General features: G+C 35.8%; 3 protein-coding genes, 1 long non-coding RNA gene and 9 other non-coding genes across 16 annotated transcripts; 2 read left to right on the forward strand and 11 right to left on the reverse strand.

The window, feature by feature from the left end:
* Positions 1 to 1,773: 1,773 nt before the first annotated feature.
* Positions 1,774 to 6,793, forward strand: LOC115703993 (uncharacterized). The gene is made up of 6 exons (XM_030631218.2): positions 1,774 to 2,091; positions 2,438 to 2,911; positions 3,009 to 3,155; positions 3,369 to 5,171; positions 5,252 to 5,679; positions 5,752 to 6,793. Exons 1-6 carry the CDS (start codon positions 2,076 to 2,078, stop codon positions 6,376 to 6,378), a joined length of 3,495 nt encoding a protein of 1,164 aa, XP_030487078.2. The 5' UTR covers positions 1,774 to 2,075; the 3' UTR covers positions 6,379 to 6,793.
* A 16,583-nt stretch (positions 6,794 to 23,376) lies between these two features.
* LOC115703996 (uncharacterized) lies at positions 23,377 to 27,559 on the forward strand. Its single transcript, XM_061108578.1, has 5 exons — positions 23,377 to 23,507; positions 23,658 to 23,804; positions 24,018 to 25,839; positions 26,087 to 26,520; positions 26,616 to 27,559. Exons 2-5 carry the CDS (start codon positions 23,760 to 23,762, stop codon positions 27,126 to 27,128), a joined length of 2,814 nt encoding a protein of 937 aa, XP_060964561.1. The 5' UTR covers positions 23,377 to 23,507; positions 23,658 to 23,759; the 3' UTR covers positions 27,129 to 27,559.
* A 6,250-nt stretch (positions 27,560 to 33,809) lies between these two features.
* Positions 33,810 to 39,221, reverse strand: LOC133033614 (uncharacterized). The gene is made up of 2 exons (XR_009685768.1): positions 37,897 to 39,221; positions 33,810 to 37,276 (listed from the first exon to the last, which is right to left on the reverse strand). It is a non-coding gene; the product is annotated as an uncharacterized LOC133033614 (long non-coding RNA).
* LOC115708490 (small nucleolar RNA snoR86) lies at positions 33,994 to 34,124 on the reverse strand. The gene has a single exon (XR_004009988.2). It is a non-coding gene; the product is annotated as a small nucleolar RNA snoR86 (small nucleolar RNA).
* On the reverse strand, positions 34,610 to 34,707 carry LOC115708505 (small nucleolar RNA snoR99). Its single transcript, XR_004010000.1, has one exon. It is a non-coding gene; the product is annotated as a small nucleolar RNA snoR99 (small nucleolar RNA).
* On the reverse strand, positions 35,450 to 35,571 carry LOC115708417 (small nucleolar RNA SNORD14). The gene has a single exon (XR_004009918.1). It is a non-coding gene; the product is annotated as a small nucleolar RNA SNORD14 (small nucleolar RNA).
* Positions 35,717 to 35,838, reverse strand: LOC115708405 (small nucleolar RNA SNORD14). The gene has a single exon (XR_004009907.1). It is a non-coding gene; the product is annotated as a small nucleolar RNA SNORD14 (small nucleolar RNA).
* On the reverse strand, positions 35,987 to 36,108 carry LOC115708383 (small nucleolar RNA SNORD14). Its single transcript, XR_004009883.1, has one exon. It is a non-coding gene; the product is annotated as a small nucleolar RNA SNORD14 (small nucleolar RNA).
* Positions 36,269 to 36,390, reverse strand: LOC115708428 (small nucleolar RNA SNORD14). The gene has a single exon (XR_004009929.1). It is a non-coding gene; the product is annotated as a small nucleolar RNA SNORD14 (small nucleolar RNA).
* LOC115708487 (small nucleolar RNA snoR86) lies at positions 36,717 to 36,847 on the reverse strand. Its single transcript, XR_004009985.1, has one exon. It is a non-coding gene; the product is annotated as a small nucleolar RNA snoR86 (small nucleolar RNA).
* Positions 36,940 to 37,061, reverse strand: LOC115708394 (small nucleolar RNA SNORD14). Its single transcript, XR_004009895.1, has one exon. It is a non-coding gene; the product is annotated as a small nucleolar RNA SNORD14 (small nucleolar RNA).
* LOC115708372 (small nucleolar RNA SNORD14) lies at positions 37,201 to 37,322 on the reverse strand. The gene has a single exon (XR_004009872.1). It is a non-coding gene; the product is annotated as a small nucleolar RNA SNORD14 (small nucleolar RNA).
* Positions 39,222 to 52,704: 13,483 nt separating the features above from the next.
* On the reverse strand, positions 52,705 to 55,395 carry LOC115705035 (factor of DNA methylation 3). 4 transcript variants are annotated; one of them, XM_030632270.2, is made up of 7 exons: positions 55,177 to 55,395; positions 54,652 to 54,756; positions 54,444 to 54,523; positions 54,044 to 54,175; positions 53,556 to 53,756; positions 53,038 to 53,254; positions 52,705 to 52,952 (listed from the first exon to the last, which is right to left on the reverse strand). In XM_030632270.2, the coding sequence occupies exons 2-7, from the start codon at positions 54,734 to 54,736 to the stop codon at positions 52,939 to 52,941; spliced, it is 729 nt and encodes a 242-aa protein (XP_030488130.1). In that variant the 5' UTR covers positions 54,737 to 54,756; positions 55,177 to 55,395; the 3' UTR covers positions 52,705 to 52,938. The 4 variants fall into 4 exon arrangements, with proteins under 4 accessions (XP_030488130.1, XP_030488132.1, XP_060964562.1 ...); XM_030632272.2 differs by having other exon boundaries at positions 54,044 to 54,166; positions 55,177 to 55,313; XM_061108579.1 differs by lacking the exon at positions 55,177 to 55,395 and adding an exon at positions 54,928 to 55,161 and having other exon boundaries at positions 54,044 to 54,166.
* Positions 55,396 to 71,903: the final 16,508 nt, after the last annotated feature.

The raw sequence follows: 71,903 nt of genomic DNA on the forward strand, positions 1-71,903 counted from the left end.
CTTTGGGAGCAAATAAAATTCTTCTAGTAAAAATTTCTCTAATTCCAACAAGCATTCTCAGAAATTACAATGGTGGGTTACAAAGTCAATTCTCAATCCACGGATTCATCATCTTTTTCATATTTGATCCAATGTATTAGATGCTCTTTATCTTTTTTCCCCAATGTATCTCTTGTGTTTGTTAGTAAGGAAGCCAATACCTTGACATATCATATTGCAAAAAAAAGCATTATAAATGTAATATTCAATTCATTTCAATATTAATTACACCAAACAAAAACGTGCTCAAAAGACTTGTGCAAATAAAGATGTGAACCCACATAAACTTGGCCAAAATTAAATAATTAAAGAAAGACTTGCTTTTTGTTGGAATTAATAAAACAAGACTTGCTTTTTGGTGATGACTTAGTCAATTGTATTAGGAACTTGTTATCTCCTTGCCTTAACCTCAAAGTGGTTCATGTTCATAGGAGCTTTAATGTAACCGCACATAATACAGTTAAATGGGGTCTTGGGCTTGATAGTGAGTTCATTTGGAATGGCTCTTTGCCTTCCTTGTAGTCTTGTGGTGTTGGTTTGTTTTCCACAAGATTTTATTTCAAAAAAAAAAAACTTGCTTGGGCATCATACTAGTGACCATGTTAAATTCCTTTCTCATTATTATTTTATTTGTGAGTGTGGATATTTTATTAGTATTTAGGAAAAAAAGAGACATAACATAATGATGCAGGCGCCTAAAATTTCTTGAATGAATATTAAAATGAAAAACAACTCATCATTTCAGTTTCATAATAATTTGTTGAGGACCACAGTCTTTTCTTTTTCCTTTCCAACGAGTTCTTTCTTTTCTCGTATAAAGATTCTTTTATCTATTCAAAAATACTATCTTTTTTTCATTTTATTTTTTTAATAATGTGTGTGTGAGCATTATTCTATTAACAATGAATTTAAAAACAATTAAAGACAAAAATATTGGAATTTGGATTAACTTTTACAAAAATACTGTCACACGGAAATCTTTTAAAAAATACTGTGTTTTTATAAAATACCAGTAAAACACAAAGCAGAACAACTCAAAACAACAGTAGAACACTAGTAAAACACCAATAGAACACCAGTGTAAACTTAACACAGTATACTGCAGTATGAAACTTATAAAAAAATACAGTAAAAAAGTAAAAAATTCCGCCTGACAGTATTTTTGTAAAAAAATAGCAAAAGTTAGTATACTATAAATTTCCCAACAATTAATGGGGGAATAAATGGAATATGAGCACGTTGGGCCGCCTCAAAGTGTTAGTTTGTTCGGTGGCTAAAATTTAAGTGCAACCCGCCTAATTTTTTTTAAAAAAATCTATAAACCGACCAACGGCTAAACTGCCCAATTTTTTTTTTTTTTTTTAGTTTCAAAGTCAAAATCAATAAAAATTAAAAAGATAAATTAAAAATATCACATTCCACCAAAGTACAACACCATATACCATATATATGATTTTAAAACTAATAATTAAGTATATAACTTTATATTATTATATATTTAATCATTTTATGTTATATATAATAAAAACTAAAAAATTAAAAAAAAAAATTAAAGGTGCAAAATTGGGTTGGTTTAATTGGGCGGGTTGGACCTATTTTCAACCCGCCCAATTAACAGATTGGGCGGTTTGTATTTTTTTTTTTTTTGGTTATTTCGGTTTGTAATTTATCAGTTTTTTCGGTTCAGTTTGTAATTTTTATCGGTTTTTTCGGTTTGGTTTGGACGAGTTATTCGGTTTGGACAGTTTACGAATATTTTTGTACAGCCCTAACCCTAATAAGTGTTATTGTTATTGGAATAAAGAAAGGAAATTAATAAAGCAATAAGGTTGTATATCCTCGTACCTACACACACCCCACCGAAATAATCATCTTTGTTTCAAAAACATCTTATATAGATTCTCCCCCTATAAATATGTGATCAATTAATGATCTATGCACCTTCATTAAACACTGTTTTATACTCTGCTACAATTTGCCTTTGAAATTTAATTAAGCTTCAAGAGATTTGAAATATTGTCTGCGTAAGGGATACTATGGATGCTAATCAAGGTAAAAACTGATCGATCAAAAGAAACATATGTATTATTATTATTAGTTTCTATCTTTGTTCCTACATAATGTACAGTTATATATATTGAAGTACAAATTAACTATGTTATATAATTTATAAATTATGATTTCTGTTACTATTTCTTAGTCCACACATATAATTTTTTTGCTAAACTCTAGGAATACACACAGTCATCAATACAATACATATGGAAATGATATATTTTTATTATTTTGGTTTAGAATTTTTTCATTTGTTTATTTTCGATCACCATCTTATCTATATAAAGAGTACATATATTATATTAACTTAATGTTTGCTCATATTGTATATGTTATTAAGCAGTAGTTAGGTTATCGGATTTAAAGAGGATGTTTGAAGCAATTGAAAATAATGAAGAAGAAGAAGTGACTCGTTTGATTGGAGTGAACAGAAACATAGTAAGAGCAAGACATCCACTTTTGGGGGAGACAGCTCTCCATCATGCTGTTTCTATTGGAAATATCCCAATTGTAAGAATATTGGGGGACAGTATGGATAGAGAAGACTTGGAAATTAAGGATAGGTTAGATATGAATGCTCTTGGATTGGCTGCAATGACTGGTAACGTTGAGATTGCAAAGTACTTGGTTGAAAGAAACAACAATTTGGTTAACTTGTGTAATGACAGAAGATTGCCAGTTGAATTGGCCCTACAAAATGCTCAAAAGGAAATGGGTCGCTATTTGTATGTTGCCACGCCTATGCTAAATTTTGTTGGGGACAACAGAGAACATGGAGCTAGCGTTATAACACTCTGTATAGTTCACTCTCTTCCTGGTAAGGAATTAATTAACTCTCTCTCTCTCTCTCTCTCTCTATATATATATATATATATATAAATATGAGTTTAATTATTTGATGTGATTGACCTCAGAAATTGCATTGCATTTGCTCCACCATCATCCTGAGCTGACTATTGCTCAGACTGTCCATACTAAAGAAACTCCAATTTACAGATTTTCAACAGACATTTCTGATGCGTTATGTAATCTCAGCTCTTCTGACAGACAGATATATAATGGTACGAATACTATTATAATGTTTTGGGATGTTGTATCAACCAATAGGCCATTATAACGTATCATACTTCTTCTATCGGAGATCACTAGCTATGATATTATTTTTCCTCTCATTAACTCTTACTACTATATTGGATAAATTATTGCATAGAATTTTTCACAATGAATAATAAATCAATTCATAATTTCTTTAATTTCATTTTCATCTTAAATAGGAATTACAGGAGTTGAAAATATCTTACTTCAAAATATTGAAAGAGAAAAGAATGTCGAAGCTGCCACATACCTTCTTCGAAGCATTAACGTTCTCCGTGAATTGCCTTTCGTCCAAAACCTGCCTCCAGAAAATTTGCTTAGACCAAACATTGAAGTTGCCCATAACCATGTCGTGAAACTCCGAAACGCTTTTAATGTCAATATCAACGTTGAAAACGCCCAGAACCTTGCACAGAACCTCGCCCAATATCTCAGAGCAGTAGTCATACACCGTCCTCCGAACGTTGATCAAGCTGCACAAAACCTTGCCCGGGTCGTTGCAGCTGCACAAAACCTTGTCCAGAACATTGAAGCTGCACAAAACCCTGTCCAGGACCTTGAAGATGCACGTAACCTTGCCCAAAATCTCGAAGGTATACTAAATCTTTCCCAGAACCTTCAACCTGAAGTTCAACAAAACCTTCCCCAGAACCTTGAAGCTGCACAAAACCTTGTCCAGAACATTGAAGCTGCACAAAACCTTGCTCAAGACCTTATAGCTGCACAAAGCCCTGTTCAAGACCTTGAAGCTATACAAGACCTTGAAGCTATACAAGACCTTGCCCATAGAGTTGCACAAAACCTTCACCAGAACCTTGAAGCTGCACAAAACCTTGCCCATGGAGCTGCACAAAACCTTAGAGTTGCACAAAACATTCTCCAGAAACTTGAAGCTACTGCAAAAGTTGCCCAGAACCTTGCTCAAAACCTCTTAGCTGCAAACCTTGCTTACACACTCCAAGAACAAAACCATCGCCAAGATGAAAATCATCTCCCCAATGCCCAGGAAGACCAACCCAACCTTTATAATTTGCACCAAGCTCAAATACGCCATGCCCATAAGGTCAAAGATGCCCATAACCTTGCCGAGAACATTGAAGCTACTGGGAATCTTGCCCAGGGCCTCGTGAACCTCTATTCCCATACACTTGCCAAAAATAGACAGAATCTCAATAATCAGTTGGGTGACCTAAACCGCCTTCAAATAGACATGCAAAATGCCCAAAACCTTCAACAATACATCACAAATGATCGGAACCTCCTAATCCAAAACCTTACACAGGACATGGCAAATAACCAAAACCTCCCACAGCGAAAACTCCAAGCCCAAACCCTTGCACAAAACATCACAAATGCCTGGAGATTTGCCCAAAATTTTGCCCAAAACTTGCAAGCCAACAACCTTAATCATAACATTGAAGCTTCCCAAACGATTGTCAATAATCTTACAAATGCCCGTACCCGTCTCCAAAACCTCCAAGCTCAGGACTTAGAAGCTACCCGAAGCGTTGCCCAAAGCGTTGCCCAAAGCCTTGCCCAAAACATTGAAGATGCCCAGAGGCTTCACAGGGACGTCAACGATGCCTTGAACTATGCTACGAATCTCAGAGCCAGATATCTCGCAGATGCAGGTTTCCTTGTCCAAATGATTCAAGATGCCCAACACATTGAACCCGATACTGTTGAATGTAGCTCGGTGCTTGTTACAAGTCTCCAAGTCCACAACCTTATCCAGAACCTCCAAGCCCAGAATTTTTCTCGTAAAGTCAATGCTGTTCAGAACCTTGATAGACAGCTCAGAGAAACTCAAGCTTCCCAGAACGCTGCTGAAGGCATTGAACTTTGCAAGAACCTTACTCAGGACCTTGTTCACACCCTCCAAGCTGCCGACGAATTCGTTCCTCAGAACCCCGAAGTTGTTGAGGAACTGGCCGTTCCTCAGAACCCCGAACCTGTCGTTCCTCAGAACCGTAGAAATGCAGGTAATCTTCCTATCGAGAATGGTGTAGTTCGCCAAACTGAAACTGTCCATATGTATTTACATTTGCTCTCATCTCAACAGAAAGAAGACTGGAACCGAAACTAAATCATCACCGTACCTTGGCAATTCTAAATTGTATGTACAAACACATAGTAGGTTTACAGGAGAAGCGCATGAAGATGGCAAATGTAGATAAAGCATTGCAGGAAGCTGCTCGACGAGGCCTACTTGATGTTTTTGAAACTATAAATAATGCAAATCCTTCAATTCTACGCCTGCCAATTGCATTTGGTGTTTTCAATGTGGCAGTTCGATATCGTCATCGTAATATATTTTCTCTTTTACAAAGGATTCCTAGTAGAAATGCGATTACAAATACACTCAGTATGACTAAAACTGGAGAAAAGTATAGCATATTACAACATGCAGCATTATTGGCCCCTGCTAATCATCTGAGTAAAATTCCTGGACCAGCTTTACAAATGAAAAGTGAACTAGAATGGTTCGAGGTATTATTTGAATTTCAAAGTTTGTTGTGTTAGTAAATAATCCATGTTTAGTAATAAAATCAATTAATGTAGGAGGTGAAACAAAAGTCTACAGTGTTTCCTCATCATATATTGGAAGCAGAGAAGTTGTTTACCAAGGAACACAAGGAATTGAAGAGCGCAGGAGAAAAATGGATGAAGGATACAGCTACTGCTTGTAGTTTGGTGGGTTCCCTCATCATTACCATAATGTTTGCAGTGGCATTAACTGTTCCTGGCGGCAGCCTAGACAAGGACGAGGGCCTCATAAGGGCCGGCAGTCCCATACTCTTACACGACAAATGGTTCACGATCTTTGTCACATTCGATGTTATATCACTCCTCTCCGCCACATGTTCGGTATTAATATTCTTAGCCATTCTCACGTCCCGCTATGGAGAAAAAGATTTTCTCACATCCTTGCCCACAAAACTAATGACAGGCCTTATCTTTCTTTTCCTTTCTATTGCAACAATGACTGTAACTTTCTGTTCAGCCCTTGTGATTCTGTTACGAGACAAACATTCAAAGAGCATACATTATATCTTTGTCGCAGCTGCCATTATAGTAGTTATATTTTTATTGACGCATTACAAACTTATATGGCAAATAGTCAAGTACACCTGTCGATCATGGGTCACAGCCTTGAGAGATTTATTTCGCCGTTGTTGTTGTTGTTGAAGAAAATAAAAGGAAAGGAGTTTACCAAATAATTTTGAGTTGAATCCTGAATTATAGGTCATTAAACACCACCATGTTGTCTCCAAAACAAAGCAGCTCAGTCAACAACATTGTCGCCGACTTTCACGAATAGAAGATGGAACACCCAAATTTGATACCACTGGCTGGATTGAAAATCGTTTTAAGAAACTATTTTTCGTTTTCCATTTAATTAATCATTTTCCAATTAAAGTGTGGGATAAAGACTTCTGTGTAATTTATTTTGTTATTTTATTTTGAAATGATTGTGTGCGTGTGGTGAGATGATTTTTTTGTATTATTTATCTTCGTTTGAAATCAAAGGTTTGGATGATATCTTTGGTATTTTATTTATGGATGATAATTTGTCTGTGTTAAATTATGAATTTTTTTGTTGTAATTCTTTCATTTTCATGTTTAGATTAATTATATTGGTCTTTAAACTCTAAAGTCTTCTTTTTTGGAACCTCAAATGTATGTCAAATTTAGATTATATTATACAATATTGTTGGAACTAAAAATATATGTATACCAAATTTATTACACTATTAAGTTTCTTCATTCAAAACCACGAAAAGAAGCAGAAAAACTCAGCAAACAAACACTAGTTGAAGTGACATTGTATCAAATAATGTTTCAAGAAATAAAAGATATACTCAGAATTAAACTGGATTCTATATCTTTGATTAGCGCTCTCACTCAATTGTACTACCACGTTCTCAAAATATAAGTATCACCCTGACCACAAAGTAGGCTTAACTAACAAATCAAAGAACATGAATAACACTCTTGAGATCGAACATAACCCTGTCAGGATTAAGATCATTTGATCTAGGATCAACTACGTGATATTGAATTGAATAGATATTACGGTAAATTTATCATATCTAATTCAAGTTCAATATCGGTCCCTTCCAATGCATACTCCATGCATCCAACTCAAGTTTTACTTTAACCAATACTCTGGAAAGGACATAGCACTTATCTAAGGTGCAAGTAAACTATATTGTAGATTATCATATCAGTTAAACCCTGTATACTGATAAATCTAGGAATACATTTAATCACATAATCTTGATTACTTTCCACTGTGTTGACGACACAATAAATAAGAATATCAATGTGATAAGGATTTGGATGAATTTATAAATCAAATAAACATATAAATGATAACATGAACCAAATGACACACTAAATAAGTGATGAAAATACTTCTGTCTCTTTATTGATAATTCAATGATAAAGATTACATTGAAATAGAGTTTTATTTAGGGCACAAAGCCCAACAGAAACTACGTACAAAAACCTTGTGTGTTTTTACTTTTCTGCACTGTTTATTTTTCTGGCTTCTTCTAGAGTTATAGAGTTGTCTTCTATAACTACAAAAAAACTGTTTTCAGTACCAGTTTCATTATTCTGCATTTAATTAAACATTTAATTAAATAATAAAACTGAGAATATTAAAGTACAGAATTTCAGTAGAGAAGTCCTAAAGTACTTCATATGCATCAAGAATTATAAATATATGATCATATTTGATATGAAAATTAAGACCATACAACAAGATGGAATAAATATATAGTCTTGGAGTACCATCATTCTCGCAAATGAAAGTTTATAATATTATTAATGTGTTGTGTTCACATCTATTTGAAATTTCAAATTTTGGTATGAAGAAAATTGTATACACACATGAATGACATAATAAGATAGATAAATATTGATATTCCATGAACCCCTCATCCATAATTTAGAAGTTCACGCATACTCTGGAAGAGTTATAGAAAATATATGATCATAGATAATATACGGTGATATTTTAAAAGTGATAACAAGAATCTTATAAGATATATTATCACTAAAATAATTGTGGATCATATGTACATGAGGGGCATATTCATGTTGCACTCTTTTTCTCTTAGTTTAGGTTTTGTCCCACTAAGTTTTTCTGGCAATATTTTTAATGAGGCAACTTGTAAATAGTTATGAATATGAAATATATATTGCACTCTTTTTTTCTCAATTCAGATTTTGTCTCACTGGATTTTCCTGACAAGGTTTTTAACAAAGCAAGTTTAAATCATCTTAACATGTTTGTATTTTATGAAGCAAGTAGAGAATGTGTGGGAGTGAGATCATTGACATAACATAATCGGGAAAACATAAGGATTGCACTCAATAAAGAAATATCAACACTAGTAGTTCCCTATGAAGATAATACTACTTGCATCGCTCAATTAAATGGAGGGTACATTGAATGAGATAGAATTAAAACACATTTCACCAAATTCTTCTTTATACATTTCAAGAGAATGTATATTTGTGTCCAACATATTCAATTAAGTGTTAATTTTGCAAATTTATTCACAAAGTCATTACCAACATCAATATTTGAGAAGATATTTCACAAGATTAGAATTTATCGATTAACAGATCTCCATGAATGTTTAAATGAGGAGAAATTAGTTTATACTGCACTCCTTTTCTTTTGATCAAGTTTTTTAGCAAAGTTTTTAATGAGAGAGTTTTTATGGACATCCAAAGAGCAGTGTTATGAAATATTATTTATGAATGTCCAAATCATGATATTGATTATCACTATTAATGCTTGATTGTATTTATGAAATATTAATGCTTGATTAGAATAAACAACTTAAAAATTCTCATTCATTTTCTTTTTCTCTTTCTCTTTTCATATTCTTCTTTTTTTCTTCTTATCTACTTTATATTATTCTATATTATTTTATAACATATACAATCTTTTAATTTCAATTTTCTTCCCTGTAATATAGGGTAAAAACATTAAGACTTGCCATAAAATTACCCTATATAGATAAAGTAAATAAAGTAAGCGTAATTAGCGTTGGTATATTAATTACTATCCAATTTCATTTAAAAAAAAAAGCATATATTTGACTTCTGACTTTAAGGGGGACCACCATATAGACTTACACACATACGTATCATTACTTATTTAAAATATAAATATATATAGGGCAAGATTATGGTAGGACCTAGCAAAAGTTTCCTACCGGTAGGGAACTTTTTTTGACTATTGATTTTAGATTATGTGGTTATTATGATGTAAGGTGTGTACTCTTACGATAAGACTGCTTGTATACGATTAAAACTTTATACATATTATAATAATATTTAATTATATTTATTTTTTAAAAAAATAATATTAATAATTAAAAAATTTATTAATTTTTATTTTGAATTATTTTTTTTAAAGTTATTTTGAATTATTTTTTAAAAAAGTTATTTTGAATTATTTTTATATTGGTATTTATTTTTAAAAAAGAATTATTTTTTCTAAACTCATTTTTTTGGCTTCTTATTTTTTTGGCTTTTCATAATTTACTGATGGTTTTTTTTTTTTTATGTTTACACCTACTCTTTTCTTTGTTTTGCTTTTAGGCTGTGTGTGATTCTAGTGTTATTGACTGTTTTTTCAGTAGTTTTTATTTTGTTATTTGGCTGCTCTTTTGAGACGCCACTTATAAAAAAAAATTAATTAATTCGGTTTGATATTATTTTTTCTGCCAAAAAAATTGAGTTTAAGATAAGCAAGTTGGTACGGTTCCAATTGAAGGGCATATAAAATCATTCAAGCGATCTGATATCAGAAGAATTTTTGAAAATAAATATCTATATAAAATTAATTTAAATTAATTTTAGAAAATAATAATAATAATAATAATTAAAAAATAAAAATTAATAATTTTTTAATTATTAATATTAATTTAAAATAAATATATTATTAAAATATTTTTATAATATGTATAAAGTTTTAATTGTATACAAGCAGTCCTATAGTAAGAGTATACACCTTACTTCATAATAACCACAAGATCTAAAATCAACGGTTAGAAAAAAAGTTCCCTACCGGTAGGGAACTTTTGTTAAGTCCTACCATAATATTACCCTATATGTATACTCTATGAATGTCTTAAAGGTAATTAAAAAAAAACAAAGTGCAAAGAATAAAAAAATGAAAAAGTGTTAGTGTTATTGGAATAAAGAAAGGAAATTAATAAAGCAATAAGGTTGTATTTTCTCGTACCTACACACATCCCACCGAAATAATCATCTTTGTTTCAAAAACATCTTATGTAGATTCTCCCTATAAATATCTGATTAATTAATGATCTATGCACCTTCATTAAACACTGTTTTATACTCTGCTACAGTTTGCCTTTGAAATTTAATTAAGCTTCCAAGAGTGAAATTCCGTATTTTAATATTCCCAGTTTGATTATTTAATTAAATGATTAATTAAATGCGGAATAATAAAGCGTGCGAAAACGAGTTTTCCGTAGTTACGAATGCAACTCGTAACTCCGTAAAAACCTGCGGAAAAAAACAAACAGTGTATAAAAGTAAAAACACACAAGATTTTTGTACGTGGTTTCAACAATCCTTTCAGATTGTTACTAGTCCACGGGGCCACGCCCAGAGATAAGATTCATTAGATCGGTATCAAAAATACAGAGTAATTGACTTATGCATAAATAGACTCCCTCTTATTGTATGCCGCAAGCTTGATGTATTCCACCTACTAACCGAATCTTGATAAAACTCCAAGAGCTCGAACTCCCTTCGATCACCTTGAAGATTGCTTGAATCCTCCCGATTCAAGGCTTAAAGGCTATCTCCCGAAAGCCTATACAACCATCTCCCGAAGGTTGTGTGCTTGTATCCTCCCGATGCAAGACTTCAAAAGCAATCTCCCGAAAGCTTGTAAATACCCTTCTCCCGAAGGTGCACTGATGTTCTTCTTCGTTGTAGACTTGAATACAGACTCAAGACAATACAAACAACAAATAAACAGAGTAAGAGTAGAACAACTCTTCTCTACATAACAAAGACACTCTTTTCTTATGATATGAAAGTGAATAAAAGAGTTAACATAACAAAGACACTCTTTCCTTAAGATATGAATATAATTCTAAGTGTGTGAAAGAGATCCAAAACCTAGCTACTATAAGATGTATTTATAATGAATATACATCTCATAGACAGCTTACACTCGGTCTGAACAAGACCTCAACCCACTAGAAACTTCCCTAAAATAATTCTTCAATCAGTCCAGGAATTTCCGTTTCTGTACCTACAGAATCGTGGGCAGTAACTACAACTTTCCTTTTATAGAAAAGGAAAGTCTAGCTCCGGTTTTCTCTTCAAGAAACCTGATCTTAGAAAATGGGAAACTCAACACAAGATCAGAATAACAGCTGGTTAGCAAAGAATCAATGTGTAATCAAAACTTACCATTTTTACCTCAATTTCCATAAATAGGAAAGCTAGTCAACTTTCCTTCCAAGTTTAGATTTACACAAATAGGGAAACCATATCAATAAATGCCAGCCGAAATATACAAAGAATAATAAAATATTTTTGTCAATTAAATATGCCAAAAATGGAATTAACAATCTCCCCCTTTGGCACTTTGATTGACAAAACATTTTATTATGAGAAAACCTGCATCAAGTGTTAGAAACCAAAGCAAATAGCTTTTTAAAGATACAAGAGTATAGAAAATACTCCCCCTGCATGAAAGCTCTCTAACACATAAAACAAAGAACTTTTTTTGGACGGAAAAGCTTGCAAACCGAAGAACACAACTTTTTAAATGGAAAAGTGTTAAACCACAAACAACTTTTTAAACGAAAAAGTGTTAAACCACAAACAACTTTTTAAACGGAAAAGTGTTAAACCACAAACAAGCAACTCCCCCTAAAACCAAGGGTCCAGAGTTGTAACAAAGAGTTCAATGAATCCAAAAAATAATACTACTCCCCCTTTTTGTCTATCAAGGAGCCAAAGATAACAAAAACAAACATGGACAAATTCATAAGTTCAAATAAACATTAATAAAAAGCAAAAGTTAAAAGATTGAACCACTTATTCATCATCATTGGGTCGGAAGTATTTCATGATGCTGTCCATTTTCCTAAGAAGCAGGGCTTGACTAGACTCCATTCTTCCCAAACGCAAATTGAATTCTGCCATTTCTGTAGAAGCAGAAGTTGAAGCAGATGCAGCAGGAGGATCATTTGTAAGACCAGGGGAAGCAGACCGAGCCTTTCTTTGAGCAGCTTTTCCTTGAGGAGGCTTCTCGGGAATTTTGAAAGTGGTTCCAACAGCAGGCATCTCAATTGATTCATTCTCAAGAATCAATTCCTCTTGATCAGATAAAATTTTATAGATTAAGTGAGGAAAAATGAGATTGAGCCTAGGTTTCTTACCCTTTCGAAGAGAGACAATTTGCTCCCAAATCATGTCAGCCAAATCAATTTTAGCACCAATTGAAACTTTATACAAAAAGAAAGCAAGTTCATTTGAAACATTTACCGGATTGGAGCAAGGAAACCAATTGGATAGGGCAAACCTCATGAGAGCAGCATGTTGATAGGTGAGTTGAGACATATGCATGGTGTCGGAGAGTTCAATTTCATTATCACCAGAGAGATAACCGAACACCTTTTGACGATCAAACTCCACATCAGTTGGCTCAATTCCCATAGGCAAATTGAGAGCCTCAGCAACATCCTTCACAGTAAAGGAATACCAGTGTCCTCTGACAAAAGCTTTGCCAAACATGAAAGAGTCCTCATCGAGAAACTCATCAGTGATGTTAGCATAAAATTCCTTCACAATTCTATCCACATACCCATCAAAACCGATCAAGGTATCTACCCATTGTCTTTCTTTCAACATGTTATACACTCCAAAAGGCTTATGAGCAATAACATTAAAATTTTTCTCCACAGTAAAATTCCTATTCTCATAGAATTTCATATCTCTAGCATGATCATTATAACAAAAATAATGAGAGTGGGGCTTGAAGTTATCAAGAGAAATACCAGAGGGCCTCTTTCTTTTCTGTGGAAGACCAGGATTTGTAGAGACAATGGGTCTTTTTCCTTTGTCCTTCTTTGGAATAGCAGGAGGGACTGGAACAGATTCTGTAGTGACAGGTTCAGTTTCTGGTTCTTCACTCTCGGATCCAGAATCATCAATAACAGGAAGATTTTTGGGCACAAATTCTTCACTTGAATCGGACAAGCCTTCTGAATCATGATCCTCCTCACTTTCTTCTGGTTCAGAATCCGAGGAAGAGACCGAAGGGGGATTCTCCTTGAGATTTTTGCCTTTTGAAGATGAAGAAACCACCTTTTTCCCTTTGGATGCAATTTTAGGTTTAACCACTTCAGGCTTTTTAGGAGTGGAAACCTTGGACCTAGTTCGAGAACTCACCATGGGCAAGGTCACCAAAGTTTGGTCGACATTAGGAGCACCATTCGAAGAAGAGGACTTCGACGATGTGTGATCGGATGAATGGGATTCATCATGATCACCCAACCCAGGTGTTGGAGAAGCAATAGGAGAGGCACCAACAAGAGGAGATGAGAAATTTGCCACTGATTTTTGAGCTTGGGTCTTCGATTTCTTGGCAGACTTCGTCGGAGCAGAAGACGAACCAGAAGCTCCGGTTGCTGGTGCAGGCGGCGCAGGCGGAGTCACCGGAGAAGCAGAAGCAGATCCACGAGTGGGCTTCTTGGATGGTTGGGCATTCTTAGTTTTGGCCATTTTTCTTTGAAACCCTAGAACACAAACCCTCTTACACTTTGAACAATGTTAGACCTTTGAAAAAAAAAATAGAAGGGGAAGAGAGAGTGGTGATCGTGGGTTTATGGGTAGTTGAGAAAATATAACATTTCAATTTTAAATACCCAAAAAAAAAAAACTGAAAAGGAAGGTAACTTCCTTACCTTTGACCCACGTGTGGAAAGAAAAAGGAAACCAAAAAAAGGTTTTTCAAATGTGGTCAATGTTTCCTTAAATGGAAAAAGGAAACCAAATATTCCCACAAAATTTAAGAAATAAAAACCCCACCAAATCTGAAATTGCCACAAAAAAGGAAACAAAAAAAAATAATTAATTATTTAAGTACAAGTTTCCTATACACACCAAAAAGACCAAATCTCCACAAATAAAGGAAACATTCTAAATAAATAAATACAATTAAAACATGTTTCCATAAAATGAAAAACTAAAAGAAAAAATGTACAAGGATTCGAAGAAAAAAAAAATTCGAAAAGAAAAAATATGCCCCCCTTTTTCTTTTATTTTTTCAAAAAATGCCCCAAAAAAAATTGCAAATAAAGAACAAGAGAACACACCAAGACACAAAAAGCACTAATCACCACTTAAGAGCAAAAATTGTGTCTAAGAACATAATGAAACATAACAAAAAAATAACAAAAAATTTTTAACAAAGCTCACTTGACAACTCGATCACGAACCCCTTTTTTTTTGTTTTTTTTTATTTATTTATTTTTTTGATTAAAAGACAGAAAAATAAAATAACCTTGATATTTTTGCAACTAGAATTCACAATGTCCATTTGTCTTTGTCCCTGATGAAAAAAATCAAACTCATAAGAATAATCAGAAATTATTTTATCAAACTAATGAAGTAATAGAATGAGGTCATACCGGTTCACAGGAAACATTGACTCCATCACCAAGAATATTAAAGCACATCAAACAGTATGTAATAGCTTTATAACACCATTTTCGAGAATAAACAAATTTTACCACAACTGTGTCAAGCACTAGTGTGTGAAAGTGTAAGCAGGGAACATTGCCCAATTTGTCAAAAAGACTTTTTCTGATAAATTGTACCCATAGGAGACGCTGTCACACTACCTCAATGGTAGTCCTTTTCAATGGTAGCGTATCTTCTACATAACTCCTAATTACATAGTTCCAACTTACTCAGAGATGGCTTTCACACATTGAGATAGGTAGCTCTATTCATCCAATGGAGCTTGAACACAGTTTTTGAACAACATTATTCGAAAATGGTAGCTTACATAACACTGTTTGATAAACCTGAATATTCTTGTGAGGAGTGAACAATTTTCCTGACAAACCTGTATGACATCATAATATTACAACATTAGCAATAAAATAATGACTGAAATTCTTATAAGGTTGAAATTTTCTTCTAGGACAAAGACAAGACATTATGAACTCTAAGACAACTTAAATATCAAGGATTATGAAAAAATAAAAGCATTAAACAGTACAAACCCCTAAGGATTTCCTTAGAGAAATAAATCGGACCGAGTCAAGAGCTTTAGTAAAAATATCTGCAATTTATTTGCTAGTTTCAACATATTCTAAGACAAGCATTTTATTTTCCACAAGCTCTCTAATAAAGTGATGACGAATGTCTATGTGCTTTGTGCGAGAGTGTTGAACAGGATTCTTAGAAATGTTTCTAGCACTAGTGTTATCACAAAAGATGGTTAAAGTTTTCAAATCAAACCCATAATCTGCCATCATTTGTTTCATCCATAACAATTGGGTACAACAACTACCCGCAGTAATGTACTCAGCCTCCGCTGTGGACAGAGAGATTGAGTTTTGCTTCTTGCTATGCCATGAAACCAGATTGTTTCCAAGATAGAAACATCCACCACTAGTACTTTTTCTATCATCTGCATTACCTGCCCAATCAGCATCACTAAAGCAAACAAGGTTAGAATTAGTGTCTTTTGAAAACCAAATCCCAAAATCAATAGTGCTATTTACATAGCGAATGATTCTTTTCACAGCAGAAAGATGGGATTCCATGGGATTTGCCTGATAACGTGCACAAACACCAACACTATAACAAATGTCAGGACGACTAGCAGTAAGATAAAGCAAACTACCTATCATACTTCGATACAAAGTTTGATCTACCTTTACTCCTTGTTCATCTTTGCTTAATTTCAAAGTTGTGCTCATGGGAGTGTTGGTATGTTTGGCTTTCTCAAGAACAAACTTTTTCACCAAGTTCTTTGCATACTTGCTTTGAGTGACAAAAGTTTCCTCATCTGATTGCTTCACTTGAAGACCGAGAAAATAAGTGAGTTCACCTACCATACTCATTTCGAACTCCTTTTGCATTTGGGAAACAAAAACCTGCACTTCAGAGTTAGAGGTAGAGCCAAACACAATATCATCAACATATATTTGAGCAACAATCACATCAGAATTAATGTTTTTGATGAAAAGTGTTTTATCAACATTTCCTCTCTTGTAATCATGAGAAAGCAAGAATTCAGTTAGATGCTCATACCAAGCATGTGGTGCTTGTTTTAGACCATACAAAGCCTTGTCTAACTTATAAACATGATCAGGAAAATGTGGATCCTCAAACCCTTTAGGTTGTTCCACATACACCTCTTCTTTTAACAGCCCATTCAAAAAAGCAGATTTGACATCCATTTGATACAATTTAATACCAAGAATGCAAGCTATGGAAAGAAGTAACCTGATCGATTCCAGTCTAGCTACTGGAGCAAATGTTTCATCAAAATCAACACCCTCAACTTGAGTGTATCCTTGGGCAACCAACCTTGCCTTGTTTCGAATGATAGTGCCAAACTCATCACTCTTATTTTTGAAGATCCATTTGGTTCCAATGATGTTCACAAACGGTGGTCTTGGAATCATTTTCCAGACTTTGTTTCGAACAAACTGATGAAGCTCATCCTGCATAGCTAAAAACCAATCTTCATCCATTAAAGCTTCTTTTACAGATTTAGGTTTTAAAGAAGAAATAAATCATAAAAATTGAATTATATTGGCATATTTTCTTCTTGTAACCATGCTCTCATCCAAGTTTCCGAGAATGAGATATGAAGGATGATTCTTTTTAACCCTGGAGGATGGTTCCCTCTGTATTGGATCAGTGATTGAATTTAAAGGATACTCGGATTCTTTTGTTGTTGGATTTTCTGTAGCAACAGATTCCTGCACAGTAGCCTCGACGACTGCTTCTGAAGCTTCGTCAGGTTCCTTTTCCTCAGCAGCAGGCTTTTCAAGAAAATCTTCAATCTGTTCTTCTGTGGAAAACTCAGAAAAATCTTTTAGATCATCAACAACCAACATTAGCAGATTCCATAACAGTTTGGGTTCTCATGTTATACACACGATATGCCCTACTATTTGTGGAATATCCTAAGAAAACACCTTCATCACTTTTAGAATCAAATTTACCAATGTAATCACGATCTCGTAAAATATAACACATACATCCAAACACATGAAAGTGACTTACATTTGGTTTCTTACCTTTCCAGATTTCATATGGTGTTTTGTGAGTACCTGGACGCAAGAATACTCTGTTGATGGTATAGCAAGCAGTGTTAATGGCTTCGGCCCAAAGGTGCTTTGTGAGCTTCTTGCTATTCAACATTACTCTAGCCATTTCTGTTAGAGTACGATTCTTTCTTTCAACCACTCCATTTTGTTGAGGAGTTTTAGGAGCAGAATATTCATGAGAAATACCGTTAGCTTTACAAAATTCATCATATACGGTATTTTCAAATTCCTTACCATGATCACTCCTAATCCTAACAATTTTGCCAATGTTACAATCTTGTTCAACTCGTAATTTCAAACACAGAGATTGGAAAGCTTCAAAAGTATCAGATTTTTCTCTCAAAAAATCCACCCATGAGAATCGAGAAAAATCATCAACACAAACAAAAATATACCTTTTACCATTTAAGCTTTCCACCTGGATTGGACCCATTAAGTCCATGTGCAAGAGTTCGAGAACTCTAGAAGTATTCACATCCGGGACACTCTTGTGACAAATTTTCAGTTGCTTACCTAACTAGCATGGTCCACATTTTCCCAATGACTCTTTACCTAATTTAGGTAATCCTCGAACAATCCCTGAAACAGATAATTTTTTCAGATTTTTAAAGTGAATGTGACCAAGTTTTTCATGCCATAGGTCAGTAACATTTTCAATGACAGAATGACAAGTGGCATGCGTAGTGAGTGTATAACAATTATCACTAGATCGCAGCCCTTGTAATACAATTTCATCAAGAATATTATATACATAGCAATGATTGCTATCAAAGCTCACAGTATAACCCTGATCACAAATCTGACTAATGCTAAGTAGATTAGCTTTTAGTCCTTCAACCAACATGACATTCTTTAGTTTAGGAAGCCCTTCGAACTTGAGAGTTCCCATTCCTATGACTTTACCAGTAAGACCGTTACCAAATGTAACTTCTCCACAGTGCATTGGTCTTATGTTCACAAGAAATTCTTTTTCACCTGTCATGTGTCTAGAACAACCACTATCAAAATACCACATGTTAGAAGCAACAGTTTTAAAACAAGTAGAACCTACCAAGCATTTGTTTTTGACAACCCATTTTTGTTTTTGTAAAACATGTTTATTCACAATGTAATTAGATTTAAACATGTTATGCATGGTTATGCATTTAGGTCGAATGTGACCTTTTACTCCACAAAAATGGCAAATAGGAATGAAACGTCTTCCCGTCCCTTTGAAATTGTCAAACTTACCGTGCTGCTTCTTTTCTGTAACAACAGAGTGCTTTGCTGTAGAGACAGAAACTTGCGAGGTAGAAACAGTTCTTCCAGAAACAAAACTATTAGTGGTATTAGAAACAGGTTGATTTGGAACATAACCCAGCCCAGCATGATTGGTTTGGCCAGATTTTTGAATTTTTTCAAAGATGGTGGAACCTGGATTTAGCATTTTAACATTCTTTTTAATGTTATCAATTTCCTTGGTTAAAGAAATAATTTTTGACTCTTTTAAAGACAATTCAGATACACAACATTTGAGTTTATCTTCCAACTCATTAATGTTGTTACACAAAATTTTATTATCTTTAACCAGGGAGCGATTTTCAGCACAAGTTTCCAACCACTTACCAAACATTACCTTGTAGGATTCAACCATGGAATCCTCATCAATTTCTGACTCATCTGATTCGGATCTGGATTCTTCCTTGTTGTCATTGATCAGGATATTGTTCAAGCAAATGCTTTTTCCTTTTTCTTGCAAATTTCTTGACAAAACACTTGTTAGGACAACTTTTTCTTTTTCATCCTCACTACTCTCGGAATCATCACTCCAAGTAACATTCAATCCCTTTTTATTTTTCTTTAAGGTATTAGCACATTCGGATTGAGTGTGACCAAAACCTTCACATTCTCTGCATTTACTACTTTTTTTATTGTTAGATGAAAAATGTTTAGAGGGAATATTACCAGAAATGTTACCTTTTGGGTTCTTTGAAAAGAACTTTTTATTTCCTGCAGATTTCATGAATTTTTGGAAATTTTTTGCCAATAGAACCATTTCATCCTCATTTTCATCATCAGAAACAATATTTTCAGAAGCATTAAAGGCAATACCTTTACTTTTCTCATTCGAGAGATTTTGCTTACTCTTTTTCTTGATTTGTTGATTCAACTCAAAGGTTCTTAAAGATCCCATGAGTTCCTCAACCTTCATTTTGCCAAAATCCTTTGCCTCTTCCATTGCAAGTAATTTTGTGTCAAACCTGTCAGGAAGGACTCGAACAATTTTTCGAACCAAGACAGATTCATCTAGTTTTTCTCCCAAGGCAAAAAACTCATTAGAAATATCAAATAATCTTTCATAAAAATCATTTAAAGTTTCAGTATCTGACATTCTCAATTCATCAAATCTAGTTTGCAGCATGGTAAATCGTGATCTCTTTACATCAGCAGTACCTTCAAATTGAATTTGAAGGATTTTCCATGCTTCCTTTGCAGATTCACAAGATGAGATCAATTTAATAAAGCCTTCACCAACACCATTAAAAATAGCATGTAAAGCCTTATTATTATAACCAGACAGTTTTTCATCTTCAGTGGTCCAACTGAGTTTAGATTTTACCTGAATATTACCTTTTTCATCATTTTCAGTAGGTTGAGACCAACCTGTAAGAATAGCTCTCCATGCCTTCTCATCTTGCGATTTGATGAAAGCTCTCATCCTGACCTTTCAATAAGGATAATTCGACTCATTCAGTAGAGGAGGTCTAAAGATAGAACTTCCTTCTGCAAACAAAGACATATTCACACAAAACAAGTTAAACGGAATAACCTCAAGATCTCACTAAGAATTTAGTGACTCGCTCTGATACCAATTGAAATTCCGTATTTTAATATTCCCAGTTTGATTATTTAATTAAATGATTAATTAAATGCGGAATAATAAAACCGGGTATCGAAAACGATTTTCGTAGTTACAGAATGCAACTCTGTAACTCCAGAGAAACCCAGAAAAATAAACAGTGCATAAAAGTAAAAACACACAAGATTTTTGTACGTGGTTTCAACAATCCTTTCAGATTGTTACTAGTCCACGGGGCCACGCCCAGAGATAAGATTCATTAGATCGGTATCAAAAATACAGAGTAATTGACTTATGCATAAATAGACTCCCTCTTATTGTATGCCGCAAGCTTGATGTATTCCACCTACTAACCGAATCTTGATAAAACTCCAAGAGATCGAACTCCCTTCGATCACCTTGAAGAGTGCTTGAATCCTCCCGATTCAAGGCTTAAAGGCTATCTCCCGAAAGCCTATACAACCATCTCCCGAAGGTTGTGTGCTTGTATCCTCCCGATGCAAGACTTCAAAAGCAATCTCCCGAAAGCTTTTAAATACCCTTCTCCCGAAGGTGCACTAATGTTCTTCTTCGTTGTAGACTTGAATACAGACTCAAGACAATACAAACAACAAATAAACAGAGTAAGAGTAGAACAACTCTTCTCTACATAACAAAGACATTCTTTTCTTATGATATGAAAGTGAATAAAAGAGTTAACATAACAAAGACACTCTTTCCTTAAGATATGAATATAATTCTAAGTGTGTGAAAGAGATCCAAAACCTAGCTACTATAAGATGTATTTATAATGAATATACATCTCATAGACAGCTTACATTCGGTCTGAACAAGACCTCAACCCACTAGAAACTTCCCTAAAATAATTCTTCAATCAGTCCAGGAATTTCCGTTTCTGTACCTACAGAATCGTGGGCAGTAACTACAACTTTCCTTTTATAGAAAAGGAAAGTCTAGCTCTGGTTTTCTCTTCAAGAAACCTGATCTTAGAAAATGGGAAACTCAACACAAGATCAGAATAACAGCTGGTTAGCAAAGAATCAATGTGTAATCAAAACTTACCATTTTTACCTCAATTTCCATAAATAGGAAAGCTAGTCAACTTTCCTTCCAAGTTTAAATTTACACAAATAGGAAAACCATATCAATAAATGCCAGTCGAAATATACAAAGAATAATAAAATATTTTTGTCAATTAAATATGCCAAAAATGGAATTAACAAAGAGATTTGAAATATTGTCTCCTCAATGTGTGAGTAAGGGATACTATGGATGCTCATGATAGGGCTGTACAGAAATTTTCGTAAACCGCCCAACCCGAATAACCCGACTAAACCAAACCGACAAAACCGAAAAAAAATACAAACCGACATAACTTGACAAAATTCTAAACCGCCCAATCTGTAAATTGGGCGGGTTGAATTTTGACCCAAACCGCCCAATGAACCCGCCCAAACCGATTTAACCCGATTAAGAGTTTTTTTTTTTTTTATATATATATATCTATTATATATTATATAATATATAATAATATATAATATATATTAAAAAAAACCCAATCCCTAAATTGAATTTAGATTTGGAATATTATGTATTTAATGTTATTAATTTTTATTTTAGTCGAATCTGAAAAAAAAAAAAAAAAAAATCCTAATTCGGTTTGGGCGGGTTAACCCGCCCAACCCGCCCAACCCGTCGGTCGGGTCCAGAATTTTTTTTTTTTAAATTGGGCAGTTTGCATGCAGAATTTTATAACCCGATCTTTATGTCGGGTTGGAAAATATATAGTATAAACCGACTAAACCGACCGATGTACAGCCCTAGCTCATGATAATAATCAAGGTAAAAACTGATCAAAAGAACATATGTATTAATAGTTTCTATCTTTGTTCCTACAATAATGTACAGTTATATATATTGAAGTACAAATTAACTATGTTATATAATTTATAAATTATGATTTCTGTTACTATTTCCCTTAAAATATTTATCGATCTATCTAATTCTAAAATTAAGAGAGGTGGGATGTTATTGTAAGATTTCATTTTTTATATTATTTTTTTCTTTTTCTTTTTCATTATTGTTCTCTTGACAAATATTATGAGTAATGATAGAGATACCACCATATTGTATTGTATCGTTACACACATACACATTGTATATGGCGACCATCAAACTAATGGTATGTTTTTATTCACATTACAAACTCAATATACATATATATATATATGGACACGATTTTGTTCTATGATTGTACTTTTACGGAATGTATTCAGTGATGTACGAAAGCCGTTAACTGGGAGAGTTATTTAATCTAAGGGTTAGGATTGATCTAGGGATAATTAAGGTTAAAAAATGTTAACGTCACCTAAGACCCATCTAATGTATTCTGTATATCACGGAATACATTCCGTGAAAGTACGGGGCAAAATCGTGTCCCTACATATATATATATATCTAATGAAATGACATTTTTAATTATTTATATATAGAGGGAGAGTTTAATTTTCGTTTAAAATTTTTTTCATCATCTTTTTCTAACATTATTTATATAAAGACTACATAAATTATATTACCTTAATGTTTGCTCATATTTATATGTATGTATTGTATATGTTATTAAGCAATAGTTAGGTTATCGGATTTAAAGAGGATGTTTGAAGCAATTGAAAATAATGAAGAAGAAGAAGTGATTCGTTTGATTGGAGTAAACAGAGACATAGTAAGAGCAAGACATCCATTTTTGGGGGAGACAGCTCTCCATCATGCTGTTTCTATTGGAAAAAATATCGGAATTGTAAGAATATTGGTGGAGAGCATGGATAGAGAAGACTTGGAAATTAAGGATAGGTTAGATATGAATGCTCTTGGATTGGCTGTAAGGACTGGTATCACTGACATTGCAAAGTGCTTGGTTGAAAAGAACAACAATTTGGTTGACGTGTGTAATGACGAAAGATTGCCAGTTGAATTGGCCCTACAATATGCTCAAAAGGAAATGGGTCGCTATTTGTATGTTGCCACGCCTATGCTAAATTTTGTTGGGGACAACAGAGAACATGGAGCTAGCGTTATAACACTCTGTATAGTTCACTCTCTTCCTGGTAAGAAATTAATTAACTCTCTCTCTCTCTCTCTCTCTCTCTCTCTCTCTCTCTCTCTCTCTCTCTCTCTCTCTCTCTCTCTCTCTCTCTCTCTCTCTCTCTGTGTATATTTATAAATATGAGTTTAATTATTTGATTGATTGACCTCAGAGATTGCATTGCATTTGCTCCACCATCATCCAGAGCTGGCTATTGCTCAGACTATCCATTCTAAACATACTCCAATTTACAGATTTTCAACAGACATTTCTGATGCGTTATGCAATCTCAGCTCTTCAGACACAGACATATATGATGGTACGTATACTATTATAATGTTTTGGGATGTTGTATCAACCCATAGTCCATTATAAGGTATCATACTTCTTCTATCGGAGATCACTAGCTATGATATTATTTTTCCTCTCATTAACTCTTACTAGTATATTGGATAAATTATTGTATAGAATGTTTCACAATGAATAATAAATCAATTCATAATTTCTTTAATTTCATTTTCATCTTAAATAGAAATTACAGGAGTTGAAAATATCTTACTTCAAAATATTAAAAGAGAAAAGAATGTCGAAGCTGCCAGATACCTTCTTCCAAGCATTAACGTTGTCCGTAACTTGCCTTTCGTCCAAAACTTGCATGCACAAAATTTGCTTAGACAAAACATTGAAGTTGCCCATAACCATGTCGTGCAATGCATTGACTGCCAATATCAACGTTGAAAATGCCCAGAACCTTGCACAGAACCTCGCCCAAAATCTCAGAGCAGTAGTCATACACCATGCTCCGGACGTGGATCAAGCTGCACAAAACCTTGCCCAGGTCGTTGAAGCTGCACAAAACCTTGCCCGGGTCGTTGAAGCCGCACAAAACCTTGTCCAGAACCTTGAAGATGCAAAAAACCTTTTCCAGAACCTTGAAGATGCACAAAACCTTGCCCAAAATCTCGAAGCTATACTAAATCTTTCCCAGAACCTTCAAGCTGAAGTTGCACAAAACCTTCCCCAGAACCTTCAAGCTACACAAAACCTTGTCCAGAACATTGAAGTTGCACAAAACCTTGCTCAAGACCTTGAAGCTGCACAAAACCTTCCCATGAACCTTGAAGCTACACAATACCTTGCTGATGAAGTTGCACAAAACCTTCACCAGAACCTTGAAGCTGCACAAAACCTTGCCCATGAAGTTGCACAAAACCTTGAAGCTACACAAAGCCTTGCCCATGGAGCTACACAAAACGTTAGAGTTGCACAAAACATTCTCCAGAAACTTGAAGCTACACCAAAAGTTGCCCAGAACCTTGCTCAGTATCTCTTAGCTGCAAACCTTTCTTTCACACTTCAAGGACAAAACCATGCCCAAGATCCAAATTATCTCCCCAATGCCCAGGGAGACCAACCTAACTTTTACAATTTACACCAAGCTCAAATACGCCATGCCCACAAGGTCAAAGATGCCCATAACCTTGCCGAGAACATTGAAGCTTCTGGGAATCTTGCCCAGGACCTCGTGAACCTCTACTCCCATAAACTTGCCGAAAACAAAAAGAATCTCAATAATCAGTTGGGTGACCTAAATCGCCTTCAAATAGACATGCAAAATGCCCAAAACCTTGAACAATACATCACAAATGATCGGAACCTCCTAACCCAAAACCTTGCACAGAACATGGCAAATAACCAAAACCTCCCACAGCGAAAACTCCAAGCCCAAACCCTTGCACAAAACATCACAATTGCCCAGAGATTTGCCAAAAATTTTGCCCAGAACTTCCAAGCCAACAACCTTGATCATAACATTGAAGCTTCCCAAATGATTGTCAATAATCTTACAAATGCCCGTAACCTTCTCCAAAACCTCCAAGCTCAGGACTTAAAAGCTGCCCAAAGCGTTGCCGAAAGCCTTGCCCAAAACATTGAAGATTCCCAGAGGCTTCACCAGGACGTCAACGATACCTTGAACTATGCTACGAATCTCAGAATTAGATATCTCGCAGATGCAGGTACCCTCGTCCTAATGATTCAAGGTGCCCAACGCATTGAACCCGCTATTGTTCAACGTAGCTCGGTGCTTGTTACAAGTCTCCAAGTCCACAACCTTATCCAGAACCTCCAAACTCAGAATTTTTCTCGTAAAGTCAATGTTGTCCAGAACCTTGATAGACAGCTCAGAGAAACTCAAGTTTCCCAGAACGCTGTTCAAGGCATTGAACTTTGCCAGAACCTTGCTCAGGGCCTTGTTCAGATCCTCGAAGCTCCCGAACCTGAGCAATTCGTTGGTGAGAACCCCGAAGCTGTCAACCACGAACATGTCGTTGCTCCGAACTGTGGAGATACAGGTAATCTTCCTATCGCGAATGGTGTAGTTTAACAAACTAAAATCCCAGGAGTGTACATATGTTTAATATGAGGTGCTAACTTATTTTATTATTGTTTAATACTTTTGGATAAGTAATCAAAATTTTAAAACTTTATCTTCATTCAATATTAATGGCACTGGTATATGCATGATCATAAATATATTTATATAAGCATTATTCTTTTGCCTAAGTCTATGTGTATTTACATTTGCTCTCATCTAAATAGGAAGAAGAGTTTTGAGGGAATCGAAACTAAATCATCACCGTACGTTGGCGATTCTAAATTGTATGTACAAACACATGGTAGGCTTACAGGAGAAGCGCATGAAGATGGCAAAGGTAGATAAGGCATTGGAGGAAGTTGCTCGACGAGGCCTACTTGATGTTTTTGAAACTATAAATAAGGCAAATCCTTCAATTCTACGCCACCCAATTGCTTATGGTGTTTTCAATGTGGCAGTTAAATATCGTCATCGTAATATATTTTCTCTTTTACAAAGGATTCCTAATAGAAATGCGATTACAAATACAATCAGTGTGACTAAAATTGGAGAAAAGTATAGCATATTACAACATGCAGCAGTATTGGCCCCTGCTAATCACCTGAGTAAAATCCCTGGACCAGCTTTACAAATGAAAAGTGAACTAGAATGGTTCGAGGTATATATGCATCTCTTGTTTAGATATTATTTGAATTTTAAAGTTTTTTGTGTTAGTAAATAATCCATGTTTAGTAATAAAATTAATTAATGTAGGAGGTGATACAAAAGTCTACAGTGTTTCCTCATCATGTAGTGGAAGCAGAGGAGTTGTTTACCAAGGAACACAAGGAATTGAAGAGCGCAGGAGAAAAATGGATGAAGGATACAGCTACTGCTTGTAGTTTGGTGGGTTCCTTCATCATTACCATAATGTTTGGAATGGCATTAATTGTTCCTGGCGGTAGCCTAGACAAGGACGAGGGCCTCATAAGGGCCGGCAGTCCCATACTCTTACACAACAGATTGTTCACAATCTTTGTCGCATTCGATGCTATATCACTCTTCTCCGCCACATGTTCGGTAATAATGTTCTTATCCATTCTCACGTCTCGCTGCAGACACAAAGAAGTTCTCATATCCTTGCCCACAAAACTAATGGCAGGCCTTATCTTCCTTTTCCTTTCTATTGCAACAATGACTGTAACTTTTTGTGCAGCCCTTGTGATTCTGTACGAGACAAACATTCAAAGAGCATACATTATATCTTTGTCGCAGTTGCCATTATAGTAGTTATATTTTTATCGACGCATTACGAACTTCTATGGCAAATAGTCAAGCACACTTGTCGATCATGGGTCACAACCTTGAGAGATTTATTTCGCCGTTGTTGTTGTTGAAGAAAATAAAAGGAAAGGAGTTTACCAAATAATTTTGAGTTGAATCTTGAATTATAGGTCATTATTACCTTTAAGACGTTCGCGAGCAGACTAAACACCACCATGTGGTCTCCAAAACAAAATAGCTCGGTCAACAACATTGTCGCTGACTTCCACGGGTAGAAGATGGAACACCCAAATTTGATACCACTGGCTGGATTGAAAATCGTTTTAAGAAACTGTTTTTCGTTTTCCATTTAATTAATCATTTTCCAATTAAAGTGTGGGATAAAGACTTCTATGTAATTTATTTTATTATTTTATTTTGAAAATGATTTGTGTGAGTGTGGCGAGATGATTTTTTGTGTTATTTTTTTTTTATTTTTTTGAAAGGTAAAATCAACTTTTATTAACCTTCGAAATCAGTTACCAAAGTAGGCAACAACTCAGTTGGAATATTTTCCAAACTGAAGGTACAATCAGGAAATAATAAAGATGCTCTAGCAAATTCATGAGCAACTCTATTAGCTGACCGCTTAACAAAGCAAAAATAAACATTATTCAAACTAGCCAACATGGCTTTGCAATCTTGGATCACACATCCAAAATGAGAAGACAAGATAGTCGAGTTTCGCAATGCTTGTACAACCACTAAGCAATCCGTCTCGACCCAAGCTTCGTTATAAGTTTGGTCTTTGATCCAACTTAGAGCTTCCCGAAAGCTCAAGGCTTCAGCAATGGACGGAGCAATGTTACCAACATGTAACTTGGTACGGCACTCGATAAGCATACCATGATGGTCACGAACCACCAAAGCACTTCCAAATCGGTTTTGTCCTTCAAAAATAGCTGCATCTACATTGATCTTGATGCTATTAATCTGAGGTTTAATCCAACGCTCCATCCCATCATAGTCTTGAAGATCAGACCATAATGACTCAATTTGAGTTTTTTGAGCGTGTTTCCATTGATCAAGATAGCTTTTAGCAGAGGCGACTATGGATGAAAAATTAAACGACTTCCCTTGCCATACAACATCATTTCTCGCTCCCCAAACGGCCCAACACAATGCAGCAGCCAGGCCTTGTTTTTCAGCTGATAAATGCGTGAAAACAGACACGCACCAGTCCAGGAAAATGCCTCCTGCTGCAGTCACGGTAGTGCCAATACCGACCCTTTCCCACACCTTCGTAACTACACGGCAAGTCAGTAGCACATGAGCGATTGTCTCGTCCATCTCCTCACACAAAGGACACAATGTGCTGACTGGAACATGCTTAGAGGCGAGTTGAGAGAGAGTAGGAAGGCAGTTTGAGCCGGCTCTCCACATCAGGTTCTTGATTTTTGGTGGCAGTTGCAATGCCCATAGCGACTTCCAAAACTCCGAGGCAGCTACATCATTCCCAAGACCCTTCAATTTTTGTTGTAATGTATAGGCACTCCGGACCGAGTACATACCATTGGGCTCGTTAAACCAGCAAAGAGAATCTGAGTTGTGGTTTATATTCAAAGGAATTTGCCTTATCAATCGCTGGTCACGTTCCACAAACAAATCCTTTAGAATATCCTCATCCCAGGAAGACAAATCCATTGACATTATGTTGCACACTTTGGCTTGTTGAAGGGCCGGATGAGACGAAGTCACTAACGGTTGTTGATGATCCGGTAGCCATGGTTCATTCAGCACATTGATGGATGAGCCATTCCCCACGCTCCAGCGAACTCCCGCCCGAACAAGAGACTGAGCTTCCCAAATACTACGCCACACAAAACTCGGGTTGTTTCCAATAGGGGCCAAGAGGTAGGTTCCATGTGGGAAATATCTCGCCTTGAAAATGCGAGAAACCAGAGACTCGGTTCTTGTTAGAAAACGCCAACCTTGTTTTCCTAAAAGCGCCAAGTTAAAATCATGAAGACTACGAAACCCAAGTCCTCCATTACTTTTGCTGTTACACATCCGATCCCATGACATCCAAGGAATACCTTTATTTTCTTTTGACGAACTCTTCCACCAAAATCTCGCCATGGTGCTTTCAATGTCTCTACTAATCTCCAAAGGGAGTAAAAAAACATTCATGGCATAGCTAGGGAGAGCTTGAGCAACAGACTTAATTAATACCTCTTTACCAGCACGAGACAGAACTTTTGAATCCCAACCTTGAAGCTTTTTCCTGACTCTGTCCTTCAAGAAACCCAGCACAGCTGACTTATTCCTTCCCATAGTACTTGGGAGCCCCAGATACATACTCCGTTCATCAGCTTGAGGCATTTGTAACAAAGAGTTTATGTCCTCCCTTACTTGGTTCTCAGTGTTAGTACTATAGAAGATTGATGACTTCCCCAAGTTCACTTTTTGTCCTGAAGCACATTCAAACTGGTGAAGAAGTTCTCGAATCCGATTGGCCTCTAGAAGAGTTGCTTTACAGTACAAGTAACTGTCGTCAGCGAAAAGCATGTGAGACACTTTTGGTGCGCCATTCGCCACTTTGCAACCATGAATGAGACCCCTAGCCTCATATCTTTTGATCAAAGCTGATAAACCTTCCGCACACAAGATAAAGATGTAGGGTGATAAAGGATCCCCTTGACGGATACCTCTTGAGGGTATAATCGGCCCCAAGGTTCTTCCACCATGAATCACTTTGTAGCTTGCAGAACTAACACACTTCATCACCAATGAAATCCATCTATCCGAGAAGCCAATCTTTCTAAGAACCGAATCCAAGAAGTTCCACTCTATACGATCATAGGCTTTGCTAAGATCTAGTTTCAAAGCCATATAACCGTCCTTGCCTTTTCTTTTTCTCTTCAAGTAGTGGAGAACTTCAAAGGAAACAAGAATATTATCAGTAATGAGTCTCCCTGGAATGAAAGCGCTTTGGGATTCAGATACAATTTGGTCCATGTAAGGCTTCATCCTATTGGCCATTACTTTAGTAATGATTTTATACAAAACATTACATAAAGCAATTGGTCTTAAATCAACCATACTTTCAGGGACTTTCTTTTTCGGAATCAACACCACATTAGCGTCGCCGCAAGATGAACCCAGTTCCCCTGTAGTGAAGAAAACCTGAACCACATTGACAACATCAATCTGAATAATATCCCAACACTTCTGATAAAAAGCTGGAGTCATACCATCTGGGCCGGGGCTTTTATCTGGGTGCATACTGAACACAGCTTTACGAACTTCCTCGGCAAGAATCGGTTGATTGAGGTCTTCATTAATACGTGTAGACACCCGACTTTGTATACTCTGAACCACCATGTCACTACTCAAGTTCGATGCACTGAAGAGAGAAGTGAAATATTCCACAACGACATCCGCAAGGCCATTTTCCCAATCCTTCCAAGTACCACTAGAATCTTTAAGCTTTGAAATCTTGTTGAAGCTTTTTCTATTACTAGCAGCCCTATGAAAGTATTTAGAGTTCTGATCACCTTCCTTAAGCCAAAACTGCTTCGCCCTCTGCTTCCAAAAAGCTTCTTTTTGGTCCAACACCAAAAAAAGTTCCTTTTTCTTCTCACTATACCGTTGGACTGAGAGAGTATCTCTTTTGTTCTTCAACTGATTCAACTCATTTCGGCATTTCTTGATTCGAAGCTTAAAGTTGCCAGTCACATTTTTTCCCCAAGTTGATAATTTCTCAGCACAAAGAGAAATCTTTTCGGCCAAACTCACATGGTTAGGAACATTCCAACAGTCTTTCACAATTTCAAAGCACATCGGTTCTTTTAACCAAGCATTTTCAAACCTGAATTGCCGATTGGGGATGAAGACGTCCGGAGCTACGACTTCTAGGAAAATTGGCGAGTGGTCTGAAGAGGAAAATTCAAGGTTTAGTAACCGAGCTTGTGTAAAATTTTGAAGCCAAGCTGATGAAACAAGGGCGCGATCCAATCTAACTTCTATCCAACGAGAAGTTCCCCTCCCTTTTTCCCAAGTATAGGCATAACCAATCAAGTCCATGTCAAAAAGATCACAATCCATTAGAGTTTGTTCGAAACCAGAGATTAACCAACTCGGATAAGGTTGTCCTCCTCGTTTGTCACTTTGGCTAAGAACATTATTCAAATCACCAATTACACACCAAGGAGCATTCGAATTGTTGACCAGGGACCTTAGTAAATTCCAGGTATCCATCCTTTGTTGTCTTTGGGGTTCACCATAAACCCCTGTAAGTCTCCACGTTGGATTGCCTTCCACTTCTACCATGAAATCAATATGGTTTTGAGAAAAGCCAATTATTCTACCATCATTTTTATTTTTCCACAATAAAGCCAGACCGCCACTCCTCCCTTGGGCTTCAACAAAAAACACTCCTTCATAGCCCAATCCACGACCTACAAACTCCACTCTAGCTTTATTACTTTTTGTTTCACACAAAAAAACAAAATTGGGTTGCTTCTGAGTAACAGTCTCTTTAAGGAATTGAAAAGCCCGTTGGTTCCCAAGCCCACGGCAATTCCAACTTAACACATTCATAAGTCTTGGCGGGCCTGTGACACAGAACCCGCCCCAACTAAGTTTTTTGGGCCTGCTGAAATAGCAAGACTTCCAGTAGCATTTCCATTCGGTCCACTTGAAATATCTTCAGCAATTCTTTTCCTTTTTGATTCAAGAATTAGTAGATCACCATCAATGCCATCATTAACTTCTTCCCTCATATTAGTATCCCGTATACTATAATCATTTGGAGATCCCAAAGAATCAGCCAATGATTTACTAATATTGATGTCCCTATCAGTTCCACGAAATCCTCCATCCAATCCCACTGATCGTGGAAACGAATGATGCATCCCTTGATTTACGCCACCATTAACGTTCCCAGACGTTGTGTCTCGAGCAGTCGTGCTGCTTCCCATGCCGTCGCCGGAGCTTTCTCCTCTCACCATTAGACCTTGCCGAAGCCACTTAGTGCCGATCGTATGTTGTCTTCTCCTTGGTACAGCCTTTAAGTCTAGGTTGTATGGCTTCTTTAACAGATGGGGTGGAGTATCAAACAACTTAGGGCAGAATTTTTCAGAGTGTCCAAGAATTCCACAGATAAAACAAAACGTTGGGAGATCCTCATACTTGAAATTGGCATAACATATCTCCCCTCCTTTCTTTTCTAATTTCATCCTTCTTTTCAATGGTAAGTCAATACGAACAGAAACGCGTACCCTGAGGTAATCTCGCCAAATTCCCATGAAGTTATTCTTATCCGCTTCCACAAACGTGCCAATGTAGTTTCCAATGTCTTTCACCACCTTTGCTGACATGAATCCCGTTGATAAACCATGAAGTTGAATCCAGAAATCCAGCTTATTCAAAACCACTGCCCTTGGGTCTTCACCTTGTTGCAATCTCGAAAAAATCAAGGGAACCCTGTCAAACGTCCAGGGACTACCTTCCACAACTCTTTCCACATCTATCTGATGATAAAACTGGAATAAATAAACATTATCTCCCAATTCTTTCACAAACATACCTCTACCAGGTCTCCACAGGGATGCCATCTTGTGTTGCATAGCCATGAAATCCAGTTCTCTTTCAGTAAGGAAGCGTCCTACAATACACCATCGATCGTCAAAGTCTGATAGTTCCTTATTGTTCGTGTCATATAATAGGCCTCCATCATCATCTTCACCGCTTGTTATTGTGATAAAATCCCTCTCACTTTCCAATTCCATACTACCCTCGTCCGCCATGAAGCAAAGCAGATAAGAAACAAGCAAAACACTAGAGCCAAAAGAACACTTTACACTATAACGATTGACAGCAAAACAGAGAAACACAGGTTGATTTTTTGTGTTATTTATTTCGTTTGAAGTTAAAAGTTTGGATGATATCTTTTGCATTTTATTTATGGATGATGATCTGTCTATGTTAAATTATGAATTGTTTTGTTGTAATTATTTCATTTTCATGTTTAGATTAAATAGTCTTTAAACTCTGAAGTCTTTTTTTTTTTTTGAACCTCAAATGTATGTCAAATTGAGATTATATTATACAATCTTGTTGGAACTAAAACTATATATACCAAATTTATTACACTATTAAGTTTCTTCATTCAAAACCACAAAAAGAAGCAGAAAAACTCTACAAACAAACACTAGTTCAGGGCCCCCAACGACCTAACAACAAAAAAGGGTATATCAATTAAAGTAATACATACAAAAGTTGAAATGAGATTGTATCGTATAATGTTTCAAGAACTAAAACATATACTCAGAATTAAACTGGATTGGACTAAATTATCTTAGTACTATAACATATTTTATGTGGCCCATAAAATCTAATACTAATAAATTTTATGTTTGGTGTAGTATAGGACTAATAAAACACAAATTGAATTTTTTTAAATATAATTATATAACTAAAAAATCATATGTATAAGACTAATGTCCTTTGGCCTCTTCCAGTTGTCCACTTCTCTGAGAAGTCTTTTCTCTTCACAGTTCCTTTTAGCTACTTGTCTGTTTTGTAAATTGTAACCTTTCAAAATGGATGGCTTCCTCTGCTTACATTTTGACATAAGCAAGAAATGTCTCATCTCTATTTGAGTAAATCTCAGTTGTGACACCTTGGCCTTTTCCAATCACATCAATAACAAAAGGTAAATCCTGTTGTGTTGTAGTTAACATGTTACACCAGTCTCAGTTTCTTGTAAGTAGGAAAAATTGTACATCTTGGGTTTTGCTGTAGCAATAGCCTTGGTTTTACATAATTAGCACTATTTCCTATCCATATAAATGATAAAAAAGAAAAGCAAGATTAAGTAGATTGAATTGTTGCGACTTGTTCGAGGCCATAGTCAAAACTGAATTAATTTGATAGGCACGGAGAATCGCATACTGAATTTGATATCGCCAACCTTCAATGCAAACTGGGCCATCTTATTATTTGACGCTTTTGCTCTGCAAATTGGCTTTTTTCTATTAAAAACTCTAAATAATGTATAGAAACAAACATGAGAATGTGAATAAAGGAAAGGCAACTATGTAACAACATACAAAATCCTATACATATATTTGAGTAAACTTCAGTTATGACATCTAGGCTTGTTCTAAACACATCAATAAATTACATTACATTACATTAACAAAGCAAACCCATCACCACCATGCAAGTTCAAGCATTCATCAAAAAATTGTCTTATAATTTTCTGATGGAAAAATCACAACCCCAAATGCCACAAATACTAGCAAAAACACGAAAACAATCATATCAATGCAAGTTTAGCAAAAACCATTTATCAAAAAAGGTAATTGAAAAGCTGTACAAATTATAGGATTACCAAATTAGAAGGTAATTTTCAACTTCAAATGATTCAAAGCACCAAAAAAAAATAAGAACAAAAAATTAAGAGAAATTCAAAACACAAATTTGTACAATTAAAAACGAAATCTACCATCCATAAATGATCAGAAAGACATAAAAGTCGGCTGACAAAGTGAACAGGATGAACATGGATATGGGGGTCTTCTCTTCCCTACAGCACTCAGAAAACTACTGAAGGGGCAAACGACAAGACCCCAAGAAACAGAACAAAAATACTGATTTGGCAATTTAAAAATGGCAAAAAAGAAGAAAATTATGCTAAATAATAAAAAAACTATTACCATCACCACAAACAATGTAACAAAAAAAAAATCACAAAACTCTGAAGCCACATAAACAAAAACAAGAAAACAATTTAATATCAGGCACCAAAGGAAATTCTCCATACCAGCGAAAACAGAAGCTCAAGCCTCAGACTTGAGACAATTATAATAAACTACAACTCAGATCTAAGGAAAGATAAAGCTGCAAGGCAAAAACTGATAGGTAACCGTTGTAAATGTAATGAGAAAAAAGAATTAGAGTTATTAACATAGGAAACCAAAGCAATCCCTAAGCAAATAGATTTAGCCATAAATGTCAAACACCAATCAAACTACATAAAACAAAATATAATTGAAGTTCAGGAAGGATAACGCAGCATTAGCTCTCAAAGCCTGGCAAAGACAAAAGCTGCATTATCTCTCAAAGTCTAGCAAAGACAAGCTATTAGACAGCTACTGCAAATGAATTGATTAAAAAAGCCTTAGGGTAATCATCATGGACAAAATTAACTACAGAAAATCAAAGCACATAATTAATAACATAGGCAACAAATGTTATCCATCCACAAAGCACAGATAGATATTACCAATATCAACCCAACAAATCAAACCAATCTACAAAGAAATTATAATGAATCAGGTCTCAGACATCCAAGGAAGGATAAAGCTGCATTAGCTCTCAAGCCTGGCGAAGGCGAAAGCTCTTTGGCGGCCACTGCGAATGTTTTGAGAAACAAGCCTTAGAGTTATCATCATGGACAAGATTGACTGAAGAAAACAAAATCAAACAATAACTGACATTGGTAACAAAAATCATCCACAAAACACAGATAGATTATTAACAAAAAAACACCAAGCTCAACCCAGCAAAACAAACCAATCCACTTCTAAGAAATCATAATGTATTGTCTCAGACATCCAAGGAAGGATAAAACTGCATTAACTCTCAAGCCTGGCGAAGGCGAAAGCTCTTTGTCGGCCACTGCGAATGTTTTGAGAAACAAGCCTTAAAGTTATCATCATAGACAAAATTGACAAAAAAAACCATACCAAATAAATATAGACATAGGCCGCAAAAACTTTTCACAAACCAGAGATAGATATTATTAACATAAAACAAAAAGATCAGCCCAACAAACACAAACCAATCTACTACTAAGAAATCAGAATGATACATGTCTCAGACATCCAAGGAAGGATATAGCTGCATTAACTCTCAAGCCTGGCGAAGGCGAAAGCTCTTAGGCGGCCACTGCGAATGTTTTGAGAAACAAGCCTTAGATTTATCATCATGGACATAATTGACAGAAGAAAAACGTACATAATAATTACTGACATAGGTAACAAAAGATATAAACAAAGCACATATAGGACATAGCACAAAATACCAAGATCAACAGAAACAAACCAATCTACCATTCTTTTTTTGATAATGTAAAGAAACCATAAAATGTATCATGTCTCAGACATCCAAGGAAGGATAAAGCTGCATTAGCTCTCAAGCCTGGCGAAGGCGAAAGCTCTTTGACGGCCACTGCGAATGTTTTGAGAAACAAGCCTTAGAGTTATCATCATGGATAAATTTGGAAGAAGAAAAGCAAAGCACATAATTAACATAGCAATTTCACCCAAAAAAAAATACTATCTGATCTCAAAAAAACATCAAATGTGTAAAACAATAGGTACATATAGTTGACCACTTCTCTGATAGTCTTTTCTCTTCACTGCTCTTCTTTACTAATTGACTTCCCCTGCTTAAAAATGGTACAAAATTTTTTTACATAAGCAGAAAAATCGTTACATCTTGGGTTGGGCTGCAGTTGAGACACCAGCTTCAGTTATACATAATTCACACTATATTTTATCCATATATTTGAGAAAAGTAAAGCAATATTAAGTAGATTGAAATGTAGCGACTTGTTCGAGGCCATAATCAAAACTGAATTAATTTGATAGGCACGGAGAATCGCATACTGAATTTGATATTGCCAACCTTCAATGCAAACTGCGCCATCATATTAATCGACGCTTTTGCTCTGCAAATTGGCTTTTTCAATTAAAAACTGCAAATAATGTAATACAAAAACCCCAAAAACAATCCAATCTACTTCTAAGAAATTATAACGTATTGCCTCAGACATCCAAGGAAGGATAAAGCTGCATTAGCTCTCAAGCCTGGCAAAGGCGAAAACTCTTTGGCGGCCACTGCGAATGTTTTGAGAAACAAGCCTTAAAGTTATCATCATGGACAAAATTGACTGAAGAAAACCAAATCAAATAATAACTGACATAGGTAACAAAAGCTATCCACAAAAGACAGATATTAACATATAAAACCAAGATCAACCCAGCAAAACAAACCAACCCACTTCTAAAAAATCACAATGTATTGTCTCAGACATCCAAGGAAGGATAAAACTGCATTAGCTCTCAAACCTGGCTAAGGCGAAAGCTCTTTGGCGGCCACTGCGAATGTTTTGAGAAACAAGCCTTAGAATTATCATCATGGACAGATTAGACTTAAGAAAACCAAAACAAATAATTACTGATACAGGCGAGTCATGCCATAGTAGTTCTTAACCACTCACAAAGTTTACAATCATCTAACAGACTCAAAATTATTACAGTCATCCAACAAAAATTATATAAGCACCAAATAAATAATATAATTTCAAGAAAACAAAGTGCATATCAAATTCACCCAAAAAAACACCATCTGATATCAAAAACAAAATCAAATGTGCAAAACACTAGGTACTTATAATGAATATTTCTAGCAATAGTAAATTAATTTTCACAATTCAATGTTTCAATACTCAACTAGCTTGGAGAACTATAAGAATTTGAGGGATATGTTTATGTATTAAACAAGTTCCACAAACAAGACAGCTTACTGAAATTACAAGATATATACATCGATTTATACATAAACTAGAAGTGTTATATTTTATATATGAGACAGTCTAAGAGAGTAGTCTTAGACCTGTATCTGACCTCAAATTAATAAAAACTCCACAAACTTCTATCACTATTATTATTATATAACATTGGAAAACAGTATCAAACATTTTATGGACCACAATCACCTATGATATAAGCAATGGCTAATGGATTCCAGATGCTGAATAGATGGATGGAGCAACTGGGATTTGACAGTTTCAATATTTATCTTTGAATCTGATTTCAGAAATGAAAAATAACATAAACACTTAAAGCTTAGTATAGAACAGGAAAATAAAATAGCAATACTTGTCTTGTGAACGTTATTCCGATCAAATACTCATTAGATAGAAATCCAAAAACCATATCATTGAGAGGAAAAAAAACAGTGGGTGATGTACTCAGCACATTGAATAAACCCTAACATCGACTTAAATCTTTAGTGAAGAGGAAGAAGAAGACGATGATTGTAGTAGAAATAATAGCCTCTTCATATATATAATGAGTAAATAAGAAACCCTAACATTATGGGCTTCTGCTGTGGGCTTTTCTGTTTTTCCTTTTTAAGATTTCTTTTCTTTTCTTTTTGAAATTATTTCACAAATACACAAAAATAATAAAAAAAATTACAAAAATACGGTTTCACAGAATTTTAAATATTTTTACGATTTTTTTTATTTTATTTACAAAAATACGATTTTTTATATTGTACTCTTGTTAATTTGTTGTCGATATTTTATTATCTGTATGTTATCTTTTATGGTTATTTTGATATTATTTAGGTGTTATTTTTATGTTACTTTTATATAATTTTTTTGTTGTTTTCATATAATTTTGTTGGAAAATTATAAAAATATTAAACGTAAACGTATAAATTTTTTACAAAAAATGATCTCTTATATAATTATCTCTTTCTTTTTCCAAAGGATAATGTTGTCTCACTAGTAACTTCTACATAATATTAAAAGATATTAATCAATTTATTAAAAAAAAATTAATCAAAAAAGTAGATAAAATACACATTATTAAAAAAAAAATCTACTCATTCTACATATATCAACAATAATAGGAGAGGTTCAAATTAGCCTAATATGGCTTGGTTAAAAGCCTTTCCATGAGGAGAGGTTTAGCCTAAACGAAAGGATGGGCCCAAGTCCATCTAAAAGCTCATAAGACTCGCGTCCGAGACGAGGCTTATCTCGACCTGAGAAAATCTCCACTTTTATTATGGGACGGAACACTCAAAGCCTTCCGGATGAGTGTTTAAACACATCCAGAAAGGGTACTCTCCAAGAGGCGCCTCATAAGCTTAGTATAGGATGATGTGGCTGCCCTCTGACACCCTATCCCATCGAATTAAGATTTCTCTTGTGTCAGAGCATAAGAGTGCACGCACTATTAAAAGGAAACCTCCCTTTTGTCCAACCACACAAACCTGACACTACAGTACATATATGCGGCGTGCGTCAAAGATCGCGTAGTTGGTATTTCAACTCAAAGGATGTTTCTTTTTAAGCTTGAGGAATTCTATAAGCAATTTGGAAACAAAAAAAATCAATTTTGACACCATTAATGACAGTACACTGGAAATAAGAAAGACGAGTTCCATTCAGGGTGTTAAGGTTATTTTCTTGGGTTGATTTGGGTCATGTTGAGCTTCTTGGCATCCGTGGAATATTGCGAAAATTATTAATTACTACGCAAGTGCACGCAATCAAGTAGTATACTCACGCAAGTGAGGTCGAACCACAGGGAATTGGATTAATTACTAGTAAACTATTCTTATGATTCTATCTGGTAAAATAATATTTTTTATGAATTAAATAAGACAATTCAGAAAATTAAAAATAACAAAGGAAGATTAATCAAGATAAGAAAATAGGGAGACGATTCATGTTGTTAAGTTACCAATGTTAATGTCTAATTGCTATCCTTCTCTTGAAATGAATGATAGATTATAAATTAACCTAACTCTTTTCAGATATTTTAGGTTCTAAATCACATGCTCTTTAATTAATCTCTTAATTAAACTAACATGAAATCAGCATTAAGCAATAATCTATTTATCACAAAGGCTATGTAAATACTCTTGTTTCACATCAAAACCTAGACTATCCAATTTTAGCATTCTCAATTCTCACTTTTCAGATTTCGAATTGAGATCATAAAACATGTAAAAGGTGATCAATCTTGCACATGGAAATTAAACACAAATATGAATAGTGTTCACAATCAAGATGGAGGAATGACAATTATTCATTAACTAGGAAAAACTTAAACAACATTCATCATTCTCCCTAAATAGGAGTTTAGTTCAAAACATCCATAATCAAATCCATAATTAACATTGAAATAGAAAAGAACATAGAGAAATTAAAGAGAAGAGAAAGAACTAGTTGAAGCAATTGATCCGGGTCGCCACAAGTCGCTCTTCTAGCCTCCTCCTTTGTTTCTAGGGCTCCAATTCTAAATGAACCCTAATTTTCACGAACTCTCTCTATTTAAACCAAGTCTCATCTTAAAAATTCGTGAAACTACGAAACTGCCCAAAAATCCCGTCACTGGGTCCCCGTCGCGACTGGCAATGCCCCCGTCGCGATGGGGTTAAACTTTGAAACTTCGAGATTTTCTCTGCCAGTTCCCGTCGCGACTGGCATGTTCCCCGTCGCGACTAGAACAGGCAGCGACACAATTTTTGGTTTTTTTTTCTCGATTCTATCACCACTTGTTCTCAATTATTGTACATACTTTCTATAAACACCCGAGGACCTGAAACAAAAGAATCAAGCGTAAAATAGCCCTAACACTAGAAACAAAGAGTGAAAACTAACCGAAAATATGACCCGAAATTTAGACTAATTTTAGCCTAACATGGAAAAATCCTCCAATTGAAAAAATATCAAAAGCACTTCAAGAAAGAGTTGGAATCTCGTCGGTGCCAGGATCGACAACAATTTTAGTACAACTCCTATATGGTAATTCGAGAGGTGCTAAACTTATTTTTTTGGCTTTTTAATTTGTTTTCCATGTTATATTAGTGTGTAATGACATTTGTGTTATAGTTTTAATGATTTTTGTGCAATGGATTGATGCTTGTGGTAGTGGTGGTATATATTAGAAGATAAAGGCAAATTTTGCATTTGTGATTTAAATTTAGATCAATTTTTATTATATGATAAATTTGAATCAACTTTTGACACACTTTTAGATAGATCTCAAATTTACATTAAGATTAAATACATGGACCTAATACATTAGCTGCTCTTGCCTCTAATTGCCCAAATTTGAAGATGATAACAAAAAGTGCTGTTTACGTATCTCGGATTTTGTAGGTTAATATATATTGTATATTTTTATTTAATATATACATGATATGTGAAATTCAAAGTTAAATATATCATTTGACAACATGGATAATTCCTGTGAGTAGATGGGTTTTGAAATTATGTAACGAAGTAGAGGAACTTCTCCAACTAGCACTGTTTCGAAATAGCAAATGCAAAATTATTTACTAAATCGAATAATCCGCCCAAACTAAACTCAAAAAACTGATAAAAATTACAAACCGAAATAACCCGAAAAAATTCAAACCGCCCAATCTGTTAATTGGGCAGGTTAAAAATAGATCCAACCTGCTCAATTAAACCGAATAACCCACCCAACCCGACTTTGATTTTTTTTTTACTTTTTAGTTTTTATTATATATAACATAAATGATTAAATATATAATAATATAAAGTTACATAATTAATTATTATTTTCACAGGCATATATATTTTGTTGTGCTTTGGTAGAAATTGATATTTTTAATTTATCTTTTTAAATTTTATTGACTTTGACTTTGAAACTAAAACAAAAAAGTTTAGCCAGTTTGGGTGGGTTAACTCTACCAAACCGCCCAAACAGTTGGTTGGTTTACAGATTTTTTTTTTAAAATTGCGTGGGTTGCACTTAAATTTTAGCAACCCGAACTTTAAATTGAGTTAGAAAATATATAGAATAAACCGTCAAAACTAACTAATGTACAGCCCTAATTATATATATATATATATATATATTTGAATAAAAGATGATATCATTCACTCGTAAGTGGCATCAACTATTACAATGTTCTTTAAAATGGTAGAAGCATTTAGCTCACTGTACGTAATAGGATCCTTTAACCATACGATGACCTTATTAGCAGATCGATTAACAAAAGAAACTAAAATATTGTTCAAAGTAGATAAAACTAAACAATCCTCTACCAACAAATCAAACTTACATATGAACTTAACTATTAATTGTTTGAAAAACAACTAAAGAGGTACTATGATACGCTAAAATAAGGTGGCGTTTGGTAATACTTTTTTAATTAATTTTCTGTCTTTAAAAGTAAAAAAGTGAAAATATTTTTTAAAAACATGTTTAATAAAACTGGCTGCAATTGAAAATTATATCAGAAGAGAAAAAAAAAGTCTTACACTTCTAACGAACTGGCTGCAATTGAAAATAGTAGAAACTTAATGTATAAATTTGATGTCATTTACAAATTAATTGGGCAAATACATTGTAAAAAGTTTCTTACACATAAATCAATCTTTACACATAATGCATAATTGAACCCTCTTACAAATTCAATTTCAAAAAGCCGAAAAAAAAATAAAATTTTCAGTTTTATAACGATTATGTGATGAAAACAAATTCAATGTTACAAGCTAAAACCTACTAAATTTTAAAAAAAAACAATAGACTTACCCATTTGCGATCAAAAGGCCTTGGAGCTACTTCTTTCTTGGTCATAACATGTCCTTTGTTCAAACAAAGAAAGAAGTTCATATGTGGCTTTTTTTTTTTTTTTTTTTTTTTGTAGGGTAACCGATACAGGTTAAAATAACAAATGTAACAAAGTTACACAACCAGAGGAGAATTTTCTTCCATCTATAATAGTTTATTGTCTATCCTAAGAGCATGCAGAGATACCCTAGGAGAGCTAGACAATAAAACCATAATATCAGAAAAGAAAACCTCAAAACTGAGAGTTGTCACTTCCGAACCACTAGTAAAACACCTGCAAAATAAAGAGAAATTAATTAATACATAATAAATATTTAATAAAAAAATGAAATTTCCCTTATAAATAAAATAAAATATGAAATTTTCTATAAATAGTCACATAGAATTCTCTGACGTAATACTTATCTATTTTCATCTCCATTCCTGACGGTGATTACACTACATTTGATGTGTTATTATTATACCAAACTGACCTTACAAAATTAAACTAGCCATATAATAACTTTACAAAATCAAAACTAGTCATGTTAGCCTTACAAAACTAAAAATAGTCATACTGACCTTACAAAATTAAAACTAGCCATACTGGCCTTACAAAACTAAAAACTAGCCATACTAGCCTTACAAAACTAAAATAGCCATATTGGCCTTACAAAACCAAAACTAACCACATTGGCCGTACAAAGAAAACTAGCCACATTGGCCATACAAAAAAACTAGCCACATTGGCCTTACAAAATCAATAAAAACAAACCATTTACAAAACTAGATATATTGCCTTACAAAAACCAAAAAACACGTGCCATAAAAATTAAAAAACCATATTAGTCATAATTAAAATAACAATATTGATAATTCCAATACCTTTAAATTAATAAAGACAATTTGACTCATAAAAAGAGCAACTACAATAGAGAACTTTCTTTAATGTAAATAAAAGGAAAGAAAATCATGTAACTAAGATAATAAAAAATTATAAATAATCTAAATCATATTTAAAGGTCAATACAAAAAAGCCACCACTCAAGCAATTACATAAATTGTAATTAAAGACTTAACAGATAAAAATAATTAATAAATTAATGATAAAAAAACTTACTGTAATGTAAATAAAAGAAATGAGAAAGTAAATAATAAAAATAATAAAGATCATAAATAAGGACTTAAAAGAAGAAAATATAATTAATAAATTAATGACCAAAAAATCCACTAACCTTAAATACAATAAAACAATAAAATTAAATCATTAATAGCTTTATGAAAAACAAAATCATACATTTTAAGTAAAAAATACTAGTAAGAAGATCTAAAATATTACACTGAATTATAAATGGTATGAAAAAATAAAGTGATAATGTAAAAATAAATTTCATTTAATGTAATTTAATGAGTTTCATAAATCTTTTCCTAAAAAAGTATCATATATAATAATCAAGATCAATTAAGATATTGAAAATAAAATTGAAATCAATCACGAGATAAAATTGACTCAACCATTAAAATGCAATCAAATTCTTAAATTAAATATATCATTAAAGATAAAAAGTCAAAAACCTATTAAGTAAAATTAGCCTAGTAAAACCTAGTATATTATAAAAGCTATTAAATTACAAAAAAAGTAATTATACTCTTTAATTTGAAAGAAAGTCAAAAACAAACATAGGAAAAACGTCGTAAATAAAGAAAATATAATTACTATTTAAAAAATAAGAAAACAAATTAATCTTGATAAATTGACTTTTATCACATTAAAAGACTAAATAAATGAAAAAATAAAACTAATAATCTGACAATTAAAAACTAATTGTAAATATGCTTATAAATAGAAAATTTTAAATATGCTATAATTATAATTACCATAAAAGAAAAAAAGTCAAATTTATTTCTTGATTTGGAACAAAAGAGTCAAATTTAGGCCCAGCGTAGTGGGAATATAGAAAAGAGAGAAGATAATGGAGGTTGCAACTAGAGATAACATGAACACTTTGATACTCATTTTTGCAGAAAAACAAAGATGAGTTTGAGTGGGAATATACAAGTCAGTAAGTTTGAGAATAATACTACAATACTAATATATAATAATAATAATACAAAAATAATAAAACCAAATATATACAGATAGTAGAAGATAAATATATAATAACACCACAACTAATATTTACTCTAGGTACTAATGAGAATACAATCATCACACAGTGTTTTTTGGGCCATGTATCTCAACACCAAAACTACATTATTCTTTGATCTCTTTCATCACTTCCCCTGAATCCAAATACACTACTCAAGCTTTCAATAATTTTTCTAAGTCACAGTATTGAAAACCATCCAAATACAAATTCAGCCACGCATTTAATAAAATTGAAAATTAAAAACCACTTTGAATCTCTACATATATCAAATCGCATCACTGGAAAAAAAAAAAAAATTGATGCAAACTATATGCATACATCAATAACAGAGTGGCAAAAAAACTTGGAAGATCAAATCAAAAAAGAGAAAAACTGTTTGAAAAAATCATACCGAAAAATTGCATAATCCCCAAATTCAAAACCGATTCTCAGTTAACTTCGTAGTAGGGAGAGAGAGAGAGAGAGAGAGAGAGAGAGAGAGAGAGAGAGAGAGAGAGAGAGAGATACCTGGTTCAACAGAAGAAGGATGAAGATGTTAATTTTCCCTCAGTGTAAATTCCAGTTCCAGGCAAGGCTATCTTTGCCGGTTAGTCAAATACTTATTCTAGGAATCATGTATAATAGATTTTGATATATAATTTGACGTGATAATCATCAAAAGTTGTTGTTGTACCAAAAAATACCTTTGTTATTGTTAGGAGAAGATTCATAATTTGGCTCAACAAAAGCATACTCCTTAGCCTCTCTCCACAGAGCTTTAATTATTGGAGGGTCATCAAAATAGTAGTACTCTCCCAATATGGGCTTGATAGCTTTGGTAGCTTCATTTACATGGTAATGAGGTATTGTTGCGAATAAATGGTGTGCCACATGAGCATCTGTAAGGTGATGAAAAACCCTATTGAGAAGTGATCCATAATCTCGGTCAACCGTTGACAATGCTCCTTTCAACCAATCCCACTCGGACGAGGCATATGTGGCTGTGTTGGAAACATTACTTGGATCAATACAATCAAACTAAAATTACTAACAACTCTCATCAATTCATTTCAGCTTATCATAGAATAATTTAGGATTTTATTTTTAAAACCTGAAGCTAATCCTATAAAATAGTTGACTTTCATCACATAAATAGAAAAAAATTATTTTCTCAAAGAATAAAAGACAATGAAAGACTATTACCACAACAAAATTAATCCACGTACAAATGCTGAGAAGAGACCGAATAGAGAGATCATGTAAATAAATTTGAATCTATAACCAAATATTGATTCTTTATATAACAAAACTTAACTTAACAGCTTAGTTATCAATTTCTGTCATTAGCTTCATCAGGGAAAATGTAAAGTCCCCGCTTCAAGCCTCCATTGGGTCCTTACACCCACGGAATGAATGGCTCTTATACACGAGTACGTCACTTTGGCTGCTTCATGGACTGATGACTGACCCTACAGACCAACACGAGTGTTTCCAGCGTGCTTTGTCCTCACTCACACGCTTCCGGGGCAAACTTCCCAGGAGGTCACCCATCCTTGAAATTGCTCCAGGCCAATCACGCTTAACTGTGGAGTTCTTTCGAGATGGGCTACCGAAAAACAAGATGCACCTTGTTGATATAGGTAGTACCAATCAATCCATTTAAGCTCTCTATAACTGTGTAGTCCCATACCTACACAGTCTCAGACCGCCTGGGTAAGCTGTGCAATCCCACACCGCCTGGGGAAGGTCAAGTGGGATGATTCAGAGACTGTGTAGGTATGGGACTACACAGTTGAAGAGAGCTTAAATGGATTGATTGATACTACCTATATCAACAAGGTGCATCTTGTTTTTCAGTAGCCCATCACGAAAGAACTCCATAGTTAAGCGTGCTTGACCTGGAGCAATTTTAGGATGGGTGACCTCCTGGGAAGTTTTCCCAGGAAACGTGCGAGTGAGGACAAAACATGCTGGAAACACTCGTGTTGGTCTGTAGGGTGAGTCATTAGTCCATGAAGCAGCCAGAGTGACGTACTCGTGTATAAGAACCATTCATTCCGTGGGTGTAAGGACCCAATGGAGGCTTGAAGCGGGGACGTTACAGAAAAAATCTAAAAACAAAAGTAATATTTGACCTTCAAATGCCATAGAGAGAATAGTTTTAACATTAATGTCAGCAGTTTGTTCGGATTTGAAGATAACAGAAGGACGAGTGAAAGGCCTCTTCTGTTGTAGTAGGAGTCAATTTTTTTTTATTTCTTTTAAAAAACATAAAACTCAAAATCAGATCAAAATTTAGTTTAAAATTACCGAGTGCAAAAAATTGACTTTGGCGTCCCCATGAGCTCAAGTAAATTCTGTCAATACAAAATTTCATCAGCTAAAGTTTCATACAAGCGTCCTAAATTTGAGTAGATATGATCTACCTATCAATAATAAACTAAGTTATGGATATGAACTAATATTTATATATGTATATATTTCTACCATTGACAAAAGTATAAAGGATAGATTACTTGTAATTGTAAGTCCAATACCAAATAGAAAAGCTGATGTTGATGCAATAATGGATGTTTATAAGCTTAATTGTAAGCACTATTCTTTAGTATTGCTTAGTAGGAATAAATGAATCAAATGACAGTAAATTACCTAACTCATCGAAATGAATAGGTTATTTCAAATAATTCCTTAATATCTTCAAAGCTAAAGATACAAAAAAATGGCATTATTCAAAAGTTTAATAAGATCTAGAAAAAACCCAATTCAATAAAAACAAAAATCAAACAAAAGAATCGAACCATGTACATTTAAGGTCAACTATCTTCAAAAATTTATTCTTGTATACAATAGATCAAAATGTAAAAGAAAAACAAAGCCCAAATATTCCTTTGATTCAACATTAGAACTTTTATAAATGTTATCTATCCTTAAAATGAAAATAGATTCCATAGCATCAATGTTTAATCCATGAGAGAAAAACCCAATTAAATCCAACAACTAAACCGATGAAAGAGAAAGAAAGAAAGAAAACATAACAAAGATAATATCACAATGTTGCATATACCCAGCAAAATAATTCAAAATTGAAACAAACTTCGAAAACATGATATCTCAAATCCAAATCATGCAATGAACCATTACAAATCAAAACAAAAATCATAAGATTCAAACAAAAAAAAAATGAGAAAGCAGAAAACTTTACATAAAAATATTGCATTCGACAACATAAGCAATAAAAAAAATCAAAATGAGGAGAAACCAAAATTAAATTAAGCTAAACAAAAGTCCAAATCAAAAAATTAAAACTTTAATAAAGATAATCTAAAGAACATGACAGAATACAAGGATCCAAATACTAATAATCCCACAAAACGAGAGAAAAAAAATGAAAGTAAAAAATAAAGGGGTTAAAGGAATGGAGTCTGACTTGGAGCCAAAACGGAGGGTGGAGGCCATGAAGAACTTGGGAGATCTGAGGCTAGCCATTGGTGGAAGAGCAAAAGCTGGTAACTTTCTGGAGATTGAGCGATGGTGAGGTTGAGTTTAAGAGCCATTTTTGTGCAAGTATGATGATCTCTGTGGTTGGTTTTGTGTGTGTGTTGTCAAACCAGTCTCTTCCACAGCACCAAAAACCCTGAGAAGTGAGAATCATGGTGGACGAAGAAGAGAAGAAAGAGGTTTGAATTGAAAGGGGAAGAGCTATTTTTGAGATTAATCCCCGATTGTTTTCATTTTAAATGGGTTGTAATTCTCGAATATTTAATATCAGTTCAACTATTAATAGGATTTGTTTTATTATTATTTTATTATATATAAATAATATTTTATTATTTTATTAAAAATAAAAATTAAAAGTCACCCATAAATTTCTCATAAATTAAGAATTTCAATTATATAGACACACCTTTATATAGAATAGATATATGATTCATATAAAATAGAATTTATTAGTTAGAAAAATCAATAATATATTTTATGATTAAAAAGATGAAAAATAGTATTTTGTGGGATTAATATTTATTGTTATGATTATTCTTTATAATAATTAATTAAAAATACGATTGTAAAGATTAATTAAAAATCTGAAGAATTTCTAGTATTTTTTTTTTTTTGAGAGTTTTGTGATAGATATTTTTTATTTGAGTAATTAATGTATAAAGTTAAATAAGAAAAAGAAAGAAAAAATGACAAAATAGAAAAATTAAGTGAAAAGTTAATTAACTTACGAAAATTTAAATTAATATAAGAAAATTATATCATCAATATAAATATATTAAAAAAAATAATTAGCAAAAATTATTGTATATTGTAATCCAAAATATTACGTTAGGGAGTGAAAACTAAATATGACACTAAATTAATTATCACGTGTATGTAGAACTTTTGGATGAACTTTTGGATTATTATTGTTTTATTAAATTACTTTAATCAAATAGGATTTGAATTATTTTTGATTAATGGGATTAATATATATGAAGAATAATTTGAATTAATCTTATAATCTTAACTTTAATCAAATAGGGTTTATAAAAGAGGCATAAATAATTAAATAAGGTTAGAAATACGGTAATTAAAAAAAATCTAGAACCCTATTTTTATTTTTTTTTTAATTTAATGAGATTTATTTTATTATATATAAATAAAAAGTGACTCATGAATTGATTAATCAGATGACAAAGCTTTTGAATTGATTATACTCTAAACCAAGCAAATCCTCAATTGTCAATTCAGTAATGAATTCAAAAGTTACAAGCTAAAAACAATAATCATAAACTTAGTTTAACATTGTATTATTATTACCTATTGGATGTGGGGCAACTTTCCCTTCAGTCATGAAGGACTTTGCAGAAGTATGCAGTTTTTTCTTTACCAAATAATCATAAATGTACACATCAAGCCTGGAAAAAATTAGAAAACAGTAATTATATATACTAAAAATTCAAAGAGTAACTTTAAAATTTACAAAATCACATAAATTTATCATAAACCAAGAATTCTGTTATATAGGCACACTTTATATAGAATAGATATATATCAACTGTATTAGTACTGAGAAGAGACACATGCAGAACAAATTAAAGATAGAATTAAGTTTGGATACTTACATTTAAACTCAACTTTTGAGTAACTTTGGCTCTTTAACAATTTTAAATTGTCTCTTCAAGATCTTCAATGGTTGACTCAAGTTCTGAGATTTTTCGATCCTTCTCCTTAGCCAAAATAGTTAAACGAGAAACTTCAGTTTCTGCCTTCATCTTACTCGCTTCACTCTCATCAACACTCTTTTCCATTTCATTCACCTTTGCTTCAAATTGGGCTATGTTCTCGATAAACTTCTTCTCATCGGATAAACCACATCAATTTATTATAATAATCTCATGCATAAATAAAAGTAATTAATGATAAAGTTATGATCTCATTACCTTCTGTTCATTTTGCAAATACTCAATCTTTTGCTTCAAGTTTGCGTTTTCTTTTGCAATACTTTGTACCTTTTTCTTTTCTGATCATTATTGTGAAGTATCAAAAATGGTAATAATAATCAATGTTCATGTACTTATTTAAGCAATTTGTAGCGAAATTCTCTTATGTTTTAATTTTTATACACTTAACTCTCTTATATTTTTTTAGTAGCAAAATTTCCTTATGTTTATTTTTCTTTGTAAATTTAACACACTAATTGAATATCAAATTTATCAATTGGATGATTGCTGTATACACTTGTATATATGTAACAGTAAAACTTCAAAATCGATACAGTAATAATCTAGTTGTTATTTAGAATTTTGCCACTAAAAAAATAAAAAGTTAAGTGTATAAATATTAAAACATACAAAAGATTTTAGTGCAAATTTCTTTAATCATTATTAGGACTCTTGTATAATACATGATATTATTATTTTCTAACAAAGCAGAAAAAAAAAACAAACCTTGATAATTTGCTTCATACAATCGAGACAGTTCCTTAATAAGATGGCACCCTCTCTCCAACTCAGCCAGATAATCATCATTCTCCATATTAACTCACAAATAGTAATAATCTGAAAATTTTAAATGAACACTATCTTACATACAATTAGTATTTATATACTAAACCGGTAGCAATATCAAATATATCAATCTCTCTTTCTATTTATATGTATTGTTTTAAAATACATATTGCAAAACACTTGAAATGTAGGAGCAAAGGAGATATACTTTACTGAAATACAATGGTGTGTGTAGGCCATGAAAACAAAATGAGCATACCTTTTTTGCTTGTTATTTTGATTTTTTTTTTAATTTTCTTATATCTGTTTAGACAGAGATAAAATAAGAAGGTGAAGGTGGCTTTATGCATTAGCACAGGAATGGCAATGGTCTAGTCTAATATGAATAGTGAAATTACCATAATAGCCTCATGGACTACTGAAGTGTGTGAAATTAATAGTGTCACATCTTGAAAATGTGAAGCGGCCAATTCGCCTTTTAGGCTTCCACCCACCAACCAAAGTCATTGATTTGTTTGCATTACCAATTACCATTTAATTTCTATTAATCCTCTAGTTAATGATTCTAGATTTTGAACTATTTCATAATTATTAAAGGGGAGTTATATTTGCACCCATAAAATTATAAATACACTCCATTATTAAAAAAAATATAAACTTAAATAATTTTTAAAAATTACTCTTAATATTTTTTTAAATTTTTTTTCTCACATTATTTTATGTTAATTTCAATACTTATTTTGATTTATTTTTATAATTTTTTTTAATTCATGTATATATATTTTTATTTTTTTCTAAGAAAATTTCATATAATTTTTTATTTTTAATTTTTTTGTCATAATTTTTAAAATGTAATTTAATTTTGTTTGATAAGTATATTTTTTAAGAATATAAATTGAAAGAAAAAAGTTAAAAATACTTAGTAAAATTAAAGATATAAATTTTATATAAAATAAAAATTATTAAAATGAGGTGTACTTAAAAAATTTTGGGGTGTAAATAAAATTTCCCTTATTAAAAAATGACAAAAAATTTATATTTTTACAAATTTACCCTTTTCATTTACATTTTATTTCTAATTTTTTTTTTTACATTTTATTGAATCAGTTATTTTGAATTAATTTTGCAGGTTGAATCAGTTATTTTAGATTTATTATATTTTAATATTGAATTATTTAATATTTATTTTTAAAATATATTTTTTTTCACATAACTACCAACAAAATAAAACAAATTATTATAATTTTATATATTCAACAACAAATTAAAATAAATAAAATAATAAATAATAAATTCAAAAGAAGAAGAATTATGAGTAAAAATAAATGTTTTATTTTGTTTAAAATTATATTTTTTTTAATATATAAGAATATAATAAATATTATTTTCAAATATATTTGTAAATATGTATTAAATTTTTAAATTATTATTTTTATTTTACATTAAAATATTAATTATATATTGAATTTTTTTGAAAATGTATATATAAATATGTGTATATTGAATTGATTAGTTTTACATGCTAACCATACACAAATGTAAATTTTATGAACACTCCTAACTATGAGTGTAATTTAAATACCAAAAGTTACTCATACATGAGTAATATAAATCAAACACAAGGTTTTTTTTAATATAAATCCTACAAATTAGTCATCCATAAACAATATGCTACAAAAAAGAAGAGTAAGATACTAAAAACGCTTAAATTTATAGACATCAAAATTGTCATATATTTATGTACATATTCAATATTTAAAAGATTTTACCAAATGACTAATATTATAATGAAAAATTACTACATATATTATTTTTTTTTTAATTTTTTTCGTTTTTTAAATTTACGGTTTGAGTTTTTAAGGTGGTTTTTTTCAGTGATTTCTACGTGGATTGCTATACGGATTTTGGTTACGATTTAAGTTGCTCCGTTAGTTACAATAGGAATTTTACATACCGTAAAAACAAAAACTGTAGTGTAAAAATAAAAAAACCCCTAATATAATTTGTTACTTAGGAATGAAAAGAACAAATTAAGGGTGCATTAGATAGGACTAGAGCTTAGAAAATTAAAGATATAAACTGAAGATGAAAATCAAAGTCCATTTTAACTAAAAAAAAAGCATAATATTGACCAGCCTATCATCTGGTAACACTAAGATCACAAAACAAAAGCAAGAACATAAAGATAAAAGATACTTCCCAAAATATATCTATACACATGAAAATTGTTAGTCCAAACCATTCACCATTGACAAAATTATCTTGTTGCTAAAGAAGTTTCAAGGCAGTGGCAAAAGCATTGATGATGAATTATTCACCTTGGTGGTCCTGCAATTTAATAAAACAAAAGAATATTGTAGTAGGGAAGAAATTGAAACATTCGAAACTATATTATATAATATATATTACCAACCTAAAGGTGTGTAACGATTGATCATAAACTCAACCACCTCAGTCAAACTAGCTTTGCAATTCTTCTCAAAATTCCATAGCTCTGTTATTATAAAACGACCACCAGGGTACTTATACTCACTCATCTCAGTTAATGCAGTTTTGACCGCCTTGTTAATATTTTCCCCCAGTTCCACCTTCAGTCTTTTCAGCTTATTATCATTCTCATCAACAATTTTCTGAATTAATAAGTGAAAAATACATCAATTCAAGTGGGTCTATATTAGTAACTAAAATCTCAAACCAAACAAGAAAAAGTGTTTCCATTGACCTATCTAAATAATAATAGAATATCAACCATGTTGACATAATATTGATGCTCAATTTCATCTGTGCTTACGATTCGATTCTTTGTGGTTGTTAATTTGTTCTTATTTCTGTTCCTCATTATGTATATAGGAGGGTTCATATTTATACAAAACCAAAACACACAATAATGTTTAGGATTAAATAGACAATAATCAAAAGCATATAAAATACCGTAGGTTTCCCTTGGATGTTGACAACTTTGAAAGGTTTCCAGAGTGGATCTCTAAGGCATTTTCTCCATAACTTCCATTTCTTAAGAGCTTCATTCTGGTTGTCCTTGGGGAATTTCATTGCTTCATCGAATGGTTTGTAGTCCAGTTCACCAATTCTCTTAACACCGAAATGACCAGAAGGCAAAACACTTTCAAAGTACTAAAAGTCAATTTAAAAAATGTTTTAGCATCACCTTGATGATATGCTTAATTTTGCACTGATCATGAAAAAGAGTATGCATTTGATTTTAAAGGAAAAGCACAAAGCAAGCAAACATATATAATGACTGATTAGCAAATGTGATCAAAGAATAACCCATCACTTTCATATTCAAAATTTAAACATCATAATTTACATATGCAACAAATTTGGAAAGCTATACTTAAATACTACAATCTATTTAATGGCTATGAAACTAATTTTTTTATAAAAGAATTAACACTTACCTTAATGAAGAGCGTTCTTATTACATTCAACTCATGCTCACTTTTATTCTCATTTGCAATACGAACACCGATAAGCTTTTTGTCAGCCTCAGGTCCTTCTTTGACAACTACCTTGTTCCTTTTCTGTTTTCCCTATGCAGAACAGGTTTGTATTTGACAATAGTAATGTAAAAGGAGAGAAAGTTGCAACAATTTGTCATGCAATTAGTTTTGAAACCTCAGCAAATCAGAACAACACAATCACATATGATAATAATAAGTACATACATAAACAAGATAATGGAACAAACAAATAATGAACAACTTTGTTAGTTGTCACAAAAAATATAGTAAGGATCAGTTTAGATTGATCAAAGATTTATTAATTATCAATATTAGTAGCCTAACAAACAAAGCTCACCTTCAGTTCATTTTCCAAATCCTTAATCCTCTGCTTCAACTTTGCATTTTCCTTTGAAATATCTTGCACCTTCTTCTTTTCTGATTATAATAACTCAAACAAACAAACAACAAACACATTATGGGTACCAATGAATAGAAGAATAAATTGGTATACTTCGTTAGTTAATTAGGCCCATTTCGAACAAATGCAGAGAAAGGAAGTGAACCTTCACAATTTGCTTCATACAACCTGGACAATTTCTTAGACAGATAGTATGCACTCTCCCACTCCTCCATATTATCATTCTCCATATTAACTCACAAATGGTAATCTGAAAAGTGAATCACATTTTCCATAAAATTCACTCTATATTCAGAAAAAAGTTCCAAGAAAAACAAAAAGATTTCGTATCTGGGTCTTAAACTTGAGCATAAAATGTAGAAAGAAAAGGATTTGCTTGATAAAGATCTCAAACGTTTCGACTACTAATATATGTACTCACAAATATTGCATAAAACAGTTCAAATACATGGCCCGTGAGAAGTAAGATTCCTACATTTATGTTTGGATGCAGAGAAAAAAGAAGTTAACAAAACAATAAAAAAAAAACCCATTTTATTGATATTGTGGTTTCTTTCTACTGTCTGAACGACCAAACAGTCAGAAAGAAAATAACTCTGAACGCCAAGAAATGAAAAGGTTAGCTACAATAGCAAAGAAATCATACGCCATGAAAATTAAATTGCGGTACCTTTGATTTCTGTGTTGAGAGAGAGAGAGAGGGGTTGGTTTTGCATTTGCATGATCACGAAGCTTTTAGGAATAGGAAGAGAGTAGAGAGTAGAAGAACTGTGAAGTTACCATACTAACCTCACTGATTGTAGAACAATGAAGGGTATAATGGGAAACAAGGGAAGTAAAAGGAGGGATATTTGCCGCGAAATCCCCTCATAGTTACACATATGACTTTAATTAAAAAAAATGACGGCAAAAATACTTTATCTTACGATTTGCATTCGTATCTTTTTTTGGGATGTTAAGTGCCCGCTCAAAAACACGTTGTGATATATTTCTTTAGCTTATTTAATACTTCATGTATATTTGAGTTGACGTTTGATGGCTAAAAAATGCTATGACTGCAGCAAAATCGTAAAATAAAGTACTTTTGCTGCTATTTTTTATTAGGGTCGTATGTGTAATAATTATAAATATTAAAAGAGTTTCGTCGTAAATATCTCATAAAAAGGATAACCTCAATGGAAATCTACCAAACTAATTTTTTTTAGGAGAGGTAGAAGGACAAGTTTTCCTAAGGCTATGTTTGGTAAGAGGGAGGGATGGATTAATTAAAAAGTGGTAAGTTAGATGGGAAAGAAGATAACATTCCATTCTTTTAGGAGAGATGCAGAGAATTTTAAATACAAAATTACTAAAAGTCAAATAATTTTTTTATAATTATTATGTTATTGTATAGATAATATTGGGTAAGTTTACGGTGCACCTTTAAAGGAATGTTTTGATAGATTTGTTATTTGTTTCGGCATTCAAGAGCGTTTTTTAGTCTATTTTTTCTATAATCGCATACGTTGTAGCTATTTAGGATCACTTGTAAATTTTTAAAAAATTTCAAGTAATTTATAATACTAAAAATAAGTTTTACATATTTTGTGCATGTATACGTGTGGTAACTGTTAAAGTTTTATCTTTAATACTGTAAAATATTTAGAATTTTTTAAAAATCTACAAGTAGTCTTAAATAGGTACAACATATGCGATTATAAGAAGAAAAAAAATAGATTAGAAAGCTTTCTTAAATACCGAAACAGATAATCACGACTCTTTAAAGGTATAGTACATAAATTTCCAATAAAATTGTAGCAATATTTATAAAAAATTGTAATAGTATAGCTTGTAATGTTTTTAGTTTAAAATATTTTTTTATGTATTTAAAAGATTGAATTAATCTAGTACGAAAGATTATATTTTAGTTGAATAAATTCTATTTAATTTTCCATAAAAAATATTATATGCATAATGAAGTGATTTATGTAATATATATAAAAAATTTATGTAGTAGACACTTCAAGAATTGTTTTGGTAGATTTTTTATTTAGTTTGGTATTCAGATTGTTTTTTTAATTTAATTTTTTTTATGATTGCGTACGTTGTAACTATGTAAGATAACTTAAATTTTAAAAAAATTCTGAATAAATAATAATGCCGAAAATAAAGATTTAAACAATTACTTATCATGCGTATATGAAAAAATAATCGCACGTACAATAAAATATGTAAATATTATTTTTTAACATTGTAAATTACTCAGAATTTTCTGAAAATTTACAAACGGTCCTAAAACTATACGATACATGTTCATGAAAAAAAAAATTAACTAAATTTTTTTCTTAGGTACCGAAAAAGATAAGAGGTCTGCCGAAACACATATTTAAGAGAATGTACTATATGCTTATCCATATATATAATAAAATAGATTATTTTTTTGACAAATTAAAAAAAAAATTGTAATAATAAAGCATTTCCTTATATCTTTATAATATTATAAATGTAGATATATAGTTTTACTACTATAGCTTCTCTCCCTTTCAAAATGGAAGAATTCAATTTTTTAATGATTAATTGGTAGCATAAATACTTATATTTAACTCTCGATTATACATAAGTACCTAAGTAAACTTTTGTACGGTAAAAATACCTTTGTTGACCGAGGTTTTCAGCAACTAATAAAATATGATTATACTATTGAGCTGTAAGAAAGTGAGAGAAGGATTTTTACGTGGTTGGGGCGTTAATGAGCCTTAGTCCACGAGTCTTTGTTATTTATGGATGTATTTAATACAGAATTTATACTTGGGAGGATGTCACCCCTATAAATACAGAGAATGTTCTTGGTGAGTATTTACTCTTCTTGCTCATATGCAGCCCAAGATTCTCGATCCCATTTAATGAGCTTTGAGGGGGTATTTATAGTGTTTTGGTGGGGTAATCCCTAGAATTGTTCTTACAAGTGTGTCTGTAAGTATCCATAAAGTTGGGTGTTCCCAATGAATATACCATGAGTAATGCATGGTCAAATCCCTAGGTGCTGTAGGGTTTTTATGAGGAATGTCCTTTTTGCCTTGTGATTGATGTGACTCTTCACAGTGTAGCCGTCGCTAGACTTAAATATCATTACTGTGGCGCTGCTGGTTGGAGGTTGTGCCGTCAGACTTTATTGCGTGTTGCAGTCTCAACACGCTTCCTCCCATGCAGCATTTAATGCGACTTGATTGCTCAGGAGAAGCCTGACACCCCATGGAGATGCTTTAGTGCTATGTGAGCCTCCGGGAGCACCTTGAACTCCGGGTGCCTCCTCCGGGACCTATGTCCAGGATGTTTCCTTGTGGCATAAAAGACTAAGCAAATATTTATAAATTGTCTGATCCACGTGTCCCTGTCCGGTTGGTCCACGTATATTGGGCGAAATCAGGGGCAATATTTACCCCCAAGCCTTGTTTACTTGAAAAATAAACCAAGGCTTGCTCAGGTGCCTCCGGTTGACTCCTCGGTTTCCTGGCTCAAGCTTAGAGCGCGTGAGGGTGTATTTAATGATGGCATTTAATGCAGCGATTCGCTTTTTGCAGAGGTGTCTCCGGTCGACTCCTCGGTTTCCCGGCACGAGCTTAGAGCGCGTGAGGGCGCATTTAATGATGACATTTAATGCATCAATTCGCTTTTTGCAGAGGTCGATTCGTTTCATGCCCATTGATTGATGCGGCGCATTAATAGTGTCAGACGGATACTCAAACGTTTCCACCGCCTTTATTGCAAATCAATCTAGCCCGTTGACCTTTGGGTATTTGAATCGTGCGTTTCCCCCACCGTTCGATTGGTAGGTGGTGACGCCTGTTCCTCATGCATTTTTGCCTATAAAAGCCACCATCTTTCCTTCATTTCGGTTACTTCCCATTTCTTGCCAACTTTGCTCGAATTTCCTAGAGAGAAAATTCTCAGACCCAGGACGAAACCTTTGAACACTTTGCAATTTTCCCAGTTCTTCCTTGCTTGCTGCTACCAGTCCTTCTCGTCTTTACTCGACTCACATCAGGACCCCCAGTTCAACACTTCATTGTAAGTTTCTTACATCCTTTGGTAATGATATGCTATTACTTGTTCTGTTTGTTCTTTTCTGGGTTCGCATTCGAGATTTCTGGGCATGCAAGTGTTTAAGTCCTTCATGTATTCTGTTTTGCATTTACTGCTTTAGTTGTAGGATCGCCATTATCATGCCTCTGTTGTTATTGTGCATTTTCATTGTAGAAGACCATACGCTCTTCGTTCAATGGTTGCTTAGGGCATAGAATAGGATCATTTCTTTCTGTTTCCTTTATCGTGTAAAACCACCTTCTGCGATTTCACTGCACCCGACACCTGTTTAGGGAATCTTTCTAGGGTTTCCCGTGTGACACGTGTCCGGAGGGGGCCTCTTTCCAGCGGTTAGGGGACCCCCATTCCCTTTTTCTTGACTTAGGGTTTGGTACGGGGCCTAACTGCTGGAATTTTCTCTTTCTTTTTTTTTTTCACAGAATAGAAAATGTCTGCCTCTGGCTCGAAGTCCTCAAAGAAAAGCGGGAAGCGCATGGCTACTCTAGAGGAGGTCTCCTTGGGACCCGTTGCCCAGGAAGGGTATAAGTCCCGGGCAACTGGATGGGAAGCGGCCGTGCTTCATTCCACCTTAATCTGTCCCCATCAACTGGAGAATATTGTGGAAGTTGCTGGGATCAAGCCTTCCACCTCAGGAACCTACCATCGGCCACCTCGCGATGCGGAGACGCCCAACCATAACTATGGCAGCTTCGAAGCCTGGAGCCAGATGCACTTGATGGACGGTGCCATGCTTCCTCTTCAGGACTACTTTGTTAATTTTCTTGTTTTTGTCGGCCTTGCGCCATACCAACTTATTCCCCAAGCTTACCGCCTGCTCTCAGGGTTGTTTATTTTTTATGCCGCCCGCGGATGGGGATCTCCCCGCCCGACGGAAATTTTGTACTTTTATGAACTTGTATCCGTCCCCAAGAAGGGGGACAAACTTAAGGACGGTTTTTATGGGTTCCGGATCCACCCTGCTAACGAAGGGGTGGTTCCGTATAATAGGCAGACTCACGTCAAGGAGTATCGCCATCGCTTTTTCTTTTCCTCCGGGTTCAGGGCAATGGATCACCCGGAGCTCCTTACTGAGTGGGTGAGGATCCCTCCATATCAGCGAACTGCCCCTACTCAGACCTTCCTCCGGAGGGCCCAGGCCTTTGCTTCCTATGACCGTGCCGATCTTGACGTCGGGGGTTTGGTCACTACGGAGAACTGCAGGAAGGCCAAACTTATCCTTCCGCATCAATCCGTGGAGGACTCTAACCTCTCCTGGGTCATCTGTCCCAATGCAAGGGCGTCGGTCGCAGAGAAGACCTTCCGGGACGAGATTATTGCCACGGCAGAGAAGAAATATCAAGACTATCTCTACCGGAAGGCCCAGGAGAAGGCATACTCTAAGGCCCAGGCGGTCTCCGGGAGGGGGCTTCGTGTGGGGAGCCCGGTGGAAAGAAGAAGCCAGGCGATTGCCGGGAAGTCCGAGGCTAAATTTTTTGACAAGATTCTTCAAGAAGAGATTGGAGATCGTCCCGCCAGGAGGCCCCTTTGCATTGAGGATTCTTCGGAGAGAAGGGCTCCCAGGCCACAGCCTTCGGTTCCAGAGCCAAACTCTGGGGCTCCTGGTGCCAGCACTTCCGGTGCCGGCGGTAAGTCTCCTTTGATAATTCATTATGTTCCTTCCGTTGGCGAATATGCCAGTCGTAGGCCCGTAGGGTTCGACGAGCGTCTATATAGGTTTAGGATGCCCTCGACCCGGTGGGGGGATCGTTTGAAGGAATTTTATTTTTCAAACTTAGGAGATTTCCTTGGTCGGTCCCGGATGGGTTCTGGTCCTCCGGAACCTGTTCCCTTAGGTCCTTCAGCTTACATTACATCCAAATGTTCCGGCCTTCGGACAGCTATCTCGGAGATGATGCTGCCAGCATTAAAGTTCAGGACTTTGCTAGGGCCGAATTAGGAAGTCCGGGTAGGAGTAGCTTATTTGCCATATCTTGTGTAAGTGGTTTCCCACGGATGTCTAACACTTGCCTATTTTTTTTAAACAGGTATCTCCATGGATGCCATCTTGGACCAGCTTGCCGGAGTTCACACTCCCGAGGCTCCTCTGGCCTTTACTTCTTCCCTAATAGCCCCTGCCCTAAAGGTCTCTTCCAGCGCTCCCCCTGACACTATTGATTTAGTGGATGACGAGGAGGTGCTACCGAGAGAAGGTCAAGCAAAGCAATGGGGCTTCTCTGAGGAAGTCGCAGAGGGTGCGGGAGAGCTCCGGGCTCTTCCTGAGGAAGCTGAAGAAGGCAAAGAAGAGCCTGAAATTGCTCTGATTCGCAAGCGCAAAGGCAAGATGGTTGCCCAGGACGAGCCCAAGCGACCTCGGAGAGCTGACACTCCTGCCCATGGTCTTGACGGTGGGGTCTCCCCCATGGAAGAACATCCTGCTCCTCCCAACATTGTGCTGACTCCAGTTCCTGGGGATGAGGTGAGGCAAGAGCTCCGGATAGCCAAGCATAACTATGCCATGGTCGAATACTCCCGGGGGTATGCCGAGGTGGAAGCCCTTAGGAGGGTTTTGCGGGTTGAGGTACAGGAAAGTATCAACAACCCGGAGTACCAGGATCCGTGGGACCTTAACTTGGACCCCCTGTCGGACTGGTTCCGTCGCTTCCTTGGGCCCACCTTGGCTCCCTTCGCCGGGAAGATTACTAGCGAGTTCGCTTCTCAGCTTACCCGGTGCGCGCCTAAGCGGTTCGCAACTTGCGCCTCCCTGAACTCTATCTTCCAGGTCCAAGACCTCAGCCATTCCCTCACCGTGGTAAGTGCTTTACAGTTTTGCTTTTCCCTTCATTTTTCTTCTTGGGAATTCTTTCTTACACTTGTGTTATTGTTCAGCTTGCTGCTGAGGCTGGCCGCCTCTCCAAGAACATCATTAATCATGGCTTCGTTCTGTCTGACCTTGGGGACATGAACGACGTCAGGAAGGTCCTCCAGGACCTCACTGCGGAGAGGCAGCTCTACCAGGAGGCTGCTGAGCGCCGGGAGGTTGCTGCCAAGGCCAATGAGGAGGAGGCCAAACGGAGGGAGGCCCAAGCGGAGGCCATGATCCGGGACGAGGCCCAGCGGAGGGACAGGCTGGAGGCCCAGCATCAGGAGGAGCTGAGGGCAGAAAGCGAGGCTGCTGCCAGGGCCAAGCGGGAGCTCCGGGAGGCCAGGGAAGCCTTGGATGAAATGGTTGCCAAGGTGAGGTCCTTAGAGGAAACTCACCAGGCAAACTTAGAGTCCAGGGCCGCTCTAGCCGCGGAGCTGAAGGAGCTCAGGGACTTCAAGGAACAAACCATCAAGAAGGCAAAAAGAGCCGAGCTCCTTTCTCCTGTTTCCTGCGGCCGGTGCCCAAAGCGCTTCGACGATGGAGTCTACATGGCTTGGTCTACCAACGACCAAAATATCAAGCTTACCTTCTATCCTAAACCTGAGGAAATGATTGCCAAATTTCGGGAGAAGAAGAAGAAGCTTGATGCCATGGTAGAGGCGCGTATTGGACCTCGCCTTCCTCCGCGTATTGACTGAGCCGCTTCGACATTAACCCAGTACAAACAAGATTCCATCCACTTCTTTTATTATTATCTCTTTTTTTTTGTACATATTTGCTGTTGCCTTGGAACAATATATTTAGGTAGCAGTTTTTATTCGAAGGGGAGACAATTTTTTTAAGGCCTATCCCCGGGCCGTTTGTATGTATATGACCTGCCCTTTGGGTCAGGATATTTATATGTGATCTTTCTTTTGCCACATATTTCTCTTTTTAACCTGTCCTTTGGATCAGGATTTTTATACTTATGCTTTATATTTTTGTGCATATTTTTTGACCTGCCCTTTGGGTCAGGATATTTTACTTAGTTTGTTTTTCTGTCTGTCCGTGCGGTATACCCTAGTACCCCCCTGAGTGGCATAGAAACTTTGTTTTTAAGGCACTCCGTTTTATTTAACATGTAGAGGAGGTATACACTTGGACGGTACAAACTCTTTGAACAAAGTCTAAGTTTTATTCGCTATTGGTAATATCTTCTGAGGTGATCGGCATTCCAGGCTCTTGGCACAATGGTTCCATCCATTCTTTTTAATTTGTAAGTGTCGGAGCCGATTTCGTCCTCGATCTCATATGGTCCTTCCCAATTTGGCCCAAGTACCCCTACTCCGGGTTCTTGGGTGGCTGGGAAGACCCTTCTTAGGACCATATCCCCAATAGCAAATTTTCTGTTTTTAACCTTAGAGTTAAAATACTAGGTCACCTTCTTTTGATAAGCAACCATCCGTATTTGAGACTCATCCCGGAGTTCTTCGACTTGATCCAAAGCCTCTTGAAGCAGAGCTTGATTCGTGGCAGGATCGTAAGTCATCCTCCTGTGGGATGGGAATAATGTTTCTACCGGGACCATCGCTTCACAACAGTACGCCATTGAAAAAGGCGAGTGACCGGTCGTGGTTTTGGGGGTCGTCCGGTAGGCCCATAATACCCTTGGCAACTCTTCAGGCCAGTTGTTTTTGCAGGCCAGCAACTTCTTCTTCAAGGTGACCTTTAGGATTTTATTGACTGCTTCCGCCTGGCCGTTTGTTTGAGGCCTGGCTACCGCGGAGAAGCTTTTCACTACTCCGTGTTGGTTACAGAAGTCAGTAAATTCCTCGCAATCAAATTGCTTTCCATTGTCAGAGACTATTTTGTGAGGCAAGCCATATCGACACACTACGTTTTTGATAACAAAGTCCAATGCTTTCTTGGCAGTTATTGTCTTCATAGGCTCAGCCTCTGTCCACTTGGTGAAGTAGTCTACTGCTACTATTGCATACTTTACCCCTCCTTTTCCTGTTGGCAGGGACCCAATATGATCTATTCCCCAAACCGTGAAGGGTCAGGGACTAGTCATCAGGGTGATTTCATTTGGAGGGGCTCTTGGTATATTCGCGTACCTTTGGCACGAGTCACACTTTTGGACATAGTCTATACAATCTTTTTTCATTGTTGGCCAGAAGTACCCTTGCCTCAATATTTTCTTTGAGAGGCTGGGTCCTCCCGTATGATCTCCAAGAACCCTTCGTGGACCTCTAGCATGATTTGTCTAGCTTCAGGGTCCGATACACACCTTAAATAAGGCATGCTGATGTTGGAAATTATTTTACCAGGATCTAGATTTACTAACAAGTATGTTGGATTAACAACCTAATATGAATTCTAAAACAATGAAAATAATCACATATAAAGTTAGAAAACCTTACAAAGGTGCAATGAATAATATGACTCCTTCCGTTCAGATCTCTAGCCCTTGATTCCTTTCTGTAGCAGAGCATCACCAAGATCTGAACCTGGATCTTCTTTTCTCCTTCTTTGATGCAGAAATTCCATAGTCTTCCATACTATGATTGAGATACCACTTGATGTGTGTGAGCACTACTCATCTCACAAGGATTTCGAAATTTCTCTCTATTTTCTCTCTCAATTTCGTGGCTGATCATATCTACAAGAGAAGAGAGCAAGGTTCCTTTATATAGGGAAAAGGGAGAGCACAACTTTCCAAATAAAACAGTTTCCTTAATTACTGTGTAATCAATTAACTGCCTTATTTAGTGTGATCCACCACTTTCCTATTATAGCTAGGCTTTGATTAGCAATTACATGGCAATTAAAAAATAAAAATAAAAATTGGGAAACACAAAGGAGTGCTCGGCCATAGAGGGAAATGGGCCTCACTTGGATTTTGCAGTTTCCTCAATTTTATTTCAATTTCTCCAAAAATGCCATTTTTCTAATTCTAATCATTTAAATGCCAAAACTAATTATTTAATAACTAAAATAGATTATTAAATAATATTGTCATTTAAAATAATTATTAATTAGACATACAAAGTCTCTTAATTAATAATTAAACCTAGAAACCCTTTTCTTTACGATTTCATCCTTAAACTGTGAGAATTCATAAAGTAGACATAGTCTAACTTTTAGAATTATAATTGATTAATTAAAATCAATTAACTGAGTCTTACAAGCAGTATGGCCTCAACTAGTATGGGGACCATGGGTCTATATAACCGAGCTTCCAATAAGTCGAACCGAATTTACCAAGTAAATTCCCTAACTTATTAATTCCTCATTGAATCCACACTTAGAACTTGGAATTGCACTCTCAGTCATATAGAAACGTTCTATATGTTCCACGATATAGACACGTCATTAGTTATCCATTGTTATAACCCTAATGTGATCAATGATCCTCTATATAGATGATTTACACTGTACATGATTAAATTACCGTAACACCCTACAATGTATTTTATCCTTAAAACACTTAACCCTGTATAAATGATATTTCACCTAAGTGAAATGAGATCTCCACCATTTATCTTCGTTTGGTTAAGCTCGAAGGAAATCATCCTTTACTTCTATTTGCCAAATAGAAGCTATAGATTCCATATTTATGTTAGCGCTCCCCCACTCAATTGTATTACCGTGTTCCCAAAATGTACGTATTACCCTGATACAAAACTGGGCTTAACTAACAAATCAAAGAACACGAATAACACTCTTGAGATTGAGCCTAACCATATCAGGATTTCGATCATGTGATCTAGGATCAACTTATGATATTGAATTGAATAGATATTTACGGTAAGTTTCATAATCTAATTCAAAATTCAATATCGGTCCATTCCAATGCATACTCCATGCATCCGATACTGGTAAACTTTGCCAATGTCCTGGAAAGGACATAACACTTTTCCAAGGTGTAAGGATACCTATCGCTGATTATACCATGTCAGTCTAAATCCAGTGTTCTGACAAATCAGGGAATCTACTTTTGAACATACAATAAAGATTATATTCCACTGTGCTGACAACACTATAATCTTTAACCAACTCATATGTTCTGGACTTAAAAAGAATTCATACATTATATACATATAATCATGAAATAAATCATGTGAACCATGCAACATAAAATGTTATTTCTGATCTTTATTAATAAGTAAATCTGATTATATGAAATGAGTTTTATTTAGGGCATAAAACCCAACAGCTGAGTCCTCTCCGGTAAAGAATTTGATCCATCATCACATAACGATGAGCCTGATACTGAATCTTCCGAGACAGTGCCCTCTCTTGGGGCAACTCACCTGTTGTTATGTATTTTATGATGGGGACCATCCAGCAGGGTTCTTGCCCAACCGTTAGTGTGGTCTCTTTTATTTTGATGCTTGGCTCTGCCAGGCGTTCCACTGGTACTACCCCCAGCTCTTCGATTTCGCTATCCGAGGCTAACTTAGCCAGACAGTCCGCGTGAGCGTTCTTTTCCCGGGGGATTCTTTCTATTTTGTAGTCCGTGAACTCGTGGAGAACCTCCCGGACTATTGTTACGTATACGGCCATCCGCTCGCCGCGGGTTTGGTATTCTCCGGATACCTGGTTTACGACCAGTTGGGAGTCACTGTAGACTTCCACTCTTTTGGCTCCTACAGCTTTTGCTAATTTCAGCCCTGCTATCAGGGCTTCATATTCGGCCTCATTGTTTGAAGCTGCGAAGTCGAATCGGAGGGCCGCCTGGAGTCGCAGTCCAGTTGGTGATATCATAGCCACTCCGGCTCCAGAACCGTTCTCATTAGAAGCTACGTCCACAAATACCCTCCACGTGGGGATTGGCGGTATCGGCGTATTTGCTGTTGCCTCGGCTTCATTGCATTCAGTAATGAAGTCTGCCAAGGCTTGGCCTTTTATAGAAATCCGGGGTACGTAGTGCAAGTCGAATTGACTTAGCTCTATTGCCCACTTGAGGAGCCTTCCGGACGCTTCAGGTTTTTGGAGGACTTGCCGGAGCAGGTGATTGGTCAGAATTTTGATCGTATGGGCTTGGAAGTATGGCCTTAACTTCCTTGACGCCATCAGGAGGCAGAACACCAGTTTTTCAATGACCGGGTATCTCGTTTCGGCCCCTATCATGCGCTTACTGACATAGTACACGGGATGCTGAGTTTTTTCTTCTTCCCGGACCAGGGCAGCGCTGATCGCGTGTTCGGAGACGGCCAAATAAAGAAACAAGTCTTCTCCGAGGACGGGTTTTGATAGGAAAGGAGGCTTGGCCATGTGGTCTTTTAGCTTTCTGAATGCCTCCTCGCACTCGTCCGACCATTCGAACTTTTGGCATTTCTTTAGCACGTTGAAGAAGGGTATGCACTTGTCCGTGGACCGTGAGATAAAACGGCTCAATGCAGCTACCTTTCCGGTCAGGCTCTGCACATCTTTATGTTTCTTGGGGGATGGCATATTCAGGAGAGCCTGGATTTTTTCCAGATTTGCTTCAATCCCCCTTTGGCTGACTATGAAACCCAGGAACTTTCCTGATTTGACCCCGAAGGTGCATTTCTTTGGGTTGAGTTTCATGTCGTATCTCCGGACAACTTCGAAGCATTCTTCTAAGTCGCTTGCATGGCTGTTGCATGCTTTGGATTTGACGAGCATGTTGTCCACGTATACCTCCATGTTTCGCCCTAGGAGGCCTTTAAACATCCGGTTAACCATTCTTTGATAGGTTGCTCCGGCATTTTTCAGTCCGAAAGGCATGACTAGGTAGCAGTATACCCCCTTATCGGTCCTGAAGCTAGTGCACTCCTGGTCTGCCGTATGCATTTTTATTTGATTGTACCCAGCATAGGCGTCCATGAAGGATAACAGTTTGAATCCGGACGTGGCATCTACCATCTAGTCGATCCTGGGCAGCGGGAAGCAGTCCTTTGGACAAGCTTTGTTTAGATCAGTGAAGTCTATACAAACTCGCCAAGTTCCGTTCAGCTTGGGCACCAGGATCGGATTGGCCAGCCACTCCGGATAGTACACGTCGCGGATCATGCCGTTAGTCAAAAGTTTGTCCACCTCTTTCTCTAGAGCTTCGGCTTTCACCGAGTCGAGCGGGCGTCTCTTTTGCTGGACGGGAGGCATGTCCGGGTTGACATTGAGTACATGTGTGATGACATGAGGGCTTATGCCAGTCATGTCTTCTTGGCGCCATGCAAAGATGTCGATGGCGCCCTTCATTGTTTTTATTATTTTGTCTTTTTCCTCCGGGTCCAGGTTCTTCCCTAACCGGAGTACTTTGGTGGAGTCGACGTCGCACACTGGTATTTCTTCGACGTCCTCCATTGGTTCCACGATTCTTTCGGACCCTACACGAGGGTCCAACTCATCCTCTTCAGCCATTTCTGGCTCAGCGGACTTCCGGACCATAAGTACGGGCAGGTGGGTTGCAACATTATAACATTGCCTTGCTTCCCCCTGATTTCCCCTTACAGTCCCGACTCCGGCCTCCTGGGTAGGGAACTTTAGGCACAGATGTCGGATTGAAGTGACTGCGCCAAAGTCTACTAGGGCCGGTCGGCCGAGGATCGCGTTGTAGGCTGTCGGACAGTCCACCACCACGAAGGTGCAGTATTTGAATGTGCTCTGGGGAGTGTCCGGGCACAGGGTGACCGGGAGCCTCACTTTTCCCATTGGGATAAGTATCGTCCCGTTAAACCCTGTGAGCTGGGATCCACTAGGAGAGAGGTCACGATCTGTCAAGCCTATCGCGGTGAAGGCTTCTTTGAAGAGCAAGTTCACGGAACTCCCATTGTCAATTAAGACTCTGGCCACCACTTTATTCGCGATGGGGGTCTCTATGACCAACGGGTCGTGATGAGGGAAGCGCACCGTCTTGGCGTCTTCTTCCGTGAATGTGATGGGTTGGTCCATCAGCCGAGGCCTTTGAGCTGGGAGTTGAGTAACTTCCCATATCTCATTGTGTTTTGCGGCCCCGGCGTATCGCTTACGCTCCTTGCGAGTATTCCCTCCGATATGGGGACCTCCGGAGATCATGGCTACCCGTCTATTAGGTCGGGGCGGCAGTCCGAGGATATGCTGGGCGTCACCTGCAGGAGCAGCTGGAGTCAATACTCCTGTTGTACCCCCTGGTGTTCCCGGAGGCATACCCCCGGCCACCTGACCCGGATTGAGGTGGGGCAACCTATTCTTGATCCACTCATAGAGGTGGCCCAATCGGATTAGATTTTTGATCTCGTCCTTGAGATTCTTACATTCATTGGTGTTATGACCAATGTCGTTGTGGTACTCGCATCTTTTGCTCAGATCTCTCCGGGAGCTGTCTTTGTACAACGGTTGTGGTCTCCGGTAGTGTGTATTTTGCCTAGTAGCGAAGTACACACGTTCTTGGGAGTCCGATAGCTTCGTGTATTGAGTATATTGGGGGGTGTACCCCTTTTTCTGGCGCTTCTCTCCCGTCCGGGTGCTGCCTTTGGAGGACCTTTTACTCCTTGATCCCTGGGAAGGGCCTGTTAAGCTAGCAGCCGGAGCAGAATGTGAAGGAGCTTGCCCATTTACTCCGGACGGGTTGCCAAAATGAGAAGATGCTGGTGCCAAAGCTTGGCCCTGGCTATACCCGGGGGTAGCAGAGAATTGTACACCACTTGTTTGTGGGGTCGCAGTCGGGGCAGTACCCGAGGGCGATACTCCGGGCATAAACCCTGCTATTCCGGTGGGGTAGTAGCCCCCATAAGCCACGATTTGGGCTTCTTCGAGGTTGATATATTTTTGGACTCTCTTCTGGAAGTCCTGGAGGCTAGCAGCCCCTTCTTGCTGCAACTCATTCCAGAAAGGAGTCCCAGTACGGATTTCTGCTTGGAGAAGTGCAAGCTGTTGTCCGTCATCAACCTTCTTGGTTTTCGAGGCTTCCTCTCGGAACCTCTTGATGTAATTCTTCAAGGTCTCGGAGGGCAGTTGCTTGATATTAGTCAAGGCACTGACCTCCAGGTTGACCTTTCTTGCGGTGACAAACTGTCTCCGGAAGTTGGTCTGTAGCTTGTTCCAACAGCCCACGGATCCTGGTTCCAGTTTTTTGAACCATTCCTCCGCGGACCCACTTAGAGTGAGTGGGAAGCACAGACACTTGGCGTCATTGCTGACCCTCATGACCGTCATGACACGGTTGAACCGCGACAGGTGGTCGCTGGGATCGGAGTTCCCGGTATATGCTGCCATTTCGGGCATCTTGAAGTTTTTAGGGAGCTCTGCCTCTAGGATGTGCTTAGCACATGGCTCTCGATCCTCGCTGTCCGAGTCGGAGTCGTCTCCCTTCTGCCTCCGGGAGACTCGGGCAATGTCTTTTCGGAGTATGGCGAGTTCCGCCATAATTCCTTCATTCAACGTACCCGAGGAAACCACGGGTCCGTATCTTTTTTGGTCAAAGTGATCCCGAAGGTCACCTTGGTTCCCATTGATTTGATTTCTCAGATCAACGGGAGGACATCTCTGTCCTCTTCTCCCTCTACCTCCGAGTTCCTGGTGTACAGAAACGCTTTTTCGGTCCCCTCGATCCTGAGGGCCAAGACTCCCTTTTTGGGGCTTGCCCCTCTGCGGACCTTTCCCTTTAGGGAAATCTGAGCGGACCTTTCGCGGATCATGCACCTTTTTCTTTTGCCCAGGGGTAGAAGTAGGGTTTTTTTGTTTGATTCCCTTCAGCAGGATATCTTATAGGGCTAGGCTCCCTAGATTTCTGCTGCTGAGAATTAGGCGAAGACGTCGCTGGCTCCTTGTTGAATCCAGCGGTCATTGCCTTGGGGTGCACGTGAATGCCAGCTGCTTCCATGGCTTTTTGCATGGCCAGCATCACTTCCTGCATTTTCTGGTTTTGCACTTTCTGAGCTTCGATCTCGGCTTCATGATCGATAGCTTTTTGTCTAAGAAGCACCAGTTCTGAGTAACTACCTTCGTCATAGGCATACTCGTCGAGGTTTCCCTCGTAGTCATCATCGGGGATTATTTCTTCTTCCTCGGACTCCTCTGCTGCTCTTGAGGCTACATCTTCCTCGTTTGGGTCTTGAGCGTCTTCCAGAGGGCAAGGCTGACGAGTACTTCTTGTCTCCACCATATTTGTGAAGTCGAATGCTGGTTTTGTAGCAGCTTTCTTCAGCTCTCAATGAAAGCACCAAAATGTTGACCGAGGTTTTCGGCAACTAATAAAATATGATTATACTATTGAGCTGTAAGAAAGTGAGAGAAGGATTTTTACGTGGTTGGGGCGTTAATGAGCCTTAGTCCACGAGTCTTTGTTATTTATGGATGTATTTAATACAGAATTTATACTTGGGAGGATGTCACCCCTATAAATACAGAGAATGTTCTTGGTGAGTATTTACTCTTCTTGCTCATATGCAGCCCAAGGTTCTCGATCCCATTTAATGAGCTTTGAGGGGGTATTTATAGTGTTTTGGTGGGGTAATCCCTAGAATTGTTCTTACAAGTGTATCTGTAAGTATCCATAAAGTTAGGTGTTCCCAATGAATATACCATGAGTAATGCATGGTCAAATCCCTAGGTGCTGTAGGGTTTTTATGAGGAATGTCTTTTTTGCCTTGTGATTGATGTGACTCTTCACAATGTAGTCGTCGCTAGACTTAAATGATCATTACTGTGGCGCTGCTGGTTGGAGGTTGTGCCGTCAGACTTTATTGCGTGTTGCAGTCTCAACACGCTTCCTCCCATGCAGCATTTAATGCGACTTGATTGCTCAGGAGAAGCCTGACACCCCATGGAGATGCTTTAGTGCTATGTGAGCCTCCGGGAGCACCTTGAACTCCGGGTGCCTCCTCCGGGACCTATGTCCAGGATGTTTCCTTGTGGCATAAAAAGACTTAGCAAATATTTATAAATTGTCTGATTTACGTGTCCCTGTCCGGTTGGTCCACGTATATTGGGCGAAATCAGGGGCAACAACCTTCATCACCCTTCTAGAACTTCCGTAGATACTTGACCGTAAACTGCCAAGTCAAAGCCTACGTGGCAGCTCCTAATTGGTTTATGTCATTTAATTTTTTTATTTAATCAACTATATAAAATTTTAAAAAATAAATAAAAAATATTTAAAATCCAATAGAAATAAGGAGAGTTACCTTATATATTATTTTTTAACTTTTTTTTTAATTTATAGTTTGAGTTGCTTTGGTAGTTTCTATATGATTTCATGAGATCCTTGTGAATTTGCCTATGGTTTGCGAGCGACGAATTTTCTTCTCAATGATAACAATTTAAAAATGTGTGGCCTTCTCGGGACTGCCCAATGCATCATGAATTATAAAGATCCCAAGTATCCAACTTGGCAACAAGTCCCAATGCCCGAGCATGAAGAAGATCATAATTTTGTCGCTCGCATTATTTGAACAACCTTGCCACTCGGAAGCCGCCGATACCACAGATGGATGGTGCCAACATGTCTAGTTAAGTTTAGGAATAACCAATATAATTTTTATATC

This window comes from Cannabis sativa, chromosome 1, assembly GCF_029168945.1.
Source record: "Cannabis sativa cultivar Pink pepper isolate KNU-18-1 chromosome 1, ASM2916894v1, whole genome shotgun sequence".
NCBI classification, from domain to species: domain Eukaryota; kingdom Viridiplantae; phylum Streptophyta; class Magnoliopsida; order Rosales; family Cannabaceae; genus Cannabis; species Cannabis sativa.

What these genes read in the sequence shown, in the direction of transcription:
- LOC115703993 (XM_030631218.2), top strand. An exon ending in TATAGTTCACTCTCTTCCTG is followed by an intron (nt 2,912 to 3,008) that starts GTAAGGAATTAA and finishes GATTGACCTCAG; the next exon opens with AAATTGCATTGCATTTGCTC. An exon ending in GTGAACTAGAATGGTTCGAG is followed by an intron (nt 5,680 to 5,751) that starts GTATTATTTGAA and finishes CAATTAATGTAG; the next exon opens with GAGGTGAAACAAAAGTCTAC.
- LOC115703996 (XM_061108578.1), top strand. Translation starts at nt 23,760, where the DNA reads ATGCGTTATGCAATCTCAGCTCTTCAGACACAGACATATATGATG. An exon ending in AGACACAGACATATATGATG is followed by an intron (nt 23,805 to 24,017) that starts GTACGTATACTA and finishes CATCTTAAATAG; the next exon opens with AAATTACAGGAGTTGAAAAT. An exon ending in TCCGAACTGTGGAGATACAG is followed by an intron (nt 25,840 to 26,086) that starts GTAATCTTCCTA and finishes TCATCTAAATAG; the next exon opens with GAAGAAGAGTTTTGAGGGAA.
- LOC115705035 (XM_030632270.2), bottom strand. Translation starts at nt 54,736, where the DNA reads ATGGAGAATGATAATATGGAGGAGTGGGAGAGTGCATACTATCTGTCT. An exon ending in ATTTGGAAAATGAACTGAAG is followed by an intron (nt 54,176 to 54,443) that starts GTGAGCTTTGTT and finishes TGTTCTGCATAG; the next exon opens with GGAAAACAGAAAAGGAACAA. An exon ending in TAAGAACGCTCTTCATTAAG is followed by an intron (nt 53,757 to 54,043) that starts GTAAGTGTTAAT and finishes ATTGACTTTTAG; the next exon opens with TACTTTGAAAGTGTTTTGCC.